Genomic DNA, 68,425 nt, shown 5'->3' on the forward strand with positions numbered 1-68,425 from the left:
TCCTGATCACAGGCTCTCTGAAGTACAAAGGGATGCAGATTAACATGGTGAGACGAGACTAAACGATTAATCATGATTAATCAATTATTGACATCATCGTCATCTAAATTAGTTATCAAATAATTATTAACTTCAGAATAAGAAAAAATCTGCAGAATGTCTATTTCTTCCAATTAATTAATTATTCACTAGAATAATCAATTACTAAAATAATTGTTAGTTGCAGCTTTACATGGTTTTATTTCTCTAACACATGTAATCATAATAATAAATCTTGTGAATCATTCTGTGTGAAATGAAAGTCCTGACTGAGTTCTCATGTTGTGAAGGTGTCGGGTCAGGAAATGAGTCCCAGAGGTCACCGTTTCCTCACCCCTCCCATCTGGTCCCCCGGACTGGGAATCAACCAGTGCTGCCAGTATGAGAGCAAACCAACAGAGGAGCCGCGTCCCAGCAGCCCTGCAGGTGAAACCCGATTCCTCTCCATTCAGACTGGACCAGCTCACTCAGTCTGAACCTGGACCGGTTTCAGCTCATTTAATGTGAACTTGAACCGGTTTCAGCTCATTTAATGTGAACCTGGACCGGTTTCAGCTCATTTAATGTGAACTTGAACCGGTTTCAGCTCATTTAATGTGAACCTGAACCGGTTTCAGCTCATTTAATGTGAACCTGAACCGGTTTCAGCTCATTTAATGTGAACCTGAACCGGTTTCAGCTCATTTAATGTGAACCTGAACCGGTTTCAGCTCAGCTCTGCTTTCTGCCTCAGCTGTGGAAGGAGGAATCTCTAACCTGACGGTTGAAGATCCGGCCCCTGGAGTCTCAGCTGATGTTACCAGGTAACCAGATGATCAGGCTTTAAGCCAATCAGAGCAGTGTGAGGCCAGGTGTGTGTCCTGAACGATTCTGACCTCTGACCTCTGATCATAGGTCAGAGCCGAACTGCTCCAGATACAGGATCAAACATGACCTGAAGCTGCAGTCGTCTTACGGGCACCGCCTGCTGCCGGACGGCCGCCCTGAGGTCACCACCAGCCATTCACGCACATCCCTGACCGTGGACTACATCCTGTACAGCTCAGGTACACACACACCCACACACCCACACACACACTTACACTTCTTGTCCTGTCATTATTAGTAACAGTTTCCTGTTCTCTCTCGGCTCTCCTTTATTAGATATAAATGCAACGCCTTTACTTCCTGGTGGGCGGGGCCTCCAGCTGCTGAGCAGGCTGTCATTGGTTGGCCAATCAGAGCTGGAGGAAATCCACAGACTTCCCAACTGGCACCACTCATCGGACCATCTTCCTCTCCTGGCCAGCTTCCGCCTTGGTCCAGACAGTTTCACATGAAGGAAAAACTGGATTCAATCCAACCTTTAGAAAAAAAATCTGTTTAATTTGTTTCAGAAAACTGAAACAAATAACATCTTGTATGGTTTTAAATAGAGAAGAATTTTTATTGCTGCCGCTCGTACGTTTCCATACGGAGTTCAGAATTTGCACAAAGACTTTATAATTTCATGTCTCCATGGTGATGCATTTACAAAATAAGTTTAGAAAATATATTTGCAGACATGCTGACCCCGAACATTTAAAAAAAAAAACCCAAGATGCTAAGTTCAATATGCAGAAATGAACCAACATGTTTGACTTAGACAACAAATTTCATCATAAATATGATGAAATTTGTTTGTTTATTATCTAGTTGGATTTTTGTTTATTATAGATTGATGGCAGCTGATGAAAATTCAGATTCATCATCTTCTTTGCTCCACTGATAACATTTAATACTCACATCAGTCAGAATATTTTTCATTTCCCTTTGGGATCAATAATGCATTTTTGAATTGAATTTGACTGAATGGAGATGGTTTGTTTTTTTGTTTGTTTGTTTTTTTTTCTAACTTTAAAAATTTGAGGTTAAATGTATTTGTAAAATGATACGTTTAACACATTAGCTGCTGGTCTAACACCAGGAATTATGCAGTTAAGTGTGTTTTATTTTATTTTACTGTCATGTTTTATAAGTTAATGTGCCAAAACTAAGAACATTGCTATAAGATCATCTGTTTATTATTTTATGAGTTTTAATTCTTTTTATTACCAGTAAGAGAATGATCCATGCATCTCATCATCGTATTTGGAAAACGTTCTGTTAGCTGAATGAGTTCCAGTTCATCTGAAGCTGTTATCATTTTTAATGCATCACTTTATCCTGGTTTGCAACGAGACGATGGTTTGGACTCTGTGTATTTTTCTACTGTTTTGTTTGCCAGTTTGGGGAAGTTTACAGTTTGTAAATAATAAATTAGTATTTTTACACCCAGCTGCAGTTTGCTTATTGATGCAAGTATTTTCTGCTTTAGACTGCAGGATGTTGTCGCTGTCAGACTGTGGTCAAACCAAGGGTAAATGTTTCACACAGATTTTCACCTGGAGGAAAGTCTGGTTTCATTCTGTTAGAATTAAGTCGGGGTTAAGGGCTAGAGTTATGAAACAACCCAATCAGAGAGAATTTGGACAAACGTTTTGATTTTCCTCAGCTCCCCTCAGAAATGCTGCATCGCTGGATCTGCTACCTGCCATACTTACAAACGCTCTACACAGGAACAGAAATGAGCTTCCAACTGTTAGTTACTGAAGACATTTAACCAGTCCTTCAGCTGTGGTGCTGAACAGCACATGTATGATAGAAAGAAGCTTGAAAGGTCAATAAGACTTTGAATGTTTATTGTGTTGCCACTAGATGGCAGCAGACAACCTAATTCACTTGAAATGGTGCCAAGGAAACGATGAGACTGTCATCTATCCAAAGAAATAAACACTGTGGAGCATAACGTTTACAGAACATAACTGATCTGCTTTCATTTACAATTCAAACAAAATATTGCATGTTGAAAATATTGACTACCATTCTGATAAAGGTTTTTTTATGGGTATGAGCCAAGTCCTTATTTTTGCTGAGCAGATGTTCTTCAATCTTTGAGGTTGGAAGGTCTCTCTGCCATCACCCTAATCCTTCATTTCCTCCACAGGTTCACTGGAAGATTCAAGGCTTTTACACAGATGCTAGAAGTTTGTAATATATTTTAAAATCATTGCAGTATGAAGTTTTTTTTTCTTTCATGTAGTACACAAAGTGTTACGTATTCATAGTGTGACTATGAATACGTATATATGAATATGTATAGGATGATGTAATATACACACATACTATAGAATGTTTTTTTACACATGTAGCTGGTCTATAGTGTGATTCATTTGTGTATCTTTCTGTTCAGTAATACGTGGATTCTCAGATATTTGTATAAAGGTAAAGAAAATCTGCTGTGAAAAAATTTTAAACTGATTAAAACTTCAGACTTTAATTGTGTCGCCTTCACTCTGGAGGAAGAGATGCAACTTCAGTCACCGGTCTAAATGTCTGAAGTTTGTAGTTTTGAACGGATTTTACTAAAATATAGGATTAATAAACTATATTCATTCATTCATTGGTCTGAGGGACTTGTCATCTTTACATAAGAGCCCCCCTCCCTCCCAGCATCAAACATCACGTTCAGGCTGCTGACACACAGCAAGGTAAACCTTCCTGCCTCTAAATCCTTAAAATGGAGCAGAGATGAGAATTGAGGGATTATTTCTATAAGTCTGCGGCCTCCATGAGCCTCGCTGGAACACGCTCACATCTGCAGTTTGACATAAGCTGATTATTTTATCAGAAGCCAGGACACGGTGCAGCACAGTGTTGGCGTTTCCTGACTGGCTTTCTCTCCTGTTAATTTTGACAAACTTTCCTGCTTGGTTCATTTTTTTAACAGTCAATTTATGGTTGAGTTTCCTCATCACAAGACAAACATTTAACTCAGATGTAGCCCTTTTCTTCATAGACTCATCAATAGTAACTACATTCACTAAAATAACTAGAGTTGGTAGAAAGGATCTGTTATAGTGTTGGAAGGGTTAGATTTAGGAACCTTCAGTGTTGCTGAGCCAGTGGATTTTTTCTAAAGACTGAGCATAATGTGAGTGAAAACTTGAAGAGGGATTTCATGAAATCTGTAAAAGATACAAAGAAGCTGAAATAAACAGAAGTAGAGGAACATGTTCCGAAACCTTCTACATAGAAATGAAGAACTCCTGCTGAAAAACATAGATTTATTTTTTATTAAAACAACACATGCTGCTACATTTGGAGATAAAAACAGTGGATGTAACAGTAGGAGAGGAACAATGATAAATTACCAGGTTTCACATTTTTGCTTATTTATCTCCAGAGTACAAAACGACACAGGAAACTCGGTAAAAACCGACAAAACTCGTTTTCAAAGCTGTTCAGTCCGTCAGACTTTATGGGTGTTTGATTATATTTAGAAGCGGTGGAGGGTTTGAGTTGTACACACACATGCAGATGTCTGCTTCGTCACGTCGAACTGGAGCGTTATTAAAGGCCGACTCCAGAGTCAGGCATGAAGAAACTACTTCAGTCCAAAACAAAGCTAAAGTTCAAACATCAAGAGAATATTTAAAGTAAAAAATTTTTTGCACCCATAATGAAAAACATAACAAAACAAAGAAAATCAGATTTAAATTTGATTTGTTAACACACTGCTGAGGCACTGGTAATGCTGGATATGATTTCTAAGTTTGATTTCTCCAAGAGATAGTTTGAAATCTTTTTTCATGAAGTTGTGCATCTTTGTTTGGTCAACCAGTCTCATGTTTTAGTTAATAGAAGTTAGAGCTGTTGATCTGGTTTAAAGCTGGAACAAGCTGTCCTCCTCCAGCATGTAGCTGGTTGTTGTTATGCTGGCATCAGTTCCTGACGAAACGTTGGTATCAGCACTTAAACAACTGAAAGGCTTCAGATGAAACACTCGCTACAACCACAAAGTGTTTCCTTTTGTAACAAAAGCGTTTCATTCAAAATCAGAGTACAATCAAAGCAAATATCCTAAACAGACTTGAGTCAAACAAAAGAAAACATTCAGATTCTTTTGAAGCTGCTTCACGCAGGAAAGTAAAAGATGCGAAACTTTTCAAAATGTAACATTTCTGTGTACTTCTTTACGCTAACAAAGTCCCAGATCGACACCAGAAACGTCTGAGTTTGTTCACAGCACCGACATAAAAGCTCAGAATGAATCAGAATGTTTGTTCAAACAGGAAACAGTCACTGAGGAAGACTTGGTTTTTGTTTCGTCTCTGCTAACAGCTGCTGCATAGCTTTTAGCTTTAAATGTTTCTTTTGGCAACTAAATGCACTGGTTCTGATGGAAAAACATGATGTGAAACATTCAAAGAAAAGTCATACATTAATCAATTTATGTAACCAAGACACAAAGTATGTACTGTATGTATATGTATATAAATGTTTTATGAATATTTTCATGTTTAATTCTTAAAACATCTTGAAAGATGAGGGTTTTTTCAAATTGAAATATAATCTAGTTTGTTGAGCTAATAAAGTCAAGGGAAAAAGACGATTATAATCAATTTTAATCAACAGTTCAGTCATGAGAAAAACTAAGTACACCCTTCCATGTGACTTATATGTTCTGGAGTTTAACCCATTTGATCAGAACCGGGTCATCAGCAGGACAACGACCCAAACACAGCAACACATCCATCAACAGAATGGACGAAAAGAAATAAAGAAGCGGCCTAGTCAAAGTCTAGATATCAAGTTCCTTACGTAGAACTGATCAGTTCATTAGGACTGATCTGGGGTCAGACTCTGAGGTCAACAGGTCAACTCCGCTTCATTAGTTTATTAAGGTAAGACTTGAATCTGTTGGCGAAGGAAGTGACTTCCTGATGTGAGCTCAATGAACTTTAACATCTGGGTCTGATATGTAAGTAATGTTAGCACGTTAGCATGCTAACGTGTTAACATGCTAACGTGTTAACATGAATCAAAACGTTTTGATGAAATAAAACTGATTTTCAAGCTTCTGTGCTGTGATTGGTGGAAGGCATCGACAGGAGAACCCAAACATCCGGCCAGACTTGACCTGACTGGACCGTTCAGACCCTCCTACACACACACACACACACACACACCCACACCCCCACATAGGTGTGTGAATCAGTGCAAACAGTACTGAGTTTCTCTGGGATCAACTCTCTCTCCTCTGTTACAGAGATCTACCTTTAAATGAAACTTTATGGATTCATAAACATCTTCAAACGGCGCTGACCGCATCACTTCCTGTTTGGTTCCTCTGAACCTCAATCTGTTCACTTTCCAGCCGTTGGTGGAAGGTTTGAAAATAAACTTTGACCTTTTCACCATCAGGATGATGAAGCTCCTTCCCATGCAGAACCTTTAGAGGGAAAAATATTCGGCTCTGAACATAAAAAGCTAATTTCTTCTTAACTTGGCAGAAAGTGAAGCTTAAATCATTTAAAGGTCAAATCTTCTGATTCGTGTCAGCAGACGGACGCTGCTGCGCTCTGATAATAAATCTCTTTCTATCTCTCCAGCTTCATCTTCCTCCTCTTTCTGTTCTGACTCTTTAGTTCTTTTTGCATAATTGATCCAACATGCTCTCCTAATCTAACCTGCCTACAGTGATTAATGCATATCAAAGTGTGTTTAGCCAGATTATTTGGACTCCTGTTCGTTTTGAATTCCATTATATTCAGAGTTTTACTTGTTTAGTATAATTTTTGGTCCAACTCCTGGAGAGACGTTTTAAATCCGATAACCGTTCTGAGAATCTTTCATGATGAAAAACTCTAAAATCCAGCCATGATTTTTCTTTAAACCCCGCCCCTTTAAGAAAGGACCGCCCCCAACCAGACGGTTCAGCTGTCACTGCTGCCTCAGAGGCAGGCATTCAGCTACATGACAGGAAGTGACCTAGACGAGCTTCCTGTCAGGAATGAAGAATGGCTACCAGATTCAGTCCAAAACTACTTTACTTCTGATTTGAGCCGGACGCAGTTGCAGTGACCTGGTCCATGGCAGCGATGACAGCAGGTAGACCCCAGGCTGAGAGGGGGCGGGTCAGGGCGGGGCGGGGTCAGAGGGCAGGGGGGTTCGTCAGATACGGATCTGGTAACCGTCACTAAGGGTGCTGAGCTCCAGAGGTTTCCTCTCCACTGGGGCCGGCCTAAAAGAGAGAAGAAGAAGAAGAAGCTGAACTCCAGCTGACCGCTAGCAGAGATGCTAATTGCTAACAAGCTAACGGGCATTAGCAATTTAACACCCTGACACTTTGTAATGCCGTACAGCAGAAAAGTCTGTTTCCAAACTGCAGACTAAACAGAAACTTTAAAAATGCTAGTGATGTTGTTTTAGAGCCATTTTTTCATCATGAATTTGAAAACTGTTTCTTTTTTCATTTTCCATAAATTTCCACATCCCACAGAAGAAAGAAATGGCCATAAAAGGGAAGAACAGAGAAAATACCATTTAAACATCTGTTGACATGTCCCTAATATTTAATGATTCTTACTAAACTCAAAATGAAGTATTAAAGAACGGACTGATTATGATGTATTGATGATTGATATACAGCTACAGTAAAACGCTACAGTAAACAGCGTGCTGTCAGGACGCCATGCCTCATGGTAACAGCAGCTCAGTGACTAATTCTGGTGCCGCTGGGCTGCAGCTGTCGACCCGGTCAGATTCTGTTACATCCCGACTCACAAACAGGCTCAGCATCTCCCTCTGAGGGACTAACACGCTCCAGTCAACCGGTTCTTAACAGTAACCCAGTAGTAACAGATTTTCAGCACTCATTCTCTTCCTTCTACAGAGAAACCTTTCCGCTCAAACTGGCCATAAAGTCTTCATCTTAGACCAGAAAGTTGTTATTTTGTGGCCGAGTGTTTCTGGATTTGTCTCCATAGCGACGATGCTGAGCTGTGTGTCCATGTCTCCTAATTTGAGATGATCTCTCCTGAGTGCTGGAGCTGCTCCAGCTGCCAAACACAGAAACTAGAAAGACGTCTGATCTCTAAGGGTCCTAACAGACAGTATGGGCTGACCCCTGGCTGACCTCAGCCTGACCCCTGGCTGACCTCAGCAGACAGTAGTGTTTCAGTTTACCTGCTCAGGTTGAGTCACTTCAGAGTCGAAGCTGCTTCAGCTTCAGTAAATCTGAACCACACACTCTGTCTGCTTCAGGAACAATGACTTACGATTTGTCTCTGCGGTGTGCGGTCCGTCGCTGAGGGCTGGTCGGCCGTCGCCGTGGCGATAAGGACTTTCCTCGGCTGCGCTCCTTGATTGGTGACTGAGCGATGGAGGATTTCAGGATCTAGAAAAGTTTGTTTTATAATAATTATTTGTAAAACAAAACGTTTCCGCCTTGTTGACAGACACACCCAGAGTTCACAGGGAGACATTTTCAGTACCAGTTAAAATATTCAAATAAATTCAGAGGAAGTGCAGAGCTACTTATTCTGCTACAGAGGAACAGAGTGAGAACGTTCTCCGTTTGTCCTTCTGAGGTCAACCTTATGGAACATGATGGATGTAGAAATGCCAGCTTGGTAAACAGTAATAGAAATGTTAACCATGCTAATCATTAATATAAGATAGTAAAGATTCTGAATGATGTTGACTTTGTTTTAAAGTTAAAAATGTTTATTGTTCATAATAAAAAAAGTTTTTCTGTAGCTAAAATAAACAGACTAAAGATTTAACAACACAATCAGAACTTTAATCGGTTTTATAAAAGTGATGCACTAGACGTGTTCTTAACTAATTTTATTTTTATAAATTTCCAGTGATTCAGAGAGAAAAGGTTTTATATTAGAATTTCCATTTCATTCATGATTTCATCCATTGGTTGAATGTGACTGTAGTGTAAGGAGCCTTGAGTTGTCAAAAATGATTGGAAAAACACTTTAAGTTCAGTTCATTGATTTACATTCAGAATGTAGAAATATTTCTCTGTTGTTGTTGTTGTTTGGTCTTAAAGAGAAATCAGATGTGGCTAGGCTAGGGTCAAAAGGTCAAAGTTTTATAAAGCTTGGAGAATGTCGTTAGAGAAATGAATGAATGAATGAATAAAACAGCAGCTGATTGGTTGGAGCTCTGAGCTGACCTCCTGGCATTTTAAAGAAAGGAAACTATGATCAACAGCTGCTGCTGCTGCTGCTGCTGCTGCTGCTGCTGCTGCTGCTGCTGCTGCTGCTGCTGCTGCAGCAGAGCCACAGGCAGAGAAAATGAGCAAAGGGAACAACAGGAAACTCACTGAACACGACGGAGACAACATGAAGTTTATGTTGTTTTCTAACCAATGAACCTGCTGTTTGTTCAAACTGATGACAGACTGAACCATTTTTAATGAGCTGATATCAACTCTATAACCACCAAACATGTGTCTATATTAATACTTTTCCGTCTCCTTTAAGGTTCAAGTAAAAACTGGAAGTAAAATCTATAGAATCTCTGAACTCCATGAACTGATTATAATCAGATTATAATCCTGACATTTAACTCCAGTAAAAATCAGCCTCAGTTCTCAGTTCTGTCTGCTGATTGGTCTCTCTCACACACACACACCCTCAGCCTGTCTTTAATAAGTTCATACAGTCTGCAGCACAGCTGACTCAGGTGTGTGTTTGTGTGTTAACGTGTGACACCATTAGTGTGTGTGTGTGTGTGTGTGTGTGTGACAGCTGCAAGTCTCTGACCTACATATCATCTAACTGGACACCAGCAGCCTCTGTCAGACTCCCGTTCTTCTTCATGGGATTTAAACGTTAAACAGAAACATCTAAAATCACAACTGGGCTCATGAATCATTTATCATCACACGGCCTGGTTGTCGGCTCCTTCCTTCCTCATCACGACCTAAATAATCCCTGACTGGTCATATCCCACGTTCAGAAGCAACATTCATCCATGATCTCAAGAAACATTTCCTTTTCCATCTGAAAGGAGCTAAATAATAATAAAGGTTGAATTTAATTACAAATGTTCATTTTCAGTATGGAGATTAGAACCAGATGAAGTCAGTGAACAAACAGAAACATGTTCCTACAAGCAGGTAATTCTAAAGCTTGTTTCCAAAGAAAAACAGAAAAGGTCGTGGCTGTCATATGATTAGATCCCAACAGACACAACGTCTTCCTGCCGTGTGGCCCCGGGCCCCTGTGTCACATAGTCCTGTTTACTTTGTGTGGACCATCCAAACAGATTTATTCTGGGCTCTGTCTGGTTTAGTTTCTGAACAAACTTGTTTATTTTGAACATTTTAATTTAGAATAAATTTTTATTTATTCTGAACAATAATACTGACTGAATATCTAAATGTTTTTTTTAAAATGTTTTGTCAGGTTTCAAATAAAAATCTGGAAAGTGTGGCATGCAGATCTATTCAGCCCCCAGCTGATCTGGTGTCATATAACCTCAGTATAAATGCAGATGTTCTGTTTCTGGCCTTCATTACAAGAAGTGAGAACTGTGAATCATTTTCCATCTGCTCCCCTTTAGGTGCTGCTTGGAGTTAATCTGACTGATGAAATCCCAATAAAACACAACAATGTTCTTTATTTTAATGCAATAAAATGTGAAAACCTTTGCAGAAGGAATTAAAATTCATCTGTCTGTGTGCTGATGAGACAAACCTTCATCCTCATGTCCCGGCCATGTTTCTCCAGGTCCTTCCTCATCTCCTGAGTTCCGAGTCGGGTCGTGTTCAGCACCAAATACTTCCACTCGATTGGCTGAAAGACATGGGGGTCGTGAGGCACGTACAAGCCAATCTTCACCTGGGAGAGACGGACAGAAGCGGTTAGAAGCTGACCCCTGGCTGCGCTGGCTCTGCTCAGCTCCACGGTTTCCTCCTCTACCTTCTTCAGAGTGTGCTGGTATCTCTTGTAGGAGCTTTCGAACTCGGCCACCAGCTCGCCCAGCGTCCGGTGGCTCAGCGGTTTGTCCATCAGGTCCGGGCGCCGGCTCATGCCCAGCGATCCGTAGCGACCGTTGCAGTAGACGCCCAGAACCACGTGGTGGAAGCAGTGACCTAAAAACTGGGTCTTGAAGCTGATGGGGAAGCGCTCCAGAGACGCGAGGCCATTGGTCAGGTAGCTGAGCAGCAGCGGCGGCTAAGAAAACGTTTGACTGCAGGAATCATCCACACACACTGACAGAAACCTGGAAGTGAACGTGTTTGTTTGGAACCAAAGCAGCTTCCTCCGTGGTTAATTCCTTTCATTCTGATGGGATAAAGAGCCTCTGTGTAAACAGTGAAGGTCAGAGAGCCAGAGCTGCTCAGCCAGCTCCACCTCTCGTGTTTTATTCTGTTTAAACACGTAACCTGCAACCTACACACTCATGGACCACCTGACACATGATTTGATTACACATGTCTCATGATCTTCACTTCCTTCTTTTTCTCTGTCAGCCTTCATACATTTTCCATCTTCTCCTTTTCTGCACCTAAAACTAGAAACTTGACTTCCAGCCGTTCCTAAATGAGAAACATTAAGGTTTTAGTGACGGTGAGTTCTGTTTGTTCTCAGAAGTAGGAATTTCTGATTTCCCAATCAAACAGAGTGCCTTAAGGTTAAGTAGTGTGTTCAGGTTGGGAAAGTAGGAAAAAGCAGAGATTTAACTTCTGTGCTCCTGGATGTTGTTGCTGTATGAACAGATAATGATGAGTTTCATCATATTTAATTGTTCTCAACTAAAGGAACAAGTTCTGAAATACAATCATGCTCAGTCATATTCAGTAAATATGACTGAATATATTAGTAAATATATATTCAGTATATTCAGAAGAGGGTCGTTGTCAGATTAAAAACAACTCTTAGAAAATAACAACCTACAAGCAAGTTTAAACATACTTCTGATTAAGTTCACATTTCTGTTTTAAAAATGCTTGTGAATTTCCAACATCTGAGCACAAATAAAGTCCATCATTCTGAAAATAATAATTTAATGATGAAGAGAAATAGATACAGCAATAAGACAAACAGCAGCTCAGCTCTAACCGTACCAACAGACTCAAAGGAATCTGGACCAACTGGTAGCCAATCAACTGCTTGGTTTAGACCAGGAAGGCTTATGATTGGTCAAAGCTTTCATCAGTTAGGGTGCTTCAATATTTATAAGACCTTCTAGAAAACTGGACCAACCTCACATCTGTGTCCTTGTCCTCGTTACTGTAAGCAATACACACACACACACACAGACAGAGTCATGGAGCTAAATTTAAAAAAAAACAACTCAACCTAAAAGTTTTAAAACTGTGACCCCACAAATTCCAACCCCTCCATCATGATCAGAGCAAACCTTTACTTGTTTCTGCATCTTGAGTGTAGAAGATGTTGAATGTTTTCTGTATTCTGCATGATACACAGGATGTAATGAAGCTTTAAAGCTCTCCAGACAGACACAGAGCAGAGCAGAACTAAAGAAAGCTTCCTGATCTCAGTTAGAGCACAAGCAGAGACCTGATAACAGGAAAACCTCAGAGTCTGAGCCCAGATCAGTTCTATTTAATGGCTGAGTTCAGGTCACATCCTCAGACACTTTGGTTTATGTTCCACGTCTCGTTCAGACTCTGGTTTCTCTCTAAGAAAAGGTTGAAATAAAAAGGATGAAACAGCAGGAGAGGCCGTCTCCTCCAGTCTTTTAGTCAAAGAATCCAGTATTTCCAAACAAACCTGAGGCTGAATAGCAGCTCAGGGAACGGCTGACGGTAAACGGGGAGCTTTGTGTCTGCAGATGACAAAGAGTCTTTCATTATTTATAACTCAATACAAATACAAACTAAACAGCCTCCATGTTGTGATTCCTCACCTCCAACCACAATAAATACTGAGATTCAAGCTGAGCTGCACCGCTGCTATGGCCTGCATGTCTTATCTGTGACAGCTAACGCAACAAGACATATGAACCTGAACCAGACACACACACACACACACACACAGAGCCGCTGCGGCCCAGAATGAACCCTGTGGATCCTGGAGGAACCTCGGATCGCTGTCAACACGAATGCAGCCGAACTGACAGGACCAAATGCCACAAGCTACAACAGATGTTCTTCTTCCTACAACTCGCTGCAGGAGCTGATTTTATCATCATGCAAGTTATTTATTTCAAATAAAAGCTATAGAAACTCTGTTATTTGAATGTTTAGAGACATAACCTGTAAATAAAGCTATGTAGATCCAGTTTAATAATAGCGTACTCAGCGTTCTTGTACCGAATTTGTGCTGATGAGCTGAGGAATCCAGGTGAGGGAGGAGCCGACTGGTTGGCCTGGTGTGTTGCCGTGACGCTGAGGCAGGGTGTGTCGCCATGGCACTGAGTGAGGGTGTGTCACCATTCCAAGGTTGTCATTGAAATGTCCTCTGATCGACCTGCGCTCTCAGGTGAGGCCCTATAGCTCAGTGGTTAGAGCACTGGTCTTGTAAACCAGGGGTCGCGAGTTCAAATCTCGCTGGGGCCTGAACTTCCTTTTCCCTCAACAGTAAAACTTTGTTCTTTTTAGATGATGTATGTTAAACTATGAACTGCCGACCTCTTTCCCAGTCATGCCCTCTGAATATTTGCCGTTTTGCTCGTCCTTCCAGCTTCATCACCTGCTGCTTGCAGACCAAAGCCATCCTTCATTATAGTCACTGTCAGCTGCCAGCGTGACAGAGTCGCCATGACAGCCTGCAGGATCAACACTGGAAGCATTTATCCTGAGAGACGTTTGTCCTCCTGATAGACCAACGTCACCTCAAATTTCACCAAACCTTTACAGGTTTCATTAAAACATGTTCAGGGGAATTCAGGCCGACACCGATGGTGACCTTGAACGCATCCCACCATTTGCCAAAATCCTCACACACCATCTGTTTGGATGCAGCAAGCAGAGCCAATGAGCCAGCATACCAGAGACAATCACTGAGGACTGTGTCCTACTGGCAGTATGTGTGGATTTAAAGAAGAGACTGAGCACTGGGGCTGCCAATAACAAAGGTTTTAGTAATTACTGATTCTGATCGATCAGATAAATAACATTTAGCACATCCTGCAGATTTTCCATTAATCCATTTAAGCCTTTATATACAATATTAGAAACGCATTAAAAGATGCAAATAGCTACATTTCTCTTTAATAAAGAAAATAAATTTGCAATAGCATAAAATGCAACAGCAGCATTCTTTTAGTGAATGCTTGATCATTTGTAGGAAAAGCTGCATCTGCAGCTAAAAATACACATTAACATGCGAAAAGCTCAGTTTTTTCTGCTCAACTGAACATCAATACTGTGTCAGGCTGATCTGTTGACCAGGAGCAGAAAACTGTGTCATAAACTGTAAAGTACGGTAACAGCAAAAGGTGCTAAAACTGAGATTTTTTTACAGAATCAGAACCAAGTAAAGTGAAAATTATTCCAGTTTGCAAAAATACATTTACAAACAAAGCTTTTTTTTTATCTTAACAGCAAAATGTAAAAATGTTTTGGACAGTTTTGATTTAGTTATTGCTCTATGGTGTTCTTCCAGCAAACACCCTTTTTTGAGCACTAAAGATTGATCAATTACTAAATTAGTTGACAATTATTTCAATAATTGATTCGTCACAATTAATTAAATTGGTTGTTCAGTCCTACTGAGCACAACAGATGTTCCATCCACACATTTAGCATTAAAAAGTAACATTGAAGTAATCTGTGATTAAAATAGCTTTAAGCTGTTATGAAGCAGCAGAGACTTTAAAAATCTTTGTGTGTAAATTATTTAAGATTTCCAACGGTAAATAATTGAATCATTGATTCTATTACAAATCAAATAAGATTCGTCTAGAAACAGGTAGAAATCCAAACAGGGCAGAAAATTACCCTATTTTTCATAATTACCAACCAAATAAAGAATTAAAGAAGGTCTTCTGCTGACATGTAAGTGCAGACTGGTTGGAGACCAGAAAGGTTCAGGATCAAATCCAGGCAATACAGAACCTGAATCCATGTTCTACTGAGACTGATTCAGACAATAATTTCAACATCTAAAAGTAAAACCAGTCAGATAAGAACAGTTGGGGGAAACATGGACGCCACATTAGAAGCCAAAGCTCCTGAAAATGACACAGCTGACCTCGAACTGGAGCTCTCAGGATGATGCTAAGCTGTGAGAGCGAGCCAAGGGGGAAGAAACTTTGAAGTGTTCCTGTTGCCAGGCAACACCACAGAGCGAGAGAGGGGGTTGATGTTTTGGGGCATTAGTACTTTAGAGGTGAAAGTTTGATTGATTTATTTTTTTACTCAGACACAGCAGAGCAACAGTGTAGAGCTTATAGGATACACTCCCAGGATGACGGCTTCCAGGCATTTGATTGGTAGAGACTCCCTGATCATCTCCCTCGCTGTTTCCATCAACCTGCAGAGGAGGGAGGGGCGGAGACGCATGAACAGCGAGAAGAAAAACACATGAAGAGCAAACAGGAGGAGAGGCTCCAGGGCTTTATGGGGAACTCATGATGCCGAATTACGTTCATCTATAAACATTTAAAGGTATTTTTACAACATCCACTCACCCACACAGCGGGCGGCTCTTCTTGATCTCAAAAAACTGGGTTCCAGTGTGGTTGTACCTAACACAAACGTTAAGGGCAACAGGGCTTTTAAACACTTTCACAATGTGCTTTTGTCTGCAGTACCACTTTTGTCAGCAACATTAGTATCTGACTAATCCATTTAGTTTAGAAACTTAACCTGAAATGCGGGGCTCTGTTTATAACATCTGCTGTTTAGGATAATTAAATGTGTTTAAGGATACTGCAGAGCCTTCATGTAGTTCTGGACGGCCACCAGCCAATCAGGGGCTGACATGGATGGCTTGAAGGTTGGAATGGAGGGAACAGCATTCTGGGGAGAAAAAAAACAACAAAAAAACAAACATCGTTAAATGCTTACAGTAGATTAAGATCTGGAAACTTTCAGAGCCTCAAAACGATGTTTTAGTCCTTCAGTCCATCAGAAAACAATCTGCCTGCGTCATCAGAACCAGTCAGATCATACAACTCTAACCAGGACTCTTCTTTAATTTGTCAAACACGTTTATGTCATTGACAGTTTCTTATAAATCACAGAAAATTGCACTAATTGGACGTCAGTGCTGAACAAAAATCTGAAAAAGAAAAACATAAAAACAATACAAAGAGAGAAGAGATTAGATGCAAATTAAATGGTTTATATCAGTGGTCCCCAACCACCGGGCCGCGGACCAATTGGTACCGGGCCGCGCAAGAAATAATGAACTACTTCCGGATCTTTTATTTTGAAAATCCTAAACCGGATTTTACCGGTTACGTCTTGCGCGTCAAAATTGAGCCAACTTGCAGCAGAATGAGTAACAAAACAACATCGGAGTACTACAGAATAAGGTTACCTCAGAATGTCAAAGCACCACAAGAACTGAAAAGAAAAGAGCAAAGTTGGGTTTTAGGAGGTTTATAAAGCTGTCTAATGTGTGAGTGTTCTTCATTAGCAACAGTAAACCGCTCCAGTCCTGCTTTTCAGTTTGGCTTGATGGATTTCCATCTGGTCATTAGACCTGAGTGCTGCTGATGAAGAACGGTGGGATTCATTCAGATAACCAGGGCCCATGCAGAGTTTCAGAAACAACCGATGAAATCTTACGATGGGGAACCAAACAGAGCAAAGCTAAAAATGCTCTAAGATGGTCAAACTTTTGCATCCAAGTTGTGGTTTTTAGCAGAACCAGCAAGCAGAGAAGAGAACCCACATTCAAGCTACGTACTTTAAATTCCTTTCACATCATCTCAGCACTTAAGGACTGTGTTTGGTAATAACTGACCCTAAATGGGACATATACAACAACAACAGAACAGGGCCCAGGATGGACCCTTGAGGGACTCCATGGGGAAGTGGAGCTGAAGCTGCACACTGTAGTCTAGTAAAACCAAAGTCTGGAAGCATAAGAATAACGGCACCCGGACTCAACAGTAAGGAACAGGTTGTTAAAAACTTTTCACTAGTTTATGTGAGTTCTTTGGTATAAATTCACATCACAGTTGTTCTTTCCACAGCCGAGTAAAAAGGAGAAGTCTGGGTGTTTTGTGGCCGATCCGACTCCAACAGGAAATCCACACTGCTTTGAAGCAACATGTTCCAGAGATAAAGATCACTGCTGATTCTGCAGCTGGTTCACCTCAACAGGAACCTCTTCTCAGCGGTCACACATGTTTAGAGGTCACAGATATTTTAGCAGAGTGACTCAGGCTGAAACACAGACCGACGTTTCCTGTGAGTCTCAAACTCAGTAAAAGCTGGGCTTCTGCGTGCAAAACGGAAGAGTGAACCATGAGCACCAGAACTATCACTTCCTGTTTCTTTCTGCTTTCTATTTCAGGCAGGAACAGAGAATGGAAGGGAGAGATAGTGGAACTACACCACAATGACTGCATCCTTACTGGGTAAAACACTTTTGTACGATAACAGCTCCCTGAATCATGCACAGCAGTTATTTAGCCACTTAACTGCTAATTTACTACAGGCAAGTAGACGATTAGCCTGAAAACAGACAGACTAATCAGGCAATCCGTCAGTCAGCAGCTCAGAGGAAGACGATCTGCCAACTGGCCATTCATCTCGTCTGCCGGCCAGCAGCAGCATATCGTGCTTTTTAACAGCCACATAATCTGGAAGTGAAATCCCCTCAGCAGTCAAACCTCCTCACTGGCTGGGCAGGCTGACACGCTGAGGCTCAGAGGGTTCAACAACAGAGCTGTTCTTTATCCTCACTTACAGTAACGACAGCCATCTTTCTCATGTTAAAAGCGTTCATTATTTTTTTTTATCTCTTGTTGTTCATTACATTATATTCAGAGGAGTGAGAAGTCGTAACGTGAGAGCAGAATGAGCATCAATTCACAGCCAGTTTATCCTGGTAATTAATCTGTCTGCTCAGCCCATCTGGAACCTCCTCCTCTGGTTTCTTGTCCACCCTTCATCTGACTTCTCTGTTATTACCTCAAACCTTCTCTACTGATTTCCTTCTCTGTTTTGGCCTCCATCTCCTCCCCCACATGTCCACCCTCTGCTGTGACATCCTGTCTCCTGTTCCTCCCTCTCTCCAGCTCTACACGGGCTGAGCAGACATCTGGGAACTGTAAATAAAACTTTTCATGCTAGCTGTATCTACAAACTCAATGTGACTTAACGTCAACGTTATTTTTGTAGAAGACAACCTGGAACAGGTCTGAATAGCACCTACACTCCATCATACTCCAAGCAGATCGTTTCTGAAGTGGAGGTGCATTATGGCAATGTAGGAAAACAAATGAGCCAACTGTGCTTAAAAAGTTGTCTAGATAAACTAGAATAAAAACTTTTTTTTTAAAACATAGACATAAATGTGCTGAATTACAAGTTTATTTAATAACTCTGCACCAATACAGCACACTTAAATACACTAACGTCTTCACAAGTTTGATCAAACATGTAAAAACAACAGAACTTTAATTTGTTCAGTCAGTGCAATTAGAACCATAACAGACAATGTAAAATAAATAATAAAGAAACTAAAAGTGACAAAAATATGTTGGCTAACTTGGTTAAGCACGTAAAAATAAACTGAAACATTTGAACCCTTAAAATGGTTCAGAAACTGCAATGAGGAATTTTAAATATAATGCAAAATAAATAATAAAGCATGACATAGCTCCGGGCACAAAGCGTAGAATTAGACTGAATAGATCTGCCCTTATGAATCAGGCACATTGCCACTCATATCCGACCTAGAATTTTTTTCAATATCGGACCGATACAGATATTAATATTTGATTGATGCATCTCAGATGTAGGATCCTTTCTAAGATAAGGATCCTGTGACAGTAAACAGAAAACAGTAAACAGAAAACTGCAAAAACATTCAGGGCAGATAATAAAGTTTTTCATGCAGTTATTTGTAACAAGATTCAGCAGAAAATAATCTGAATTTTGACAAAGGAACTGCGAGTCCCTAACGTTGGTAGAACAGCAAAGCTGAAGATGATCCTCTTCAGTTAGAGAACATCCACATTTCCTACCAGACAAAACTGGATGATAAAAGACAAAGTCTCCTCAGCTCAGCTAACCTCAAATCAGCTTCATCATCCTCTCACCTTGAAAAGAACAGACAGTTTCTAACAGTAAAAAAATCCCTCTAAAGCAAAAATGCTGAGGTATAAAACAGAAAGTAGTTTTACTTTATTATAGAAAAATAATAAAGTCAGAACAAGTGAGCTCAGTTTAAACATCTAACAACATGAACACATGAAAAACAAAGCAGAAAGAAAAACACCTTGCACCAAAACTAGCAGCACTGAGTGAAGACATGACAAAAGAAAATGAAGGGAAATCTAGAATGTCTCAGATCTGATGAACATCTACCACCAAACAAGAGAAAGAAAAGTAAAAAAAATACCTTCCTGCTTTTAGAGTTCATCACCAGCAGAAATTAAATAATCAAAAATAAATTAAATCATTTAATGAAAGAAGATCAACACTTCTGATGAGAAGAATAAATGAATCTGAATGAAACCAGACGGTTGTGCTGTTCCTGAGGTCGTGTAGAAAGCAGGAAAACTACATCTTCTAGTTTGAGCACAGTTCATTTTCTCTGGTATCTTTAGAAATGCATTATAAAAAAACCCCAACAAAAAACACTTCCATTAGCTGTAAATAACAGTGTGGACAGCTGACACTCACTGCCATCTAAAACACATTTGCTGTGTGAGCATTAAAGATTCAAGACAACTAAAGGAGGGAGAGACATGGACAGGTCAGGTTTCCTGCTGCCAAGATGTCTTCAGGGTGGGATTTCCCCAGGAACGCCGGGTGTGTGTGTGTGCGCGTGTGTGTGTAAGACATATTCATCAGACTGCTGAAGTCGTTTAAGTACAGTTAAAAGTTATTGAAAGTTGCATCGTCTCATTCAACAACGCACCAGAGAACTGGAAGAATCTGCTTTAACATGTAAAACCAGGCCAACATGGCTGGAGGTTAAACATGGGCCAAAGGAGAATTTTCTGGACCGGATGATTGTAATTAAATATTTATAACCTGAAATATGAAGCAACGCAGGTTTCATTTCTGAATATCCAACAGTATTCCTATTTTGGGGCATCCAACCACTGCTTCAACCTTTCCCCCCCTTTTTATGATTTTGCTGAATTTCTTTAAAATAAGGTTAAGTTTCCATGAACCTAAATGTTATTAACATTTACTGTGCATTAAACTTTTCTGCAAAAAAAACCAACAACAAAACAATAAGAATGCAGCAGTTGTTTTTAGTACTTTGTCTATAAAATGTTTTGAACATATTTAGGTGAAAAGATAAAGTGTTTCATGAAATAGTTTAGGTTTTTAGAATAAATCCCATATATTTTAAAGATGTAAGCTCCAGCTCTTTACTTAAAGGTTTATGTTTTGGTACTACATAAACCTTACTGCACTAAATACTGCAGTAATACTAAACAGATCCAGTGAAATTAGTTTCCCTTCATGCAGTCCAGTTGGTATCCAGAGATTATCCACTACCCAGATCGTATTTGAGGGATTACTCAGCTGCTGTGCCAAGACTGCAAACTGGTCCTGCAGGGACGGAGAGAGGCGGCGGGTCGGCGACCAAAACACAGGAAAATCAGGAAAACCCTTCCTACTGGAGGCCATTTTAACAGTCGACCAGTGGGAACAGTTTTACCAACTTTCTTTTTGCTTAAATTTTTAACTGACAAGCCTGAAAGAAATCTAATGCAGCTTCTTTTAAAAACATTTTCTTCAGTACATGTCATTGTCCTAAAAGGAGAGTCATCCCTTTATTCTCCCTTTTTCCTCTTTGCCTGAAGGTGAAAATCAGCCCATCTGCTTTTTACACTTCACACACACAAATCGACACCAACAGCAGAGTGGAGTCAAGCTGCACATTAACAAACCAACTGACACCTCCATTGTTCACCGTACAGCCAGACGCTGTACAGCTGTTTCCCACCTCCAACACTAAATGCTCTCACTGCCAGAAACAGAGTGACGGTCAGGCCCAATTTACAGAGATAATGGTAGGAAATCTCTGATGTACTGAACGTTTCAAATAAAAATCTTCTATAGAATAAACATTTGTGTCTTTGTAAAAAATAACATTGTTACTGTCTGATGAATTAAATAAAAAGTGCAACGGGAACCATTTGTTAAACTTTGTCCACATTCCTCCTGCAGCTTATCACACAGTCTGGGAGTTTGGTACCGCCAGTCAACCGGGTCACTAATGACCACATGGGTAATTAGTGGAGTGAAACAACAACAACCAGATTCCCTCCTCTCTCAGGAAAACAACACGCATTCAGGATAATTACTGATGGGAAACTATGAAGAAACCTGGGCTGTTTTGGTACATGAGGGGTAGACAGACATAATACGAATATCATGAAGGCAGAGTTTTGGTTTTCTCCATTCAGAAGATTTGCAGTTTAAATCCACAGTAGACAAACAGCAATAAGAAGAAAACTAAACTTTGTTTAAAAATATGAGAATGTATAATAAAGACAAAAGAAATATTTGAAATAATTATAGTGGACTAATTATAGTGGTATGAAGTTAACATAAATTCATGTTCATGAATGAATTCATGAATTCAGAATTAATTCAAGAAGTAATGTAACTAGTAATGACCAGAGGTGGCACACTTACTCTTTGCTCATTTCTAGCTTAGAGCTTTTGCTAACTTTGAAAACATTTATTCTGTACCCAGAATGCATCACTGTAAAATGACAGCCTGTAAACAGATTAAAATCTACTGATGTCCAATGATTTCCGTCATGAAGCTCTAGGTCATGTCCCTTAACTGCTCTAGGTCAGTTAAGGGAAATGAGCAGCAGAGTTAGCAAAACTCAACACCTAGAAAACTGAGACTATGAGAGAAAGATCTATCAAGGTGTGTAATGACACATTCCAGCCAGCTGAGGGCAGTAAATCATGTTGTAGGTTGTTATCAAGAGGGTTGAATCTAGAATGTTAGCATTAGCGTTCCCTACGTACCTTGTTGATATAGCACTTTAGCATTTGTGGAACTAATAAGCGTAACTAACTTTTTATCAGCAGTTCTTACCACTGGTAATGACAATAAAAAAAGTAGAGTGTACATTTTATTTTCATAAATTTGCAAACTGATCCCTAACAGTTAGATATGTAAAGGATATTCAACTTATTTAATTTTGAATAATTAATTTTCCAAGTCAACAGAAACTTGTATAAATAAACTTTAACTGGACTGATGTAATATTTCAGCAGTAGAATGACGAATGTGTGCAGCCTTCTCAATCCTGCTGCCATGCTACAGTAAGTCTGCATGTGTGACACAGAATCACACTGAGACAACAACTAATGCCACCTGACAGGCATGGTGCTCCAGTTTAGCACGCTTGTTGTCATGGTAATATGAGGAATAACTGTGCGAGTACTCCTCAGACCATGCAGTAGTGAAACTGTGTGTCAGACCGGGTCGTCGTTATCATTAAAAGCACCCAGCTGTGAACACAAGCACAACCATCTCCAGCAGCATCAGAAACCCTGACTCACAAAGCCAAAAGAAATTCCTCACAAGTCGCTGAGAATTCACAGCAGGAGGAGAGAAGAAACACGGTGGAGCGGCAGGAGAGGTCATGTGATGCAGACCTGCATCTTATATGCTAACTGAAACCAAATCCTATGATTCAGACAGATCTGAATGAGAGACGCACTGAGAAACCTGCTGTTGACCAAACTCATAAATCCTGCCTTTTTATGATTAGTGAATATAACTAAGTGCAACCAGGTCACAGTTATAACTTTGTGGAAGCTGTTACTGAGGCAGGAAAACCTCACATATTGAAGTGTCGGAGGAAGCAAACAAAGCTGAACTATTTTCTGTTAAATGTCTGTGGTTGGTTCAGGCTGTGAGAACAGGACAAAGCAAGTATTTCAGCAAAGCAGCTCTGTTTGATCCTTTTAAGCCTTCAACCTTGGTCTGTTATGGAACACGGTGGATCGGGAAATGAAAAGTGCCAGAAAACCTTCTGATTTCCTCATAGAACAGTCACAACATCCCCAGGGTGCTGCATGGAGAACATCTTCATAAAGAGCTTTTTACTAAAGAAGGCAGTTCAGTAAATGCTGAACATCTCAGTGCTGTCATGTGACACAGGCTCATCCAGAATAGATGCTTTGATAATGACAACAAATGTGCCTTAAAAGAAAAAAAATTGAAGGTCATCCTATTCATTTTTTATATAACAACTAAAAACTGGGGTTATGTTTTGCAGTAAAAAAAAAAAAACAGTAGCAAATTTAGAAGAAGCAGAACTCCAAATCATGAGGTTTCTGATTAGCAGTGTTTTTCCTCAGGGGAATAAATCATGAACAGAACGCAGATGGCTTACTTTTGGCAGGTTTGCAGCGTTCCGTATCCGGTCCACCATCTCCTGGCCCTCGGGGTGGACGGCGGCCACATGGCCCCACATCCTCTCCCAGGTGACGCCGTCGATGGGGAAACCGTTCCGATTAACGTAGAAGAGAGCCCCTCCTTCCTTCTTCTCTTCCTCCTCGGGGGAGTTACTGGGGGGGCAGGCAGCGGTCTCCTCCCCGGCGCCGTAGTGGAGCAGGCAGTGTGCACTGGTGCTCTTGGAGCGGCCGCGCCTGCTGAACTTGGCCGATGAGGTGCCGGTCCGGCTCGGGGAGTTGGGTCCCGTCATCGGTCCCAGTAGCCGATTCTCAGCCAGCTACAGCCGCTTTTTGCTGCCGTTCAGACAGTCCATACTGGCATAGTGAAGGCAGACCTGATGAGAGAGCAAAAGCATAAGAGATTAGGGGAACATATCTGGAATATAATCTACATATATCTTGGTGAAGTTTATGAAACCCAAAGTAAGAATAAGACCCATGCTGATCCATCATAATGGGCAATATCCACCATATCCCCTACTCCAACATCTCTCTGCCCAGCTTTCTAACCATACTGCCAGTAAAAGTAAAGTAGATGGATTTGCCTCCTTGGTCGTAACATAACATTACTAAATAAAATTAAAAAATTACATTTCATTGGGTTTTATAATATCATAATGTTCTGAAAAACCTAATTATGTGCTTTCAATGCTGAAGTAAATGCTTAAAATGTTTCACACTGTATGTAATACCTTTACTTTTTAAAGTGGATTTGAAATGTTTTCTGGCCAGTCATCTAAAAAGATTCAGTTGAGTTTCTGAGGGATTTTGCTGGTATTTTCAATTCAGTCTGAAGCTCAAAGACCTGGGCTATGTGGAGTTATTTAGAAGAAACACAGCATTACCGCTCATAAAACAAAAAAAACTTATTAAATACATTTAGAAGGCAAAATTATTTGTGACAGCAACAACTGACCAATACACGATAGTCTAGTTAATATTTAATGATAACTGTTATTAAAAACAATTTTGGTGACAAAATAACATTCTAAAAGCCATAAACTGAATTATATTAAAACCAACGTTTTAAGAGGAGTTTTCTCTATATAAATACGACCAAATATGCATGTATATATTATTTCAGTAACAGAAACTGCAACTAAATTGACTTAACGACAGAAAATGCATACATTGCTAAGATGTACGATAACAAAAAATACAGAAAAGTTAATTTCTGCATCAGTTTTTCCTTCTTACTTGAACCGTATCCGCGGAAATATTCCAACCGTTATTAATCCAAGCCTACCGTTCTTTCGAAAAGGGCTCCGACTTCACACCGTCGACGGCCTCCAAGCTCTAAAATACATTTTTACTAAAATAAACCCTCTTTAAGAGGAGGTGGGTTCCATTCATAAAAAAGGCGACCGTGTCCACTCCAGGCTGGAAAGTCTTGTTTTGGACCTAGGCTTTGTAACTTCAACCTTTTTTGAAGTTGTCAAGCTTCCAAGCAGTAACGGTCTTTTAAATGGAATTCCGGCAAGTTTACTTTCAAAATAAAATCTCGGAGGGATTTATTTTCTTGTCATGGCGTAAAATTGTTTAAAGCTCGCTCGCAAATAAGTTGTATGACACATCACATGAGGTTATAAATAAACATCTAAATTGTTATCCACAATGCGTAAGGTTAAGCAATGTACCCCTTTTATTCTGAAATTCTCATCCAGAAGTTCAGTTGGTTCCGCTCCTTACTTGACGGCGCTCTTCTATCTTTGGTCTCAGTACACTGCAGGGGCCGCTGCCTTCCACCAGCCCAGTCCTGGGTAACCTCCTCCTCTGTGCATTGCCTTCCGTTAGCAGGCTTTAAATCGCCTCGGTATCCGCTGTCTATTCGGAAAATTTGATTTCATCATGATAAAAGTCTTAATAAGCCCGTCACATGATTAAATCACTGGAGATAACGCAGCTCCTCTGGCGGATACCTGGCGATCTCTTCTGCTCCTCGAATACCCAGCAGTTACCAAAGCTAGGCGGGTTCTAATTGGTTGAGCTAACAAAGAGGGGCGGGACTTACATGGTCGTTTACCAAATTTGGAACTGATGCGATACTCTGATTGGTTGATTTTGTCAACAAGTGATAAATCTGCAACAAATGTAATTTTTTTTTTACTCCTGGATTGTAACTGTTGATTTTGCATTAGGAGGTTATTGTCTTTCTGTTCGTATAAATTAACCTGATTATTATGAAAATAAAAAAAAAACACTGCACCGTCCACACACACAAACACACGCACGCACACGCACACACACGCACAGAGAGAGAGAGAGAGAGACAGAGAGAGATACATATTTGAAGGCTGGGTCAAGACAAAAGGAAAAAGATATGCACAGACAAAATCTTACAGAGTCCTTATTCTTTTTTTCTATTTTCAAGTATTTCATGACAAAAACATGCAGGTTTGATTTATCATTTTATATTGATTACTTTAGCAATAACTGCAAATAGTGGGGAACTATTTTGACAGTCATAACCTGACCCGCATCTCCCCTGGTGGACAAAAAAGTCCTGTGCAGTCACACAAGACGAGATGGATTGTTAATTTGTTTGATAAGCATTTTTTATTGTGTGTTTTAAGACAACATTTTTAATATAGTTTTACATTTTAAATTGAAATAGTTCATGTGTGAAACTGTCTTCAAAGTCTATACCCTAAAAATAAAGTTAATGTATTGTGTTTAAGTTGCTTTAAAAATCTTATTCCACTTTTTTCCTATTAAACTAACCAAAATACCAGTTTGGTTATTTAACAGAAGCAAAACTTGGATCAAGGTGGCTTGGATCAGGTGATTCTCCTATTCTAACGGCGCTGTAAGTCACTGCTGCATCACTTCCCCAAACCTGTGATGAACACAGTGCAGCAAATAAATGATGGCATATGAACACAATTCCCCACAAATGAGAGATTTATATGAATATTCTGTGCAGCATCTTAAAATATAATTTTATATTCAGATACCTGATTGTTGTTCTTTGGGAGGTTAATTGAAGCATAAGAGATGGTTGCATCAGGTTCATCCTACACAAAGACAAGAACCTTAAATATCTGCTCGATATTATAGTCATATATTAGGTGATTTCCAACATTTAGACATTTTCATTTCCATTTATTTAGACCAGTTCTTTTTAAAGTCTCTTCATGGGTGTTTTTGAACATGTAATTTATTCCTAAAAGCTTGATAAAATTGAGAGACATTGTCCTCATGAAGCTGACATTTTGGGTAGTTAATGGAAAATAGTTTTGCTGTGGAAACTTACTGGATCCTGGTTCACTTCTGTAGCAGACTGAGGGGCTGCAGGGGGTGAGTTCACTCGTGTTTTATTTCCTTCAAAAAGCAAATGCAAAGACATCTTTTAGTATTTATAGTAAACCTATTAATATTTTCAGTCGGATCTCCCCACCTTTATTTTTCTTCCTTTTCATGAAAAACCCAACAGCTAACAGCAAAGCTGCCAAAACGACAACTATGACGATGTACAACCACCACATACCTAAAAATAGGAATAAACATTTGAACTTCATGCAGTTTTATAAATATGTGGTAAAAATAATACATGTATTATTCATGCATTTATCATATAATCTTTAAAGACAAAATGCTTAATTCAAAAGTCAAGACAAAGAGAAAATGATGTGAAGAAAAATAGATTCGTGACTCACCAGATGGTGGTTCTGCCTCATTGTCTTCAGGTCTTTTATTTTTCTTCTCTATTTTCAGGAATTTCATGACATTAAAACATGAAGGCCAAATTTATCAGCTCAACTGATCAAACTAAATTGACAAATTGAGATTTTCATATTGCATTAGTTTTCTCACCTGGAGTTTCAGCTCTGAAGGGAAACCGCTGCTGCTTTCTTCCTCCAGACTCTTCTACGGCACATTGCAGTGAATTATAACGGCCCGGCTCATAAACATAATGTAAACTCTTAAAGGTGACTTCAGCAGCACAAAGAGAGTATTTTGTCTCTAGATTTGTATTATGTTTATCAATATTTTGACCTTGATAAAGCCACTTCACATTGTGTTTGCATGGATCATTTGGTATAACAGAACAATTTAGCGTCACCTCTTCATCATCTTTCTGTTCAGTAACTGTTGGAGGAAAACAAAGACCTGAGGTTAGCTGGTGACTGTGCTAAATACTTGGTTAGTATTTGGTAAAGGTTGAGAATATGTGCTCACTGTTAACCAGAGACAAAGCGACGGTGTGTATGAGCTCCATCTGCTCTTGAACTTGTTGGCAGTAATATGTCCCAACGTCGGCAGCGCTGACCTTCTGAATTATCAGAGAGCAGTTTGATGAAACTCTCAGTCTGTCTGCTTTTTCTCTGGCAGCCTGAGTTTGATTAGGGTGACCAAACTTAACCAGAGTTAGTGCTGTTCCTTGTGATAATTTACTGAAGAGCCAGTGGATCCGTAAGCACTTAATCGGACCCATCATGTTTTCACAGGCCAACACAACTTCATCCCCTCCTCTCACAATGACAGAAGAAGAACTTTGCTTTGTTACTGCAGAGAAAAGCAACAGAAGAAAAACAGCTAAAGTAGAAAACATGTCGACACAACAGGAAATGTAACAAGCTCACACAAATAACAAGAAAACTCACTTCATTTAGATAAAATACAAAAACATAAAGCAGTAGCAATAATCCTCACCTGTAAACTTTAGTGCCAGAATCAGACATAAAGACAGCTGAACTGATCTGAATTCAGTCATTCTGTTTCTCGAACAGTTTGTCTTCTCTCTGCCTGAAGTGTCAGCAGATCTTTTGACAACTGCAGGCCAGTCGGCACTTCCTGAATTTAACGTTGTTCCTCCTTCGAACACTTATCTCTTCTTAAGATGCTTTTGTTTTTTCTCACCCTGTTATAAATTTAACTCTGATCTGAGGGGAGGTGACAAACATCTGAACAACACAAATTTAGATTTGTGTAAAGAAGGGAATGTCTGTCTTTTGCAACCTGTCTCTCTTCTTATATTCTTTATAGATTTAGTTTTTTTTTTTTTTTTACAAATTCACAACTAGCACAGTTATATCACTCGGTCGATTAATATCAGTCCAGAATGCAGCAGATTGTCTTTTAAAAGGAAAAAAAAAGTCAACGTCTGATGAACTCTGATGTTATTATAGCTGTTTACAATGGTACAGAGGCGTCGACCTTTAACACACCAGCAGGGGGCGAACTTTGAGACGTCCAGGGATCAAAATTAAAATAATAAAAAAACTTCTTAGAGTAACTAACTACCCAAAAGTTATAAACTGTTTTACCTCCTATGTGCAATAAAAGCTCTAAAACATTTAAACATCTGGTGAATGCTCAACTGTTTTAGTTTGGATTTAAATGCAGTATTAGATTTTAGTAGAATGTTTGAAAGTTTCTGTCTATTAAATTATGCTTTTGTTCTTATTTATTGTTATTTCTGTTTGATTTGGTTACTTTAGTTTGTATTGTTGTTCACAAGACTTTCAATCTCTTTGGGTAATCTTAGAAAATATGAAAATAGATGCATGTATGGTTGTGACATTAAAAACAACTTCAGCAGAATTAAACAACAAACATGAACAACCAGGTAATTAAACTAATAATATACATTTTTTATACAGAAAGTGGTTTGATAAAATGTTTAAACTATGCAGGAAAAAAAACACAATAGCAAAAAAAAAAGTCAAAACAACAAATATTTGTGGTTAAATGATAACTTTATTGCTTGAATCCAAACACAGTTAGAGTACTTTATAGGACAGCAAAATTCAACAGCAAAAGCTGATTATATTTTTGCAAGTATTAGCACATGAAATATGGATGCTACTTTAAGCTGACAACTCCTCATTCTGGACAAAAACAAACAAACTTCAGATTGATTAATTGTTTATTGATTCATTAAAAAAATCTATTTTCACTTTGAGAACGTCAGGATCTCGTTTTTTGGTTCTGTTGGGTTCTTCAGGTTATGACCTCTACAGTCACATAGACGAGCTTCCATCAGAGTCCGGCTAGATTTAGCCTTAAAGGAGATGTAGTTTACAAAATTCACATCCTGCACATTTTTATACTTCCATTTGGGTTTCTACTGCTTCTAAAAACAAACCACTTTTTTAAAGTGGTTTAAAAAACACCCCGTTAGTTTTTGGCAATAGGTTTATGTTTTTTGGTGTCTGGAAATGATCCATTTCAAAAACCTCTGGAATGTAACTTCACAAATCAGCAAGCACTGCTCGTTACCTAGCAACCCCACCTAGCAACCCAATATAAGTTCCAGCATGTTTGGTCAGCTGATTTTACCTCGGTATTTGCTGTACAATGACTGCTGGAAAAGTTGTGCAGGAGGCTCCACTTCTGCTTTTCAAAGGCTTACTGTTGTATAATTGCGCATTTGTTTGCAGCCATTTTCACGTTGAGTGTGAACATTGAGCTACTAGGTGTGGGCATTATAAATCCTGGGAGCTCGTTGGGATGCCCCTGAAAACGACGGTGGATGTCTCTGGTGAGAGAGCGATCTGGGGTTCCTCACTGGTCCTGTTGCCACTGCGGCCCGATCTCAGATTACCAGTAGACATTGGCTGGATGGATGGGTTGTTGGTTTTGGCAAAGAAAACCAACAACCTAGTGCCGCATCCACTGGGGGGATGCTCATGCTGCCCCCCAGTGGAGAAGATTACAACACTGACCTCAGGATCATCCTAAAAAAAGAGAGAAAAACTTCAGGACTTTCTATTCCCTTTTATATTCTTTTCAAAATTTGATTTCACTACATCAACTCTCCAGGTCTGTGAGTCCATTGAGTTTTCATTTTGTAGGTTTGTAGACATCAACCAATTAGCTCCAAGCTTTGGTTCAACACCTGTGTCCAAAATCTTGGATATACAAGTTGCATTTTGAGAAATTTGCTTTAATCCACGAATAATTAATAAATAAAAGATGTTGCTGCGGGGGATGAAGTGGGAAGGGGATGCTCATGCCGCCCCCCACAAGATGCCGCCCATATCAGAAACCGCCACTGAGAGGTTTTCTTCTTAAACACTCTTTTCTGCTGTTTTATTTTACTATTTTGCAAGATATCAGCCAATCCTGCCCCCTTGTGGAGAGTCAAGAGCATAAAACTGTCTCACAGGCCTCTTGTAATCAGGAAGTTAAGCACAAGACATGCAGGTTATTTTGTGTTTATTCTTAGTTATATATAGCCATATAGCTATATATTTATATATAGCTAAAATCCACAAACAGGTAAACTTGTGAATACTGGAATGCAAATATGCAGGGCTCTACTGTACATTGCGCTATAAACAGTTACACTCACCAGGTTTTCATCCACTGGTGTATTATTTCCTTCAAAGAGAAAAGGGAAAGCAGTACTTTAGTGTTCACAGTAAAAATACAAATGAATCTGGTTTCAGCTGAATCTTCATACCTTTGTTTTTCTTTGTCTTTATGGGAAGACTGACAGACAACAGGAAAGCTGCTAAAGCAGCTTCAATGACGTACAACCACCACATACCTAAAAATAGGAATAAACATTAGCTTTATGTTTACTGTCTGGTGACTAAAAATAAGGCACATACAACAATCTAATATCCAGTGATACAAATAACACATTTAGTATTCATGCATCCATCATAAAAGATTTGAAGCCAAAATTCTGAAAAGTATTTCCTGACTCACCAGATGGTTGTTCTGCCTCAATGTTTTCATCTCCTCCTCTCATAATGACAGAAGAAGAACTTTGCTTTGTTACTGCAGAGAAAAGCAACAGCAGAAAAACAGCTAAAGTAGAAAACATGTCGACACAACAGGAAATGTAACCAGCTCACACATATAACAAGAAAACTCACTTCATTTAGATAAAATACAAAGACATAAAGCAGTAACAATAATCCTCACCTGTAAACTTTAGTGCCAGAATCAGACATAAAGACAGTTGAACTGATCTGAATTCAGTCATTCTGTTTCTCGAACAGTTTGTCTTCTCTCTGCCTGAAGTGTCAGGTCATTTCCGCTGAACTGCAGCCCTCTTAGCATTTCCTGAGTCTATAGATAATTTCCTTTTCAGTAAAGTTGTTCCTCTCCAGTAATTCACACATCACAACCGTCTGTGTGTCATTTCTTTCTCACCCTGGTGTAAATTTAACTCAGATCACAGACAGGTTGACCTGTTGCAGAAAATCCAGCCTCACATCCTTCATTTTCCCCTCATCCCTAACTGGGGTTCAGATTTTATAGACAGTTTTAAATTAAAACCTGTTATTCAATTACTCTTTTTTTACATTTTACCAGATGCCAACCTATATCGCCCCCTTGTGGACAGAGAAAATTTTAACAGCTTCCCAAGTCTCGTGTTTGGTAAATTATATTAAAGTTATGAAAGCTAAACACAAACTTCACCAAACCAGTTTAATTTGTGTTCATGCTATAGTTAGAAATCTGTCTGCCACACTAAAGGCTGATGTGGGCTGGTACTGGTTTACATTCTGTCTGCTTTCTGTCGATATTTTGTAGAAATCATTACATCTTGACCAGATCTGCAGCAAACTCACATGTATGAAAGGAAAACATGTTAAATTTACAAGGAGATTTTATCAGATTAAAAGGCTGCATTTGAAAATGTTGCAGCTCACCTCCACCTTAAATAATAGAACCAAAAGTATGTATTAAAACGTCATCAGGCTGATATAGGTTTTAAAAATAAAAAGACAATTTTATCACTTTTAAAAAAGGAATGATTTAATTAAACAATAATAAATAAATAAATAAAAATACAAGGTCATGCTGACTCATGGAAGGCTTTCTTAAAACCAGAGTTACAAATAGATTCTTTTAAAAGGAACAGTAAGAGAAGCAAACACAGCACAGGCTTTGCTTTAAATATGAAATATTACAAAAGATAACATACGCATTACAAATGAAATCTCTGCAGAAACATGTAAACTGCTGGGTTTTACAGTCATGCAAACTTAGGTAAAGGCCAATATAATTATAAACTAAGTTGTGCTGTTGATGTCTTATTTCCTGTCCTGATGGTTTGCATTGAGTTTTGGTAAAATACTAGATCAATAGTATTTTACTACTGAGCTATGTCAAATCTATAAAACAAAATTATTTATCAAGAAATTATTTACAGAAGCAGCTATGCATAAACCCCCCCAAAAAACTATTGCAAAAGGAGAAGGAAAATCTTGAATACATTAGAAAACATAAATAATGGAATGTTTTTATCAACTTTTCTCAGACTTGATGTTCATGTTGAACACTGAAGTTGGCAGAGGAAGCAGGACTTTTGAAGTTCATATAATCTGGACAATCGTCCTCATTATGACTCGTCTGTGGAAACACATTAAAGTGTGAATTTATATTTATCATAATCACAAAACTCAAGTATTAATAACACCTAACACAGGGCACATCCTGAAGGAAAATAATAATTCCAACCTTTTGTGCATTTTATTTAAATCTATCAAATTATTGTTTTGGCCCTTGAGGGCTCCTATAGAACTTATTTTGAGTTAATTGACTTAAATGTTCCTATAGATGCAGGATATTCCAGAAAAGATGTTACCATATCCAACAGATTGATTGTTTTCTTTCACATCCTGCTGTCAGTCTGCAAGATCATATAATTTTTTTATTCATTCATTTAAATTTCTTCGTCTGTTGTGTCTTGTTTATGTAATTTATATTTTCATTCCCATATCTTATGGCACATTCCATCCATAATCCTGCATTTGAAAAAGTAAATGAAAAGAAAACTGAGGAGAATGATAAATAACGATAAGATAAACCGATTCAACATCTGAGTGGTTTACTGTTTGTCTTGATTCTGAGTTTAAAACCTGCACAAGAAGAAGAAAAAGTGTAAATTGCATGAAAAGCCATGAAAACAAAATTTGGCAGTTTTCCTAATGAAACTCATAGATTTGTCAGTCACTTTGTTTTTTTCCTATGAAACATAACACAAATGCATATTCAATAATTACATTCAGTTTGTTTACATTTTTAAAGTTGTTTTTACTTTTGTTACCTTGAGACCTGAAGAAAAGAAATGCAATGAACGTAACCAGAATTAGTTCAGCCAGATGCAAAAGATGTAAAAGAAAGACGATGTAATCCAGAGCGGAGCACCGACACGGCAGAGAAAGGTTTTAATAACAGCAACATTTCTGGCCAAAAATGACACTTAAAGAAAAATACCTAGAAAGTACCACATTAAAATTTAGCATTACATATAAACAAAGAAGCAATAAAACGGTTGGTTAAATCAAATAAAAAAGCTAAAAATCTAGAAAATAAAGCAATGAAATGAAAAAAGGAGAATTATTTTAATAAGCTAATGAATCTGTGGGTTTGCTTATTTTTCACTTCCTCTCATCACCACTAGATGTCCTCGTCCTTTCAGCACCAGTTACTCATTAGTTTAAACATTCAGTTTTCAGTTACTAGAAGAAAAATTATTTAGTAATCAAGTGAATTTCGTTGCCAGAGTCCCAGACAACTGAAGTTTGTGGAAGCCATATTAGGTAATTCTGTTATTTATCTTTTTTAGTGACTTATTTACTCGTTATTTAAAGTTTCTGCATTTTCTTTGTCATGAGGTTTGATATTTTTGTGTTTGGAGTTTTGTGTCCACCATATTGGTGATTTATTTGAACACTTCTGGCACATTGGATTTATATAACTTCCATATACAGCACAATGTTCCTACTTGTATAATTTGTATTACTTTACATACTTAATAAGTTAATAAATAAACCGTCAGACTTAAGCACTAAATCAGATCAATACAGAAAACACATCATGTTGCTGAATTATTTGTTTTTCTGAATTAATAACCTGGACATCATAATCAAGATACATGTGATTATGATATGAAGCCTGACTTTCACACCAACTACTCAACTGAAATAAATCACACCAGCATCCAGTTAATATCTTAATAACAGTTTAACTTCATGATAAATAAGGTTTTGTTTTCAGAAGCAAAATATTTCATTTCTTGTTCATGTGATTTGCTGATGGTTTGCGTTGAGGCTGTCAGGATCACAGGAACCTGCAGGAGAATCGACCTTCACACAGCTGTAGGTCACAGAGTCGCCTGGCTTCTCATCATCCTTAACGAGAGCACAGAGCAGAAATTAAATCTGATTTTATCAATGTGTCAATGTGAGCCTAAAAATAAAGACAAGGAAAAAAGAAAAGGACAAAAATAACTCATCCCTGAAGAATTACTTTATTGTGGGTTTTTGTGAAAAAACCTGAAATTTCAAAATGTTCTAACATCACGCAGGAAAGTGAGTAACAGCCTTCTTCATATTTACTGAACATGAAGCAAGACATCAAATTCACAAAAGTTCAGGCCAGCAGCAGTTCTGCTTTTCAGCTCCTGATTTCATCATAGAGCTTAACAGAAGGAAACTTACCCAAGTTTTACTTTTTGCCTTTTCTGTGTGGCAAATGGTGGCGTAGAGAACTTCATCTTCAGGGTCAGCCTACACAAAAAGAAAAACTTTTACTAACTGACACAAAGATTCACAAGACAACAAAAACGACCCGGAGATTTCCTTTTAGTTGACTAAAGTGTTTAGTTTCTGCAGGTCACAGAGTGCAGGATATATCCATATTCTAACAGATCCAGAAAAAAATTACGAACAACTTACAGATATTATCCTCCTGCAGAGGTGACTAATCTTGTGTAAATAAAATTCCTGCAAAACCAAAAATCCATCAGTCTAAATAAAACAGAAACAACTCTGATGGATTTGAAACTGTGACACTTTCTTCACTTCTGTTTATTCTCCTTTCTTCCTTGGGTCACAAAGAAAGTCTTAAAATGTGTTTAGTTGATTAAGAAAATGAATAAAGTACATTATATTGTAAAATGTAATGCCAACATTTTTCTGAAACAAACTCTCACAGTTTGGTGAAACCACAAAGCTCAATTTGTGGTTTCAAAACTCTCAAAATCTTCCGTTATACATTTGTGAAGTTCTTTTAAAGAGATGCTACAGAAACTTTTAGAGTGACCTCAGTGCCCTGAAGTTAGTTCCTCCTCCCCCACCTGTTGCTACATTCTGCTGGTGTGTCACCTTTTCCTTTATTACAGAAACAGAAATATTTCTGTTTGGAACCTATTCTAGCTGTGAAAAACAAAAAACAAAGCGAGTTCTGGTGTGGAAAGCAGAGGAACATCATCTTTCAGCCTTAATAAAGTAACAATGTTTTCAAAATGTAACTGGGAAGCTGCAAGCAGCATGTCTGCTAATATGATTCCCTTCCATTTTAAATGTGAATTTTCACATATTTCCAGTTTCAAACTTTAGATTTTTCTTCAAAAACACTCATGTAAAACTTATGACAGAAAAGTTAGATAAAGTTATTATGTAATCTTCAATATGCCATATAATCTTCAGCATAATTCCTAAAGCAACACTTTAGTTTGAAAACATACAGGATTGAACCATTTCAGTCCTGCTGATATTGAATGTGTTTGCAGGTTTGGTTGTGCACAGCAATGCTGAGGCGAACAGAAGAGACACTACGGTGGCCAAATGTGGCCAAAAACCTTTAGATCACTGCTGTAATAAGCCGTTTGTGTAAGAATGACGGATTTACTGCAGTGAAATTCCCACCAGTGGGCTGAGAAAGGGAGGCTGGAGCTCAGGGAAACATGCTCACCATGTTTGGACCGTTTCCAGGACTAGACAGAACCACAGCAGAGTTCAGGCTTTGCTCCTGTCAAAGTGCAAAGAAAAGGCAGCTTAAATCTCCACACAATGAACAATGTGAACTGGGCAGAAAAATTCAAAATGAAATGAATAAACTCACCACATCCTGAAGAATTATCAATCTTTCCTCTAAAAATGCATAAAGGTTTTCATTTTAGCTCCAACAAACAACTTTCTGAGAACAATTCAGTTCATTTAAAGCCAAAGTTTTTTCTCACCTTCCCTTCGTTTCCACAGAGTGATCACTAGAACAGTTACTATCAATGCTACTGAACCAAGAGACACGACAACGTATAACCACAAATCTGCAAACAAACGAAAACAATAATCTTAAAAGCACAACTTAAACATGCAATCATGTTTTTTACTCATGCATTTGATCAGGAACAGAAAAGCATTTGCAGCATAAAGTGTAACATAACAGAGATGCGTTACTTAATGGGGTTGTTGAAGCGTTTTTCAATGCAGGCTCTGTTTCATTAGCTTTTCTTCCTTCTGCACTTGTCATGTTTACATCATTTCCTGTTAAATTTAAACGTGTTATTGTTGTTTGCTATATTTATGTGCATTTTCTCATCTCCTCACAGCTCCCTGTAACTCACCGGCTGTCTGAGGGCTGAGGGGAAACAGCTGGTCTCTTTCTGTGGAATCAGCCTTCACTTTGCAGGAAATCATCTCTCGATATTTCGGTTTGTTCTTGAGGAAACTTTCAGGAATAACCGCAGTAACTGAACATCCGGATGTCTTCATGATCATGGTATCGTTCACAGCTCCCCCCTCATACATCCACTCCACCGTGTGTTTGCACGTTTCCTTTGCTGCGACGAAGCAGGAAAACGTCACCTGGTCGCCCTCTTTCTTCTCCGTCACTGGTGAATATAACGAATGATTTTTACATTAATTCCCGAGGTTTAAATGTTAAAATGATAAAATACTTTAAAAAACTTACTTGTTAAAAGAAACAGATGAGCATGAGCATCTTGATTATGATTGATATGTGAAGTTCTGCAGGTGTAGAAACCAACATCCTCATGTGAGACATTCTTTATGACCAGAGAGCAATCAGCCGCCACCTCCAATCTTTCCGTTTTTCCAGACACTTGTCTGTCTGTAGAGACGGTAACTGATGCATCTGGTGAATTACTGAACAGCCAGTTAGTTTTTTCACATGTATCCTGTTCATCTCTCATGTTATCACAAGGCAGAGTGACATCATCTCCATCTCGGACAACAAATCTGGGTGAAAACGTTCCTCTGATTTCTGTTGAAAAGAAAAAAATTATAAATTCTAATTAGAATTAATTAATAGAGAATTTCTTGTTTTCTTACCTGTAAGCTGCAGAACCAGAACCAGAACCAGAATTACAAACATTTTAATCCACTCAGGTTCACGCTGTCTGAGACCAGTAGTTACTTCTTCTATCATCTACGTCTTTGTACTTGGAGATCCTGACCTCACTTCCTGTGACTTGCAACACGTAGTTTCCTCAAACCAACTTAGTTTTGTACATTGCCAAACTTATGTAGGTGGAGCTCATCATTTTTTCAGGTTAAAATCTTAAAAGATTAAAAATAATAAGTTATGCTAACAGTGAATCTGAAAAGTTCACATTAGTCCAGTTAAGACGTATAACAGCAGGTTTTAGAGCAACATGTTGCTCAGATGTTGGACCACGATGAGAAATAAGGCGTGACACAGAAAACTGTGAGGAAGAACAACATGACCCTCTGATGAATCTTTACCTGACATGAAGAAACTATTTACAGAACCAACACTTCCAGTCATACAACTCATTCTGTTCACAGCATAAAGTTTATTAAAACAGGAATGTCTAAATTAGTTGAAATGGATGTAATGATTCATGTAAGTCTTGTTTATTTAAAACATGTCTGGATCAGTGAATATCTAACTTGCTTATCTTCAGGTCACAGATTGAGTCTCTTTGTTAAAATTAACTGTAAAACTGGTGAGCAACTCCTGCAGCAGGATGTTGTCTGTCGGATATTCAGGCTTCCAGACCCTTTCAGTCACATCAGTGGATGGTTTGAAAAAAAGAAGATTTTTTTTAACCCCTCCAGGGGGTCTTTTGTGGGCTCTAGTGTCCCTTATATGACAATGGGCTGACAGGAAATGGGGAAGGAGAGGGGGGAAGACATGCGGCAAATATCGTCGGGTCCGGGAGTCGAACCCGCGACGAGGACTGAAGGCCTCCAAATATGGGTCACGCTAACCGCTATGCCACCACGGCACGCCCAAAATAAAAAAGAAGATTTTCAAGTAAAGTTAGTAGCATGATTTGTTTTAACTATAATTCTGCATTGAAAATGCAAAATTGCCATTCTAATGAACTGTTTAGCAGTGCAGCAGGTCTGCTGCTGGTTCATGCAGGCTGTAAAATCAGGACTCAACTTTGACATAGATCAAAGTGATGTTAAAGAATCATTAACTATCTGCATTGTGTGAACATCCCCTCCTTCTGTCCAGCCAAACTAACCCCATTCTCTGTTAGCTGCTTTCCTTTCCAGCGCTCACTCTGACTGCCAGAACCTGATCTGGAGCGATGGACGTTTTCAGAGTCATGGGGGTTTTAGATGTTTTCCTCTGGTCCTCCTTGACCTCATGGTTGGTAGCTCTGGCTGTCCTGCTGCTGGTCTATTTCATCGCCTCCAGCTTTAGTTCTGGAAAACATGGGAAGGAGCCGCCGGGCCCGAGACCACTTCCTCTGATTGGAAACCTTCTGCAGATTGACCTGAGCAGACCGTACCACACATTCCAGGAGGTAAACAGGTCAATAACTTCATGCAAATTCAATTAATCCTGCTTATGTGATGAACTGAAGCTTGATGAAGTCATGAGAAGCTGCAAAATCCTAAACATTTACAGCTAAAACAAGTGGAAGTTTTATTGTTGTTGGAACATAAAGTCTGTGCAGACACACTAAAGCATTACTCGGTATGTTTAGGGTTGTTAGTGACATCTAGCACTGATTTAATGCTTTAGCTGATTATTTACTGGGAAAAACTTTGTGCTCAATACATATTTTCCTTACCATCTTCTGATCAAAGTCCAGGTGGCACTTATTGGTTTTGGTTATTATTTTTAGCTTAGTTATCTAAAATAAACTTTTATGAATAAACTTGATTCGAAGTTTTTGTGTCTTAAAAAATGACATGAAAAATAACAATTAAGAACAAAACAAACAACTCAGTTTGGAGAAAAAAGCGATTATTCCTGGACGCAGGAGTTTGGAGTTTAATTCCCAACATCTTTGCTTAATGTCTTCTGCTCTTCTTTTTCTGCAAATTTCCTTTGCAATTAGGATCAAAAATTCTTGGTGAGAACAACAATATGGCCGGTCCAGATGACTTCCTGTGTCACTGACAAGGAGATCTTCTTAAAGATGAACTGAACTTCCCATTTGTCACAGAAACTTGATCAGTTTCTTTCTGTTTTCAGTTTTCTAAGAAGTATGGATCAGTCTTCACTGTGTATCTTGGGCCCCAAAAAGTGGTGGTTCTGACCGGATACCAGACGGTGAGGGAGGCTCTGGTTCAGCACGACGAGGAGTTTGGAGACCGGGACTCATTTCAGATTTTACGTGACTTCAACAAAGGGCATGGTGAGGAGAGAAAGCCTTTAGTGATACGTACTTACATCTGTCTAAATCAAAATCTACAACTGAATTTATTTTAGGGGTTTTGTGGTCGAACGGTGACTCTTGGAGAGAAATGCGACGCTTTGCTTTGACAAACCTCAGGGACTTTGGGATGGGCAAGAAGGCGTGTGAAGACAAAATCATCGAGGAGTGTCAGCATCTCATTGAGGTTTTTAAGAATTTCAAAGGTAAAATTAATCATTTTTACAAGACAATTCAGTCCAGTCTCATGAAAAACATTAGAAATAGTTCCTTTCAGATTAATATTGTCATAAAGTTGCAAAGACGAACCCATCTCTGCGTGTCTAGTGATTGCTCAATCAGCTCTACCATGTCCTGCATATATGAATTTTTTAAAAATTGTGACATCTGATCCGTATTGTTCTGTTTTCAAGTTTCACCTATGATGAAAAAACTACTGTTGGCTGAAAGTCCAGTGATCTATTCTGTCTCATCACAACTTCAGCACAACCTGTGCAATATTAAAATACTTTAGTCTCCTTGGAGGCTCAACAAACCGCCTTTAACTGTACCATCAAACCCCAGAGCAGTGGAGTAATTAACTATTGATGCTGCATATGGACCAAATCCTTGTTTCTTACAAAACTTTTCAGGAAAATAAAGAAAAGTCATCATTTAAAATGTGAAGTCATGAAGTCAGTAAATCTTTTTGGTTCTTTTTACTGGATATTTAATGGAACCACAGAGAGATGTAGGATGTAGAGATGTAAAAACCAGCTTATTGTTCTGTGCTTGGCTTCGTACTGAGGGTCTGGGCCCTTGACTATTGAGAAATGATTCCTTTCTGACAAAATGTTTTTGATGTTCTGAAATATTTAAGTGTAACAAAACAGCAAAAACAGAATAAACCTGTTTTTTACGCGGCTGTAAGCTTCAATTATTTCCACTTTCTCACAGGAAAACCTTTTGACACAATGCAGCCGACTAACTACGCCGTCTCCAACATCATCTGCTCCATGGTGTACGGCAGCAGATTTGAATACAGTGACCCAGAGTTCACATCAATGGTGGATCGAACCAACAGGAACATTCTGCTCAGCGGTTCTCTTTCCCTTCAGGTATTTAATGCAAAGACAGCAACATGCTGTAGGGTGGAGAAATCATTAACTTATATGAGAACTTCTTCTTTGAAAGCTTTACAACATGTTTCCACGCATCTTTAAATGGGTCGCAAGGAGGAAGGAGTTCATAGAAATGGCTGTAGCCAATCAGAAGCAGAACTTCGCCCTCTTCAGGCGGTTAAAGGAGACGCTGAACCCGGAGATGTGCAGAGGCTTTGTGGACGCCTTTCTGGTTCGCAAGCAGAACCTGGAGGTTTGCTCTTTCAGCTGAAATTATTTCAGAGTTCATCAGTTCAATCTGCTCACTCTGCCCTCACATGACAGTTTATTGTGACTGTTATTGATATTCCTGTATTTCAGTGTTAAGTCATGAATATGTTGCTATATAACTTTCTAATACAACACAAACCATGCATAAAGGAGTTCTATAGTTCAGCAGTGACCCAATATGATTTCATTTATAAGGAGACCTTATAAATAGGAACATTTGGTGATGTAATACACAAAGAAACTAAATCTACAGCTGTTTAATTTCCCTGTTGTGGAAATATTTTTCACTTTCAGCACAGAACATGAGAGACGCATTTCTTTTTCCAACATTCAAAATGCAAAAAAGCTAAATTCCAGTGGGAACTCCAAACAAAATACATGTATGCTGTTTTATATTCTATCTTCTATGCCTGGTTTTATTGTAAAGCTTTTTTTATTATTATTTTCGCCTGTGGCTGTTAAAGCTGATGACAGGAATGTGCAGAATCATAATTATTTGTTCATCTGCAGGCATCTGGTAATAAAAACAGCCACTTCCACAATGAGAACCTGCTAATGACGGTCACAAACTTATTCAGCGCCGGGACTGAAACAACATCCACCACTCTGAGATGGGGGCTTCTCCTCATGGCCAAATATCCAAAGATACAAGGTAAAAACTTTACCACCATCACAAGAACAAGAAGAAAATGTTTTAACAAAAGTTTATACTGAAATAGCGATGCTGCTGTGAAGAAGTGGTCATTATCTGGATGTTTTCCGTCTACCAGACCGGGTCCAGGAGGAGCTGAGGAGGGTGATAGGAGATCGGCAGGTTCAGGTTTCAGACAGGAAGAGTCTGCAGTTCACCGACGCCGTGATTCACGAGACACAAAGACTGGCCAGCATCGTTCCCACCGCGCTGCCTCACAGAACCAGCAGAGACATCACCTTCCAGGGTTCCTTTATCAAGAAGGTCTGGCTGGAAAAAAATTATCTGAATTTATATCAAACCAGGAAAAGCAAGTATACTAACATAATGTCACATTATACAGTAATTCTGCAGTCAAATTACAGTACAGACCAAAAGTTTGGACACACCTTTTCATTCAATGAGTTTCCTTTATTTTCATGACTATTGACATTGTAGATTCACTCTGAAGGCATCAAAACTATGAATAACACATGTGGAAATATGCACTAAACAAAAAAGTGTAAAACAATTGAAAATACCCCTTATATTCTAGTTTCTTCAAAGTAGCAACCTTTTGCTGTGATTACTGCTTTGCACACACTCTGCATTTTCTCGATGAGCTTCAAGAGGTCGTCACCTGAAATGGTTTTCACTTCATAGGTGAGCCTTGTCAGGTTAATAAGTGGGATTTCTTGCCTTATAAATAGTCATGAAAATAAAGAAAACCCATTGAATTAGAAGGTGTGTCCAAATGTTTGGTCTGTACTGTATGTGGTTTTACAGACGTTTTTACAGCTCAAAGAAAAGAAGACATTTTTGGTGTGTTGGAGAAATGATTGATCTAAAATGTTCAGGATTGTAACTCCAGAGGATCAGACAGGATGTTGCTGTGTGAAAACCTGCAGAGTGCAGTTTGAGTGCTGGTCTATTTCAGGGAAGATGATTTGGAAACGGAGTTGGTGCTACTGGTGGGACTGAGGACCTCTGGTGGAAAAAAAGAGGAATGCACAGAAATCAGCGTCTGAACATTTTGGGAGTGATTATGTCTGTTTTCTCTGTACATGCCTGGATAATTTTGATTAAATATTTTGTCTCAACCTTCAGCAACATTTCCTCTGTCAGTTATGGATTCAAGAGCCTGGAATTAGCTTGAACTATTTTCAAAAGACTGGATTATTTGACTGAGATGCAGTAATGCAGTTTGTTACTCTTAACAGATAAAATATCTGCTGTTTCCATATTTTGTCTGCTGCAGGGAACCACAGTCTATCCCCTCCTGACTTCCGTCCTGCATGACCCCAGTGAGTGGGAGAAACCCCACAGCTTTCATCCTGCTCACTTTCTGGACAAAGATGGCAAATTTGTAAAGCGTGACGCCTTCCTGCCGTTTTCTGCCGGTGTGTGTTGGTTCAGGAATCTGTCTGCTTTTAGACAGGAAGCCTCTTACGTTTTTGTCTTCAACTCTCCTTCAGGTCGCAGGATCTGCCTCGGAGAGAGTTTAGCCAGGATGGAGCTGTTCATCTTCTTCACCACCCTGCTGCAGCACTTCCGCTTCACTCCGGCACCAGGAGTTAGAGAAGACGACCTGGACCTGACGCCACGCGGAGGCATCACTCTCAGCCCGATGCCTCATCTACTGTGTGCTGTTCCTCAGATATGAAGAAGAATCAACAGTTCATGCAAAGCTTTATTTTATGAATCTCTATGTCAGAGTGTGACAGAGAACAATCTCCCAAAACTATATTTGTAAAACAGACACTGTTCGTGCTTATTAATTAATGAATAAAAATCATGCAATAAGTCTAAATAAATCATAAAAAAGAATTTTAGTTAAATGTTTCGTGACATGTGGCTAAGCTAAGCTTATCCCAGAATAAGATTAAAATTACAAAAAAGAATCAAAATGATGGCTGGGTTTTTATTTTTTATTTTAACAAATAAAAATTTGTAAAGTGTGGCAGGCATTTATGTTCTGAGTTAATATGTTGCAGAAGCAACTTTAGCTGCAACTGGAGCTGCAAGTCTTACATGGAAAGTTTTGATTTGGATATTTGGGAGGAAACATCAGAAGGCTTCATGTTCTGGTATGAAACCTAAATCAACTGTAATCACTGACTAAATGACCTCTGAAGGGAATTTCAATAAAGAGTATCTGACAAAAAGAAGCTGAATACAAATGTACGTCATGCTATGTATTACTTTATTTTAATTTTTCCCTTCATAATTGTGCTCAACCTTATGTTTGCCAATCACATAAAATCCCAATAACATACAATATTCTTACATATTACTTTATTACGTCTTAAATGGTGCTATCTAGATAAAGTTTGACTTACATATTTGCTAGAGAGTAATTAAGTTAAACCTGTTGAGGAAAACAAATTACAAGAGAATACATTTATTCCTGACCATAAAGTAATTATGTTGTCTACCAGAAGCAATAAAATGATGATTAAGTCAACTGATCAACTCTCTCCTTACCTTTCTCCTAAATACCTTTGTCCCACTGCTGATTATCTCAAAGCATGTATAATAATCTACAGGCACACACTCTTTTTTATTTCTTGGAAAGCTGACTGGCAACAACAATGACTTTCACAATTTGAACTGTCTGATCCCTTGATGCATGCAATCAACCCAGAAATGAAGGGAATATTTAAAGTTCATCTTTGTCATGTTTGGGTCGATCTGGACCAATTAGACCCATTTACTTAGGAAGACCCTTTACCAAACTCAAACAGAAAATATGACAAAACATATGCTTTTAGGAGTAAATGTCTTCAAACCCAGGAAGTCTCAGAGAAGGAGGAAGCATAATGCTCTTGTCTCTGTCATTGACGGTTTTACTGGTGTTTTGCACAAACTGGAATATTAATGATGAAATATCCAACTTCCAAGAATAAATCAGGAAGATGAACCGACGGGTGAGGCGCTCAGTGAATGTCTCAGGTAGTAACAACGTTGCACATTTTGAAGTATCACAATAGAAAAGATTGATGGTATTGGCAAAATATAAAATAACGTTTTAAGCTTCACAAAAAAATGTTTTCATGCTCGTTTGAGGCTTTTGGTTTTTCCTTAAGAGTTAAAGCACTTAAGGGGAAATGGACACACAGTTATCAAAAAAGTTCAGATGTCTAGAATGATCCCATCCTCTGGGGGTCTGTGCCACGCCAGAGGCACGAAATTCAAAAAATGTCAAGGATTATCTCCATTTTTCTAAGATCTCTTTCTAGGTTGCAGCTTCTACTTCCTGTTTATCACAGTCCTGCGTAACATCAACATCTGACGAAATTACGCTTTGTGTAGCCTGGCTAATGAAGGATCTTTAACATTATTAATGATCCTGCAAAATTCAGATGAGCTGATGATTAACTCCTACCAGTAGCAAGAAAGGGCCAAACTAAAGGAAGGCACCAAAGCCGTGATCATGGAGGAAGCCTGGAGAAACCCAGATCTACCAGAGATCCCAGGTTCAGACAGCACAAAGACGCTGCAGGTACAAACCAGCACAATCTCACAATACTAGGAGGAAAGGAATACATGAAACGCAATAACTAATTGGCTGTGGGACTTCCTGTTACAAACAAACAAAATGCACAACCAACCATACATTGTGATCACTGACAAGCAGCAGAAGACAGTGATTGTGACTGAGGAGCTATAGAAGACAATAGAAACATTAAAAAGAGAGAGACTTTATCATGTGTGTAGGTGGTGTCACAGACTAAAGTCCTGATTGTTTATGAGTGTTACGTAAGACTTGTGTCGTTATAAAACTGCTCTCTGACTCAGTTCAACACAACAGCGTTGCTCTCTTTAGTGAAAGCAGTTTGATCCTGTGTACGGTTTGCTTTAGTATCATGGGAATGTTGGATATTTTGCTCCAGGACTCCATTTCTTTCTCTCTGTTTGTGGGTCTTGTAGTTCTTCTGATTTATTTCACTGCCTCATCAATATTCAGATCCCAATGGCAGAAAAACGAGCCACCAGGACCCACACCGCTTCCCTTCCTTGGGAATATGCTGCAGATTGACTTGAAGAAACCCTACAAAACATTAATGGAGGTGAGACAGATACTTTTGTCCACTAAATTCTTTTTCCTTAAACCAATTTTATTTTCTTCTACTAGTTCTACAGGAAATATGGGCCAGTTTTCACTATTTATCTGGGTCCTAAAAAAGTGGTGGTCCTGGCAGGATACAAGGCAGTGAAGGAGGCGCTGGTCACCCACGACGATGTGTTTGGGGACAGAGATCCACTGCTGATTTTTCAGGAACTCAGTAAAGGACACGGTAATGACAGAAATGAGTAGGTTTTTAATCCTCAGCACCTTTTTTCAGTCCATTAATAATCTTGTTCTTTGCATAAGGCGTAATCTGGAACAATGGAGATGCTTGGAAAGAAATGCGCCGCTTCTCTTTGACCAACCTACGAGACTTTGGGATGGGGAAGAAGGTCTGTGAGGATAAAATCATTGAAGAATCTCAACACCTCATTGAAGTGTTTAAAAAACATAAAGGTAAAAAAAAATCTCACTAATGATATCTAGAGATGATGCAGCAAAATATATTCTGATTTCTTCCCCTGGACTCCAGGAAAGGCTTTTGATACATCCCAGTCCTTAGGCTACGCTGTCTCTAACATCATCTGCTCCATGGTTTATGGCAGCAGATTTGAATATGATGATCCAGAGTTTACATCTATGGTAAACAGAACAACTAAAGGTGCAATCATGTTTGGCTCTCCCTCAATACAAGTAAGTTTGCACTTTTATATTTTAAACCAGTTTAATTCTGCAGAATATTTATCTATTAATTAGAAAAACATTCTTCTCTATATCACAGGCCTACAATACCTTCCCCACACTTTTCAAAAGGAGTGCCAACAGAAGGATCCTTCTGGAGATGAATGCTGCCAGTCAAAAACAAAACCTTGCCCTCTTCAGTAATTTGAAAGAAACCCTCAACCCACAGATGTGCAGAGGATTAGCGGACGCCTTTCTGGTTCAGAAGCAGAAACTGGAGGTTAGGAGATGGAGAAACTTAGGAAATTGTTTAAAGTGTATGAAAAATATACCAACATTAACTTTGGTTCATCATTTCTAGTCATGTAATATTTGTTATGCATGTGACAGTGAGGCAGTAATAGACTGTCAGGTTTAACTGAAGCAGTTAACCAATGTCAGAAGGCTGGTTGTTTTTCTACAGTGTTGGAAAAAAATATAATAGATCGATCATATTGGTAAACGGGGCGCCGTTATGAAGAAACAAATCCAGCTAAAGTTATTTTCTAAGTATTAATTTAAGATACATTTGTTTAGACTGCATGAAGCTGCATCACATCCAGCTGCTGTTCTGTGTTTGTGTGCAGGAAGCTGGAGTTGTTAACAGTCAGTTCCATGATGACAACCTTTACACAACCGTCTTAAACCTGTTTGCTGCTGGTACTGAGACCACCTCCACTACACTCAGGTGGTGTCTCCTGTTCATGGCCAAGTTCCCACAAATACAGGGTAAAGATCTCTGCTCTCCACACAAACACACAAACAAGCTGCTTCAACAGCAAATTACCACTGGAACCAAACTGGGATTTCCTGAGAATGTAATCAGTTGATCTGTTTTCTTTCTCAACAAGACAAAGTTCAGGAAGAGCTGAGGCAAGTCATAGGAGACCGTCAGGTTCAGGTGGCAGACAGGAAAAACCTTCCTTACACTGACGCCGTTCTCCACGAAACCCAGAGGATGGCAAGCATCATTCCAATGTCACTTCCACACAAAACCACTCGGGACATCACATTCCAGGGTCATTTCATCAAGAAGGTAGGACTGGGTGAAATACGTTTTATAAAACAGCAAAGATCTCCTGTCTGAGTCCTTTCAGTTGGTCAGTTACTGCTTTCAAACTCAACCCAAAGCAGCTATTAAGCAACATAATTTATTTTGTGGAGCCATTTCACTGCTGTTGGTTGTGTATGTAATAATGACAGAGGAAGACTCCCTCATCAGTTTAATCTTCACATCAAATTAAAGATGAAGATGGAGAGAAACTCTTTACCGTCAGAAATAACACGAGGCTTTCAGCTTTGAAAGCTGCTGAGCTATTAGCTGCTAGTAGCAATTTTTGTTGCCGGCTTTCTTTACTAGCAGTAAAAGTGCAATGTGCAATGCAAAGATGGATGTTGGGTTGAAAAGTGACTGCAAATTGTTCAACTTTAATTCAAATTATTTGGGAGAGAGTTGAAACTCAGGAGTGTTGCTGAACATGAATCCACAGACAGACAGAAAAGGTCAAACATTAGGAATGACGTCCCAAGGCCCCGACCTCAATATTTGTGGATCATGTTCAAAAACTAGATCTGGGTCAATAAACCAATCAGTTTATTGGAAATTCTGCAATTCTCCTAAGGTTTGTCTAACATCCCCTCAGTACTATGTATGGTTACATAGTTTTACAAAAAATTGGGAAGATGATATTATTCATAAATGTTACAATGATGACATCAGGTGTGACATATCTCCTATCTCCCTGTCATTTGTGTTTAGTGTGAGCATTAACTGCTCTAAAAATGGCTAAAGATTACATTAGCATAATAAGTACATGTTAATACCACTTTGAAAATGTTAGCCAGCAAGATTTACACTCTAAACAGTCCTTCACAGTAAATACAGTCCTAGCAGCAGCGTTTGTTTCAGCCGGTAATCTGGTGTGATTTCTGCAGGGAACTACAGTTTATCCTCTACTGATGTCTGTCCTCTGTGATGAGACTGAGTGGGAAAAACCTCACACCTTTAACCCTCCACACTTTCTGGACAAGGATGGAAAGTTCAGGAAGCGAGATGCCTTCATCCCATTTTCTGCAGGTTTGTAGGTTGATTAAAGCCTGTTCAGATTAAATATGTTGATAAAATGTCGTACTAATATTATATTTGTCCCTCTCAGGTCGCAGGATTTGTCTCGGAGAGAGTCTGGCCAGGATGGAGCTCTTCATTTTCTTCTCCACCCTCCTGCAGCACTTCCATTTCTCTCCTCCACCTGGAGTTTCAGAGGATGAACTAGAGCTGACGCCGCACACGGGCATCACGCTCACACCGTTACCTCATAAGCTCTGTGCTGCTTCCCGCATGTGACGAAAATAAACATGTTTCTATGTGTGGAGGCTGTGAGGCAAAGATTATCAACAAACAACATGAAATAAACATTTTATTTCTATGTGTAATCATCAGACTGTGATAAAAGTGTATTAAACACCAACATCCAAAAATCATATTTTTGGTGATAGATATGAATTCAAACAAATATTTTTGGAATTGCTTCCTTTTTTTTTTTTAAATGACTTTATATGTCACAGCAGACAAATGGTTCAACAGACACACTCACTGATTTATTATGGACAGTTTATCTATAGAGATTTGAACAAAGAGAAAATATGTTACTTGTTTAAAAAGAGCATCAGAATGTGGAAGAGAAATTATTAATATGACTTTTAATGTCTCAACACACACACACACCAAAACACATGACTGGTCATGTCACCATATGAACAAACCAATCATTGTGATTTTGTTGACATGTCATTGTTTCAGACAGAATATGATCTCACTGTGAAATAATAATGATTTCCCTGCTGAACTGGACCAGACCTCAGAGCCTGAATAAAACTGGCAACAGAGTGTTAGCATCCAGCATCAGGAGCTAAAGTTAGCTCTATTTATCTTTTATGGACTGAAATAATCCATCTTTATACATGAAAATAAAAAAACAAACTAAAAGATTACAAACTTAAAGATAAGTATCTGAACTAAATCTATTTGCAAAACCTCACTTTTTTCTAAGTGTTTCAACTACATACTGTTAACAACAATATGAGGAAATGCTGCATCTGTCCACTAGGTGGCAGCTGAGCAAAATAAAAACACCTCAGATCATAAATGATCTAAGAAAATACAAATAAATGTTTGTAAAATATGACAATAACAAAACATGTCCTTCTATCGCTCTAAGTATTTACATGCTACAGTCTACACCAGGAAATGAGCAAAAAAAACAAAGGAAAAAATGACCTGAGCATCAAGAACTAACATAAAGTTTCCTCTGATTTTCTACCTGAACTGTATTGATTTTTCATCAGTAACGTTCCTCTGGTTTAAAAGCTTGCACCCTATCGGTATCCCTGTGATATTTTACAAATCAACAAATTCTGTCTCAAGTTAAAAATATCAAGTGTAAAATGTAACATTTTAGCTCTGGTGTGACCTAAAAGATCAGGATTCAGCTTCCAAGGGATGGAAAAACAGTCTGCGCTAAATAAACATTCATGTTGTGCAACAAGAATATCAAAGTTTACTGTGAATCTTTTACCTTGGTAATCTATTATACTTTGAACTAAATAAATGATTGTCAGACGGTTCAGAACAGCTCAAACATGTTTGCATATAATGCAGCACAACATCCTCAGCCTGGATAGTTTCTTGTTTTTATTTTTTATTTTATTTTTATTTTTTGCAATAAAGTGCAAGTTTTAATATCTGTCGCCTTAAGATTATTTAATCTTAAGGTGACAGAATAAAACAATATTAAAACTTGAACTTTAGGGCCAAATATTGGAGATATATGATTATGCAGTTTAGAAGAAGTGCAAAATAAGATTAAACTGCTCACTTTGAAGTCAAAAACTGTAAAATGTTGCAACTTCAGGGATCATAAAATGTCTTAGGAAACAGACTAATTTTAAAAAATGTTTTTGTTAGTTTGGGTATGACTCTGTAGAAATGAGATTTTTTCTTATGAAGGTGTAGAAACCTGATGCCGTCTAAGATCATATTGAAACAGGACAAAACAGAGGGCAAAACACCTAAACTGTCTGGTTTCAATGCAGTGGAGCAAACGATCTACATGCAGTTATAAACTTAACAAATCCTAATATAAATGTATATTTATACATACATATAGGTTCTGGTGGTCTATAGCCACCACAACCTTTAGGGTCTGAAAACATTTTCTGTGGAAAGAGTCAAAATCACATGTGAGCATTTCATGTGTGTTCTCCATGCAGGAGACATTTTAATGTTGTGTTTACCCAGAAAGACTGAACTGAAGGGCTTGGTGTATCTGAAAAAAACCGCAGGCATCCGATCAAAGATGTGGCGTCCTTTTATTATCATTCAACTTACAATTCTTGATGCAGCAAAACAAACCAGTAAACAGAAAATATCAAACTTAGAACTCCTTTCTGATAATACAGTTGCTACAACTACTGAACTACTGCAAAAACTATATGAAAAACATGTTCTGCCCCCTTCTAGAACATTCCCACCCATTAAGGCTCTGATAGGTTGTTGTCGACCATGATTGACAGGCAGACCAGCCAATCACGGTTCAGACAAGCCTACAAGGCGAAGTCCAGCGAAGCTGTGGTATTTTCCACAAAGACGTTTCCATGAAGTAATCAGAAAAGATATGTGCATGTGTGTTTTTGAAGAGTGTTAAACTTCAAAAAATTTTCTTTTGGCTCATTTTGTTTCTTAATATGCACAACTTACTTGGGTTGTTTCTGACATCTGATATAAAATACTGCATATACATTTTTTTGGAAAAAAAAAATCTGAACTGCCTGCTGCAAACCACATGCTCCACCTCCACCTGTACCTTGGACTTTGCTTCAAATCAAATATATGTCCTAAAGTAAAGCTGGTGCACAGCAGCAGGTATTAAACGTGTTGCAGTGATGGGAGCGATGGAGGTTTTTCTCCAGTCATTCAGCCCAGTTTCAGTTTTAGGTTCTGTGGTTTTAATAATCATTGGGTTTCACTTTTTCCTCTCCAAGTCCAGGCCTCAGGGCCACAGACAGGGACCACCAGGACCAAAACCCCTTCCCATCATTGGCAACCTGCTGCAGCTCGATGTTAAGAGACTTGACCAAGCATTCCTGAAGGTGAGACACAACTGATCTCAACATTCCTCTCTACTATATTTCATGTATTTTTGCAATTTACTTTCTTTTAAACTATTATATATCTTGTTTTTTTATCCATCCTTGCCCAGAACAAAAAATGGGCCCCTGTTGCACTAAAACCTGATTATGTTAAAGGACTTATATGCTGTGTAACTAATAGTATTCTAGTATTATGAAGGAAATCCAGTCATCACAAGGGCATATTCTAGGTCAGGTGATCTGACTTATCAAACATTGCAGTTTATTTTATTATTCAAAGTTTTCTATCTAAGGAAACCGAGCAGATTGAATCAAGACATTAACTTTGCAGCAACCCATCATACTGAGCATGCATGCAGTGACAGAGAAGATCAAAACTCCCCTTAAACAGAACCTGGTTCTGCCAGGTTCAGCAGAACCAGAACCTGGCTCAGACAGGCTGGCTGGGCAGCTTGACAGACTCTGTGGTTTCCTGCTCCATTCTTCACTGTGTTAGGGGGGGATGTCAGTCCTGCTGCAGCACCAGCAGGACTGACATTATAGTAATTATAGTAACAATTATAGTAACAAAAACACACTATTTCATTATAAAGTTGTGATTTTTTTTACGATAATATATATTTGATGTATGTAGATATCATTTTTTATATGGGAATAAAAAAGAAAAAAGAAATTGCTCTTGGGGGCCCCCTGGTGGCCGCGGTATGTCACGCTTGATCCAGACCTCCAAAGGTCTGGTAGAAGATAAGTTAGTTAAACAACGTTGCAAAAAAGGACTTACCCTTCAGGAAGAGAGAAAAGAAAGATGAAAATAGAAAAAGAGCCCAGCATCAGGTTTCAGTCAAACCTCTCACTGTAGAGCAGAAGAGGACAGAGGCTGATTTTTAAACCTTTGCTGAGGAAGATAAGATCAGGGGATAAGATCAATCTGTATGGAAGTATCGGCCAATCATGGTACTATGAATGTATCTGTATGTTATACTGTACATGCATATAGGCTATAATGTAAACATCTCTATCAGAGATGCAATAAGTTCATAATAAGTGTGTAAATGATCTAATCATCTGATTGTTGATTGCAGCAATCCAGATTATTAGCAGAAATAGAGGGCCCCAAAAGCAAGATTTGCTTAAGGCCCTATGGAAGCTTGGGCCGGCCCTGGTGGGAATACATGTCTGGGTTTGTGGGAATGGGGGAGACATCAGAGATCCTTGGGGGGCTGGGACTGTTTTGTCTCAACTGTACCATCTGGACTTTTTCTGGGCCTGTCTCTGGATTGGGTCAGGGACTGGACACCAGGTGTGGGGGTTTTCCACAACCCCAATGTCTCCTTGCTATCATGGTCGAGGCTGTGGATAGACTTGGGGCCTTGTGAGCCATTTGGGGTTGGGGCTGGCATTCTCTAAGGGTCATTTGATTTTTGGATTACTGCTTATAGTGGCTGGCCCTTATAATTTGCATTTTCTTTATCTCTTTCATCATAGCTTTCTAAGACGTATGGATCTGTGTTCACTGTCCACATGGGACCAAAGAAGACAGTGGTCCTCACAGGGTATAAGACGGTGAAAGAAGCATTTGTCAGTTATGCTGAGGAGTTTGGAGAACGGGTAGCATCCACCGTGACTAAAGAAGCAAACCTGCATCACGGTACAGGTTTACAATTTCAGACAAGTAATGCTTCACATGTAGAGAAGTTAGTTTGCTGATTTATCTTATTAAACTGTTTTAAACAGGTATTGTATGGACCAATGGAGACTCCTGGAAGGAAATGCGCCGCTTTGCTTTGACCAACCTGAAGGACTTTGGGATGGGAAAGAGAGTATGTGAGGAGAAAATCATTGAGGAATGTCACATCCTCATCCAGAAGTTAAAGGAGTTTAAAGGTAACAGCAGAAAGAAATAAGATATTTATTGAAGAAGAGCACATGTATTTAAGTTTTCAATAAAATGATTGAGTTTTGTGGCTCATTGTGAGACGTTTTGTGCAATCTGTGTCCTACGTATCATGGAAAAAGGCCAGAGATTTTTCAATTTGTGGAATCAGTGCAAAAGTTTCATGGAGGAGTCAAGATTACTGGACATTTATAGTCAAACTTTTCCCTAATTCTGTCAACAAATATAAAAACATACTTGGTATTGTACAGGAGAACTAAGGCCCAAAAAATCTTGAATATATTTTTTGTACTGTAGTTGCTTAAGTAGTTTTTATTTTTACTTTTTTAAATGCTAATCTAGAATGACTAATTGTTGGCAGATTTCCCCATGAAAAGTTTTTCTTCATCTTGAGGCATTATAGTTAACTGCTGCTCAGAGTTACTCTTTGCAGTCCAACGTCAAAGTAAAACAATTCTCTGAATAGAGTTAATAAAGTGTTGAATAATGATTTTCTGGTTCCTTTGCTGCAGGTGAAGCTTTTGATTTGTCCCAACATATGAACAATGCAGTTTGTAATGTAATCTGCTCCATGGTTTATGGCAAAAGATTTGAATATGATGATCTAGAGTTCACTAATGTTGTAAATCGAACAACCCAAGGCCTTCAACTGTTGGGCTCGCCAGCAATAAAGGTGTGACTGGACTGTTTTAAAGCATAAAATCTGCTAACATTGGACTGAACAGAGAAGTCACTGTTTATATTGTGTTCATCATCAGCTGTACAACATGTTCCCAAAGATTGGCAAGCTGGTGTTTTCAGCCAGAAAGAAAATGAGCGATATATTTGCTGCCAATAAACAGCATCATCTGATGCTGCTGAACCGTTTGAAAGAGACTCTCAGTCCACAGATGTGCAGAGGAGTTGCAGACGCTTTCCTCATCCGTCAACAGCAACTCAAGGTCAGAATGACTGTAAATCCCACAATGCACTGCATTAATCTACTTTCAGCTTCAATAGGAAGAGGTGTTTCAGGAAGGAAACTCTGACCATGGGCAGGTTAAAACCTAGGACTAAGACAACACTCATTCTGTTTGCAGCATTGCTGCATCAGTAGTGGATCTCTGCTTGCACTTGTCATTCATTAGGACAACATGGAGGACAAAGTGTGTTAGTCTCTCACCCCTTTCCTCTGCTGGCAGAGAGAGAGAGTCACTAATTGTTCAGGAGCTTTGGAAGAAATATAAAGTTTACGGTTTTGTTCATCCAGTATCTATAATCCTGGCCTAAGGAATAAACCCGATTCCTGGTTTTATTTAGAATTCTGCAGAAGGAACATTGGAATTACAGGTTCCCCAAGAATGCTGATTACTGGCTGCCAGTTCAGCGAAGGGAGAAAAGCAGCTTTTTCAGCTCTGAGAAGCACATGAATACTGGCCACTGACCAGCCAAATGCCACTGATCTGAGCTAAGAGGACATCCCAACCGTCCATGATGACCTGTGCTACCCACACATAGCTACCTGAACTGAAAAGCAGATTCTGGTTGCAGCTGTTTTAGCCTCCAGCCTCTAATAGGAAACAAACATCTGGTCAAGCACTGTAGCCCATTTGAAAACAGAGCTGATGTGCTTCAAAGCTAATGTGTGCTAGTTGACAACACACTGCAACTGTTGGCCAAGCTTCTGGATTTACAGTTTCTTATTCCTCATCTGGTTTGTGAATTAGAACTTTCTCTATAATTAATGAAGCATATGAACATTAATGCAGATTAAGGAACAGAACTTTCATCTTTTGTGCTGTTTATAATTGCTTTGTGCTTGTTTTATAACTTCGTTGACATAATCATATTTTGAGCACAAACTGTTAATACGCTCTCAATGAGTTTTTGGATGATGTTCTGAAAACCAGCTGATCTTCTGCAGGAATCTGGGATCACCGACAGTCACTACCACAACGACAACCTGCTGGTGACTATTATGAACCTGTTTAGTGCCGGAACTGAAACAACATCAAGTACACTGAGATGGGCATTCCTGTTTATGGCCAAATATCCAAAAATACAAGGTGAGGAGTAATATCTACTTCTGGATTTTCTTTAAATATTACAATAAGCAGAAGTCCTTTGGTTTCTGCAGAGAGTAATTATTGTGCCATTGTCATTTACTGACTTTGCTGTTTCAGACCAGGTCCGGCAGGAGCTGAGGAATGTGATCGGAAGTCGGCAGGTTCAGGTTGAGGACAGACAGAACCTGCCTTTTACAGACGCCGTCATCCACGAGATACAGAGAATGGCCAACATCCTTCCTCTGGCTATTTCTCACAGAACTAGCCAAGACATCACGTTTCATGGTTATTTTATTGAGAAGGTAGGAATGTATACTTGAGGATACATTACCATGAACCTCATTTTTAAGCTCATTGTTGGAGGTCTCTGCCAGCTTGACTGGTCAGATCAAGTTTACATGTAAGGCACATTTCAGCAACAAGGCAATTCAAAGTGCTTTACATGATTAGAAGGGAAATAAAACAAGTAAGACAAAAATTTGACGTTGTGATGAACTGGAAAATGACGGGTTGGAAAAGACTGATCTGTCTTCCTGCATATACGCTCTTTAGTTCCCTGTTACTTTGTTGGATTCTCCCACATGTTCCCTTGAGTTCTGTGTCACTGTTGATCTGCTCCACATGGACTGACCTTATCCATTAGTTCCTATATTGATCTTCATTAAATTGCACCATGAGACTACTGCTGTCCTCTCTGGATTTTGGTCCATGACACCTTCAACCTGCTTTTGGCACCGGATGCTTTTTTTATTCTCAGAGCAGAAAAAGTTTGATATAAATAATTTTCCTCCAGATTTTTCAATACAGGATCTATTGGGTTTGAAGAGATGATTACACAGTCAGAACATTCTGTGAAAGTTCACTGAGCTGGGATGCAGCGGTGCTGTTGCATCATTGGACTTGTCTGGTTCTGCATCCATCAAGTGGGATGATCTTTGACTCAGATTTGGAAATTAATAAAAAGGTCAATGCAGTATTCCAGTCTAGCTTTTATCATCCGAGGCTAATTAGCAGAATCAAGGATTGTTTTACCCATTAAGAAAGTTTTCCATGCTTCTATGCTGGGCTACTGCAATTCCCTCTCCACTGGGATATTGATCAGTCTTTTCTTCACCCTCTTCAGATAATTAAAAATCCAGCTGGGTCACTTCAGGAGGAAGTTGATTAGGTCTTGCAGATTACTGTTGGATATGGAAGTGAAGCAAACAGGTTTGGGGGAGGAATTGTCTTTGTTACCAGGTAACTTTATGTCAGTCAATTTTGAATCAGTGGTAAGGTGGTCTCATTTCTATGTGTTCAAAAATCCATTAAATTGAAAATGTGTCATGTAAATGATGACTGATTTGTGGTTTTTAGGGAACTCCAGTAATTGCTGTTTTAACGTCCGTCCTGCAAGATGAGAACGAATGGGAGAAACCGAACGTCTTTTATCCAGGCAACTTCCTCAGCAAAGATGGGAAGTTCCTCAAGCGAGACGCCTTCCTGCCTTTTTCAGCAGGTCAGACTGATTATTGTCTTATATAGATCCTTACTCTACAGGCATTGGCTGAGGATGTGTTTCTAATAGGTCGCAGGGTTTGCCTTGGAGAGAGTCTGGCCAGAATGGAGCTTTTCATCTTCTTCGCCACTCTCCTGCAGCACTTCCGATTTTCTCCTCCACCTGGAGTTACAGAGGAAGAACTCGATCTAACTCCACGAGTTGGTGCTACTCTGAGCCCTCAACCTCACACGCTCTGTGTTATCCCTTTAAATTAAGGAGGAACCTACAGTATATGTGAAAAAAATGGTACTTTATACCTAAAAGAAATCAAAGTAAATGTCCTAAAATAGAGAAAATTTGTTTTTAATGTGAAATCTTTACTCCACAAATATCCACCATCAATCACCATCACCATGTATTCAGATGTTTTGTATCTTCATCAAGTCAAAGTTATTATTTTTGGACAAGCTAAGCTAACTTTCAATGACATTTTGTGCTGTGAAATGAATGATGGTTATGCTGGACCTCCAGCCTTGTACGAGTCAAACTGCAGGAGTTTAGTGTATAACTGCTGAATCAACAATCCACTGCATTTAAAACAATTTGATTCCATCAGAAGGAAGAGGAGGAGTTTCAGGAAAGAAAGTCTGTGATGGAAAACTTAAAACTCTGGAGCCAAGACAAACACACCCTCGTTGCAGCATCGCTGCATCAGGACAGGATCTGTCTTTCACTCGTCGTTCGTTTGGGCGACATCAGCAAAACCTGAAACCTAAAAATCGATTCTACAAAAGGTAATGGATATCCAATTCAGTCAAACTATAGACCATTGCTTCATCAAAATAAAGTTGTGTCTTTGCACTGTGAAATAATACCTGGAATGCATACAAAGTGTCAATTAGTGTAAATTAATCTTCATTCATTTAGAGCTTAGTACAATCCCTGGTCTTTACATATTCATACAAATTACTATAGATCTTTCTATGGGTTATTTCATCTTTTATTGCTTAAATCTGTGTTAGGTAAAACTAATTAACACTCTCCAAATGTATTTGTCTGAACAGACGGTTACTTGATTTTGTGTGTTTATAGTAAAATTCAAAACAAAAAGGTTAATAGAAATGTTTTATGTTCTACAAAGTAAATTGAAGAATGTCTGTTAATGTAGTTAAAATCTTTACATTTCAGAGAAGAGGACATCTTTCCCAATCTGTTTTTCAGTCAGTCCTGCCAAGAATGACTTACTTCTCCTCCTATATTTAACCTAGGCAAAATTGTTCTTTCAGGTCCAGTAGCTCAAACATTAGTGAGAGAATCTGTTCGCATAAGAGCTTTACTAAGAAATGATGAAATGCCTAAGATGTACATACCTATTAAAATTTAACATTGAGTAATATTTGTCTGTTTTTATTACATATTAAGCCTTTCGTTCACATGAACTCAATCTAATACAAAGTGATCTGTGACTAATAGCAGCAGATCTGAGGTTATTCAGAGACTTTAAAGGACTGTCATTGTTTCATTGTTGCATGGTTTCTCATAATATTGCATGACATATTTTAATAAATTAATTCATCATTTCAAAAGTTTCCTGCTTATAAGGAAGAAATATGTTTGGATTTAATGGATCAATTAAATTATCTTGTAACCAGGTTGCTATGTATTGCAAATTTTTTGCTCAGGTCCCTCTTGAAAATGAGATCTAGATCTCAGCGGGGTTTACCTGATTAAATAAAGGAATATATATATATATATATATAGAAATATATATAGGAATATTTATAAATCCATGAAATTGATCCATTAATTCAATGTAATCAATTTCCATTGAATTAATAAAAATTAATTCAATGGAAATTTATTTATTTCCAGTAATCGATTACTTTTTTAATCGATTATCAGCGATTAAGAAAGTAAATATTACTCTTCAAACTACACCACTTACTCCATTTGACCACAAAGTGGCAGCAAAGATTATCTACTTCCAAACTGCAGGTCTTTGTGTTGATCTGTTTCTGTTTCATCTCTATGCTGCTGATTCCAACAAAAATATTAGAAAATGCAGCTTCTGTCCACTAGGTGGCAGCTGAGCAAAGTAAAAACAACTCGGATCATAAAATGTCTAAAGAAAATACCATTGTTGTTTGCAGACTATCTGCACACAGTAAAACTTCTTGTTAATACTGTAAGCAGTTACAAGCTGTAATCTACATCAGTGAGATGAATCCAGGAAACCAGCAAAAAATGGAGGCTTAGGAAAAAATGAACTGAACGTTGAAAACTACTAATAATATAAAGTTACCTGTAGTTTAAAAACTTGTATTCCTTCTGAATTCTATCTATGGGATAAAATGACACATAACTTATCAAGAAAAACAACAGAATGTTTTTTTTTTTTTAATGTTTTCAGGAAAAACTGAGAAACATTTATACTCTTCTAATTACTGAAGGTGATAAGAGAGCCAGAAATCAGCTTGATCCAAAAAACACATCAACTGTGCAAAGACTGGAGCAGAGTGACCTCGGCGCTGACATCAGCGCTGACATCACTGAGTCCTGCAAACACGAGACTAATGATCTTTTTATTACTCAGGCATCTGGGTAATAAAAAGATTAAACACACAGCTATGTAAGTAAAATGAAGATACCTGAGAGAATTCAACTTACAAGAGATGGAAAAATAATCTGGGCAAAATAAACATTCATGTTGAGCAACAAGAATATCAACGTTTACTGTAAATCTTTAACTTTGCAGCTCTATTAAACTTTGAACTAAATAAATTATTGTCAGCTGTTTCATAACAATCTAAACATGTTAGCCTGGATAGATTTTTCCCCTGAAGAATGAAAAATATAAATTGTCACAGTAGAATAACACAATATTAAAACTTGCAAAATATCAGAGAGATAAAATTATGCAATTTTAAAGAACTGCAAAATAAGATTAAGTTGTTAACTTTGACGTTAAAAACTGTAAAATGTTGGGCTGGCTGTAATAACCCATACATGGAGGACTTAGCCGTCGACACGGCCGTCACAGATTCGAGTCTCGGCCTGATGACCTTTGCCTCATATCTTCTCCCTCCCTCATTACACACATTCCAGTTTTGTCTCTCAAATGAAGGCCACACAGAGTCAATAAAACCTTTTAAAAAGCTGTAAAATGTGCCTTCAAACTGTCTGGAGAAAAATTTCCTCTTTAGGTTTATGGTGTTTTTAAAACTATTAAAGATCAGAAATGTTTACAACTGAAGTTTGATTTTTTTAAAACATAAAATGCTTTGCAAAGAAAATGTCACTAACTCTTAAAAGGGAACAATAAAAGCAATTTTTTCAGTCTGGGTCTGGTGGGACTCTTTAGTGCTTTTATTTTGAAGGTTTAGAATCCTGGTGCTGTCTAAGATCACGTCTCCAAGAAAACAAAACATCTTCTGTCTGGTTTCAATGCAGTGGAGCACAAGATCTACTCAACCAGTCACACTATATGCGGTGATCCACCTGGCAAAAGTTAATATAAACCTTTAAGGACCACCAGAACCTTCAAGGCTCATTTTGTTTTAGTTTTTTAATATGCACAGCTAACTTGGGTTGTTTCTGACATCTGATATGAAATACTGCAAATACATTGTAATGTTCCAAACTGCCTGTTGTAAACCACATGCTCCACCTCCACCTGTACCTTGGACTTTGCTTCAAATCAAATACATGTCCTACAGTAAAGCTGGTGCACAGCAGCAGGTATTAAACGTGTTGCAGTGATGGGAGCGATGGAGGTTTTTCTCCAGTCATTCAGCCCAGTTTCAGTTTTAGGTTCTGTGGTTTTAATCCTCATTGGGTTTCACTTTTTCCTCTCCAAGTCCAGACCTCAGGGCCACAGACAGGGACCACCAGGACCAAAACCCCTTCCCATCATTGGCAACCTGCTGCAGCTGGATGTTAAGAGACTTGACCAAGCATTCCTGAAGGTGAGACACTACTGATCTCAACATTCCTCTCTACTATATTTCATGTATTTTTGCAATTTACTTTCTTTTAAACTATTATACATCTTGTTTTTTTTATCCATGCTTGCCCAGAACAAAAAATGGGTCCCTGTTGCACTAAAATCTGATTATGTTAAACCGATCAAGTGGGGCTTTGAGAAGACAGAGCATACACATAAACAAATACTGAAGTAAAACGTTAGTCGCTCAGGTTTCCCTCCAGAAAACCTGCTAAGTCTGATGGTAGAGCAGTGGGACAGTCAACCAGCAGCCCGCTGTGATTTTATATTAATGAATTTTGAAAATACAATAAACTTCAGCGGTCATTGTAATTTGGAAATAATAGCGTATGAGGCTGATGGGCAGGTACAGAAGTGGTGCAACAGGTGAGCACTCCTTCACGCCCAGTTCAATGTGTCATCGATAAACCCAGTGTAATCTGCCATTACTGTCCCCGTTTATGGTGTATAAAAAAATCTTGCAATGCTTAGCCTGGTGACCCGCGAGGCTTATGACACACTGGGGATAAAACCATGATGGCAGTAGTAGCTCCTTTAGTGGCCTTATCTAGGAACAAAACACAGCTAAGCAGATCTGAGCCAGTATTCAAATCTATAAGGTGAAAGAGAGCACAATGTTCAGCACAATATAAAGCAAATACAAGATATTTACTGACATATGAGGCCCACGTTTCTGAGAAATGAATTAATTTGCATATTCTTTTTTTTCATTATGCACACCTGGCTTCATCATAGCTTTCTAAGACGTATGGATCTGTGTTCACTGTCCACATGGGACCAAAGAAGATGGTGGTCCTGACAGGGTATAAGACGGTGAAAGAAGCATTTGTCAGTTATGCTGAGGAGTTTGGAGAACGGGAAGCACCCATCGTGGCTAAAGAAGCAAACCTGCATCACGGTACAGAATCTTTACAAATTCACATGTAGAGAAGTTAGTTATAGTTAGACATAGTTAGACTTATCTTATTAAACTGTTTTAAACAGGTATTGCGTGGACCAATGGAGACTCCTGGAAGGAAATGCGCCGCTTTGCTTTGACCAACCTGAAGGACTTTGGGATGGGAAAGAAAGTATGTGAGGAGAAAATCATTGAGGAATGTCACGTCCTCATCCAGAAATTAAAGGAGTTTAAAGGTAACAGCAGAGAGGAAGACAATATTATTGATATTGTTGCAAGATTTCACCATGAGAACTTTGTTCTTTAACCTGAAGGATTATAGTTTAGTTAACTGCTGCTCAGAGTTACTCTTTGCAGTCCAACGTCAAAGTAAAACAATTTTCTGAATAGAGTTAATAAAGTGTTGAATAATGATTTTCTGGTTCCTTTGTTGCAGGTGAAGCTTTTGATTCATCCCAACATATAAACTATGCAGTTTGTAATGTAATCTGCTCCATGGTTTATGGCAAAAGATTTGAATATGATGATCTAGAGTTCACTACCGTTGTAAATCGAACAAACCAAGTCATTCAACTGTTGGGCTCGCCATCAATACAGGTGTGACTGGACTGTTTTTAAAGCATAAAATCTGTTAACGTTGGACTGAACAGAGAAGTCACTGTTTATGTTGTGTTCATCATCAGCTGTACAACATGTTCCCAAAGATTGGCAAGCTGGTGTTTTCAGCCAGAAAGAAAATGAGCGATATATTTGCTGCCAATAAACAGCATCATCTGATGCTGCTGAACCGTTTGAAAGAGACTCTCAGTCCACAGATGTGCAGAGGAGTTGCAGACGCTTTCCTCATCCGTCAACAGCAACTCAAGGTCAGAACCTATGTTACATAATTTACTGTTTATTCTCTCAGGACGCTGACAAGCTAATCAACCACTGCTGGAGTTCAGGCCACCGGTTATGAATAATCACAAAATAAACATCCATAAAACCATAAAACCATAAAGAAATGGTTTGTGGTTTGTAGGAAACACACAAATGTCTGTTTACCACAAACAGGGAAATGTCTGAGTATTGATGTTCCTGATATTAGTGGAGCTGTTGACAGCTGGTTGCCATGGCAACGGGGGTGTCTGTGGGATAAGAGTGAAGCTGAGTGGTTGAAAGTTGTTCTTCACTTGTTCTACTGTTATTTGCTTTTTGTTGTGAAACACTGAAGCCCGACTAATTCCTAAAAGTTCAATGAACAATGAAAACTGGACTAATAGGGCGTCCCGTGGTGGCGTAGTGGTTAGCGTGACCCGTATTTGGAGGCCTTGAGTCCTCGTCACGGGTTCGACTCCCGGACCCGACGACATTTGCCGCATGTCTTCCCCTCTTTTCTTCCCCGTTTCCTGTCATCATATAAGGGACACTAGAGCCCACAAAAGACCCCCTGGAGGGTAAAAAAACCCAAAACAAACTGGACTAATTGCCTTGTATTCATAAGTCATCAAGTAAGAAAAAAATACTTCAAAAAGTATTTATTGGAATGTCCCTTTCAGTGGCAATTATGTCAATTTTCATGAATTGTCCAGTATAAAAAAATAAATTGGTTTAGCTTTCTTTTGCAGCTTGAAAGAACAGACAGAAACCAAACTATGTGTAGATTCATTTCTAGAAAGAAAACAAGTTTACATATCAAAACTTCGGCAGATTTAATCTAAGCCACATTTTAGAGATAAAAAATGAGGCCTGTTAGCCTTTGCTCAGCCAAACATTTTTGTGACAAATTCCAGCACAAAAACATTTTTCAATACTGAACCATCGGACCAGTCTGCTTGTGGACTCAGTCGGTAGTAATGGTGCCAGTGACACTAGCTATAGCTGCTAATAGTCACTGTCTTATCCAGTAATGTATATCAATGGTGCTCACCCTGGATGCATGACTGGCACACGTGGTGCTCCAACCCCGAAGCTCCAACAGAATCGGCGCCTATGATTTCTCCATAATATACTGTATATCTACTGTATATCCGTCTTTTTCACACCACTAATAAAAATCATTCTTAATACACTACTAAGAAAGCTATTTTACTACAATATTTTATATACCTTCTACTTGAGCTAAGCAAATGGGAAAGTACTTTAGCATGACATGCGTTAGCCTTTGACTACACATCGAACCGTTTTGGTTTTTAAAATCTCAGCTGATCTTCTGCAGGAATCTGGGATCACCGACAGTCTCTATCACAACGACAACCTGCTGGTGACAGTCATGAACCTGTTCGCTGCTGGAACTGAAACTACATCAACTACCCTGAGATGGGCATTCCTGTATATGGCCAAATATCCAAAAATACAAGGTCAGGAACATCTAGTTCTAGATTATGTAAAAATAGAACAATGTGCTACAGAACTTATGGTTTCTGCAGATTATTTAAAGAGCTGTTGTATCCTTGTCATTTATTGACTTTGATCTTTCAGACCAGGTCCAGCAGGAGCTGAGGAATGTGATTGGAAGTCGGCAGGTTCAGGTTGAAGACAGACAGAACCTGCCTTTTACAGACGCCGTCATCCACGAGATACAGAGAATTGCCAACATTGCTCCTTTGGCAATTCCTCACAGGACTAGCCAAGACGTCACGTTCCAAGGTCATTTTATTGAGAAGGTGAGAAATTAGGCTTGATGGTGCACTATCAACAGCTGTTCCCTATATTTCAACATACAGCATATAAATGATGACTGATTTGTGTTTTTTAGGGAACTCCAGTAATTGCTGTTTTAACGTCCGTCCTGCAAGATGAGAGCGAATGGGAGAAACCGAACGTCTTTTATCCAGGCAACTTCCTCAGCAAAGATGGGAAGTTCCTCAAGCGAGACGCCTTCCTGCCTTTTTCAGCAGGTTGGACTGATTATTGTCTTATATAGATCCTTACTCTACAGGCATTGGCTGAGGATGTGTTTCTAATAGGTCGCAGGGTTTGCCTTGGAGAGAGTCTGGCCAGAATGGAGCTTTTCATCTTCTTCGCCACGCTCCTGCAGCACTTCCGATTTTCTCCTCCACCTGGAGTTACAGAGGAAGAACTCGATCTAACTCCACGAGTTGGTGCTACTCTGAGCCCTCAACCTCACACGCTCTGTGTTATCCCTTTAAATTAAGGAGGAACCTACAGTATATGTGAAAAAAATGGTACTTTATACCTAAAAGAAATCAAAGTAAATGTCCTAAAATAGAGAAAATTTGTTTTTAATGTGAAATCTTTACTCCACAAATATCCACCATCAATCACCATCACCATGTATTCAGATGTTTTGTATCTTCATCAAGTCAAAGTTATTATTTTTGGACAAGCTAAGCTAACTTTCAATGACATTTTGTGCTGTGAAATGAATGATGGTTATGCTGGACCTCCAGCCTTGTACGAGTCAAACTGCAGGAGTTTAGTGTATAACTGCTGAATCAACAATCCACTGCATTTAAAACAATTTGATTCCATCAGAAGGAAGAGGAGGAGTTTCAGGAAAGAAAGTCTGTGATGGAAAACTTAAAACTCTGGAGCCAAGACAAACACACCCTCGTTGCAGCATCGCTGCATCAGGACAGGATCTGTCTTTCACTCGTCGTTCGTTTGGGCGACATCAGCAAAACCTGAAACCTAAAAATCGATTCTACAAAAGGTAATGGATATCCAATTCAGTCAAACTATAGACCATTGCTTCATCAAAATAAAGTTGTGTCTTTGCACTGTGAAATAATACCTGGAATGCATACAAAGTGTCAATTAGTGTAAATTAATCTTCATTCATTTAGAGCTTAGTACAATCCCTGGTCTTTACATATTCATACAAATTACTATAGATCTTTCTATGGGTTATTTCATCTTTTATTGCTTAAATCTGTGTTAGGTAAAACTAATTAACACTCTCCAAATGTATTTGTCTGAACAGACGGTTACTTGATTTTGTGTGTTTATAGTAAAATTCAAAACAAAAAGGTTAATAGAAATGTTTTATGTTCTACAAAGTAAATTGAAGAATGTCTGTTAATGTAGTTAAAATCTTTACATTTCAGAGAAGAGGACGTCTTTCCCAATCTGTTTTTCAGTCAGTCCTGCCAAGAATGACTTACTTCTCCTCCTATATTTAACCTAGGCAAAATTGTTCTTTCAGGTCCAGTAGCTCAAACATTAGTGAGAGAATCTGTTCGCATAAGAGCTTTACTAAGAAATGATGAAATGCCTAAGATGTACATACCTATTAAAATTTAACATTGAGTAATATTTGTCTGTTTTTATTACATATTAAGCCTTTCGTTCACATGAACTCAATCTAATACAAAGTGATCTGTGACTAATAGCAGCAGATCTGAGGTTATTCAGAGACTTTAAAGGACTGTCATTGTTTCATTGTTGCATGGTTTCTCATAATATTGCATGACATATTTTAATAAATTAATTCATCATTTCAAAAGTTTCCTGCTTATAAGGAAGAAATATGTTTGGATTTAATGGATCAATTAAATTATCTTGTAACCAGGTTGCTATGTATTGCAAATTTTTTGCTCAGGTCCCTCTTGAAAATGAGATCTAGATCTCAGCGGGGTTTACCTGATTAAATAAAGGAATATATATATATATATATATATATAGAAATATATATAGGAATATTTATAAATCCATGAAATTGATCCATTAATTCAATGTAATCAATTTCCATTGAATTAATAAAAATTAATTCAATGGAAATTTATTTATTTCCAGTAATCGATTACTTTTTTAATCGATTATCAGCGATTAAGAAAGTAAATATTACTCTTCAAACTACACCACTTACTCCATTTGACCACAAAGTGGCAGCAAAGATTATCTACTTCCAAACTGCAGGTCTTTGTGTTGATCTGTTTCTGTTTCATCTCTATGCTGCTGATTCCAACAAAAATATTAGAAAATGCAGCTTCTGTCCACTAGGTGGCAGCTGAGCAAAGTAAAAACAACTCGGATCATAAAATGTCTAAAGAAAATACCATTGTTGTTTGCAGACTATCTGCACACAGTAAAACTTCTTGTTAATACTGTAAGCAGTTACAAGCTGTAATCTACATCAGTGAGATGAATCCAGGAAACCAGCAAAAAATGGAGGCTTAGGAAAAAATGAACTGAACGTTGAAAACTACTAATAATATAAAGTTACCTGTAGTTTAAAAACTTGTATTCCTTCTGAATTCTATCTATGGGATAAAATGACACATAACTTATCAAGAAAAACAACAGAATGTTTTTTTTTTTTTTAATGTTTTCAGGAAAAACTGAGAAACATTTATACTCTTCTAATTACTGAAGGTGATAAGAGAGCCAGAAATCAGCTTGATCCAAAAAACACATCAACTGTGCAAAGACTGGAGCAGAGTGACCTCGGCGCTGACATCAGCGCTGACATCACTGAGTCCTGCAAACACGAGACTAATGATCTTTTTATTACTCAGGCATCTGGGTAATAAAAAGATTAAACACACAGCTATGTAAGTAAAATGAAGATACCTGAGAGAATTCAACTTACAAGAGATGGAAAAATAATCTGGGCAAAATAAACATTCATGTTGAGCAACAAGAATATCAACGTTTACTGTAAATCTTTAACTTTGCAGCTCTATTAAACTTTGAACTAAATAAATTATTGTCAGCTGTTTCATAACAATCTAAACATGTTAGCCTGGATAGATTTTTCCCCTGAAGAATGAAAAATATAAATTGTCACAGTAGAATAACACAATATTAAAACTTGCAAAATATCAGAGAGATAAAATTATGCAATTTTAAAGAACTGCAAAATAAGATTAAGTTGTTAACTTTGACGTTAAAAACTGTAAAATGTTGGGCTGGCTGTAATAACCCATACATGGAGGACTTAGCCGTCGACACGGCCGTCACAGATTCGAGTCTCGGCCTGATGACCTTTGCCTCATATCTTCTCCCTCCCTCATTACACACATTCCAGTTTTGTCTCTCAAATGAAGGCCACAGAGAGTCAATAAAACCTTTTAAAAAGCTGTAAAATGTGCCTTCAAACTGTCTGGAGAAAAATTTCCTCTTTAGGTTTATGGTGTTTTTAAAACTATTAAAGATCAGAAATGTTTACAACTGAAGTTTGATTTTTTTAAAACATAAAATGCTTTGCAAAGAAAATGTCACTAACTCTTAAAAGGGAACAATAAAAGCAATTTTTTCAGTCTGGGTCTGGTGGGACTCTTTAGTGCTTTTATTTTGAAGGTTTAGAATCCTGGTGCTGTCTAAGATCACGTCTCCAAGAAAACAAAACATCTTCTGTCTGGTTTCAATGCAGTGGAGCACAAGATCT

At 38.6% G+C, this 68,425-nt stretch overlaps 8 protein-coding genes and 1 non-coding gene across 17 annotated transcripts in view; 6 read left to right on the top strand and 3 right to left on the bottom strand.

Moving 5' to 3' along the window:
• LOC102221587 (protein angel homolog 2) overlaps positions 1–2,334 on the top strand; it is a 13,674-nt gene extending 11,340 nt beyond the window's left edge. For 3 of the 4 annotated variants that reach the window (XM_014471539.2, XM_023347937.1, XM_023347936.1), the window contains exons 5-9: positions 1–47; positions 330–465; positions 773–842; positions 934–1,085; positions 1,183–2,334. The exon at positions 1–47 is cut by the window's left edge and continues 384 nt beyond it. In XM_014471539.2, coding sequence (XP_014327025.2) covers positions 1–47; positions 330–465; positions 773–842; positions 934–1,085; positions 1,183–1,358 — 581 coding nt within the window. In that variant the 3' untranslated portion in view covers positions 1,359–2,334. Of the gene's footprint in view, positions 48–329; positions 466–749; positions 843–933; positions 1,086–1,182 lie in introns of those variants that run through there. The other variant, XM_023347938.1, reaches the window with a different exon arrangement.
• Positions 2,335–4,156: 1,822 nt separating this feature from the next.
• On the bottom strand, positions 4,157–25,407 carry LOC102217438 (vasohibin-2-like). Of its 3 annotated transcripts, none has more exons than XM_023347983.1 (9): positions 25,136–25,407; positions 23,386–23,781; positions 15,747–15,835; positions 15,505–15,561; positions 15,273–15,347; positions 10,824–11,061; positions 10,599–10,742; positions 8,160–8,278; positions 4,157–7,123 (listed from the first exon to the last, which is right to left on the bottom strand). In XM_023347983.1, the coding sequence occupies exons 2-9, from the start codon at positions 23,695–23,697 to the stop codon at positions 7,054–7,056; spliced, it is 1,104 nt and encodes a 367-aa protein (XP_023203751.1). In that variant the 5' UTR covers positions 23,698–23,781; positions 25,136–25,407; the 3' UTR covers positions 4,157–7,053. The 3 variants fall into 3 exon arrangements, with proteins under 3 accessions (XP_023203751.1, XP_005806490.2, XP_023203752.1); XM_005806433.3 differs by having other exon boundaries at positions 25,084–25,407; XM_023347984.1 differs by lacking the exon at positions 25,136–25,407 and adding an exon at positions 24,693–25,066.
• trnat-ugu lies at positions 13,357–13,429 on the top strand. Its single transcript has one exon. It is a non-coding gene; the product is annotated as a tRNA-Thr (tRNA).
• Positions 25,408–25,995: 588 nt separating the features above from the next.
• LOC111611407 lies at positions 25,996–28,229 on the bottom strand. Of its 2 annotated transcripts, XM_023348084.1 has the most exons (9): positions 28,100–28,229; positions 27,810–27,952; positions 27,626–27,719; positions 27,260–27,535; positions 27,103–27,150; positions 26,844–26,933; positions 26,700–26,767; positions 26,401–26,460; positions 25,996–26,282 (listed from the first exon to the last, which is right to left on the bottom strand). In XM_023348084.1, exons 1-9 carry the CDS (start codon positions 28,158–28,160, stop codon positions 26,184–26,186), a joined length of 939 nt encoding a protein of 312 aa, XP_023203852.1. In that variant the 5' UTR covers positions 28,161–28,229; the 3' UTR covers positions 25,996–26,183. The 2 variants fall into 2 exon arrangements, with proteins under 2 accessions (XP_023203852.1, XP_023203851.1); XM_023348083.1 differs by having other exon boundaries at positions 27,626–27,952.
• A 5,321-nt stretch (positions 28,230–33,550) lies between these two features.
• On the bottom strand, positions 33,551–37,574 carry LOC111611464. The gene is made up of 9 exons (XM_023348327.1): positions 37,489–37,574; positions 37,109–37,420; positions 36,762–37,028; positions 36,595–36,681; positions 36,378–36,464; positions 36,260–36,288; positions 36,110–36,166; positions 34,855–34,923; positions 33,551–34,545 (listed from the first exon to the last, which is right to left on the bottom strand). Exons 1-9 carry the CDS (start codon positions 37,529–37,531, stop codon positions 34,435–34,437), a joined length of 1,062 nt encoding a protein of 353 aa, XP_023204095.1. The 5' UTR covers positions 37,532–37,574; the 3' UTR covers positions 33,551–34,434.
• A 1,092-nt stretch (positions 37,575–38,666) lies between these two features.
• LOC102216722 (cytochrome P450 2K1-like) lies at positions 38,667–44,262 on the top strand. Its single transcript, XM_014475468.2, has 9 exons — positions 38,667–38,939; positions 39,617–39,779; positions 39,854–40,003; positions 40,734–40,894; positions 40,971–41,150; positions 41,678–41,819; positions 41,938–42,122; positions 43,096–43,237; positions 43,313–44,262. Exons 1-9 carry the CDS (start codon positions 38,721–38,723, stop codon positions 43,498–43,500), a joined length of 1,530 nt encoding a protein of 509 aa, XP_014330954.2. The 5' UTR covers positions 38,667–38,720; the 3' UTR covers positions 43,501–44,262.
• Positions 44,263–45,641: 1,379 nt separating this feature from the next.
• LOC102216983 (cytochrome P450 2K1-like) lies at positions 45,642–49,512 on the top strand. Its single transcript, XM_005816417.2, has 9 exons — positions 45,642–45,907; positions 45,973–46,135; positions 46,213–46,362; positions 46,439–46,599; positions 46,688–46,867; positions 47,214–47,355; positions 47,478–47,662; positions 48,562–48,703; positions 48,783–49,512. The coding sequence occupies exons 1-9, from the start codon at positions 45,704–45,706 to the stop codon at positions 48,968–48,970; spliced, it is 1,515 nt and encodes a 504-aa protein (XP_005816474.1). The 5' UTR covers positions 45,642–45,703; the 3' UTR covers positions 48,971–49,512.
• A 1,993-nt stretch (positions 49,513–51,505) lies between these two features.
• Positions 51,506–58,589, top strand: LOC102217229 (cytochrome P450 2K4-like). 3 transcript variants are annotated; one of them, XM_023347666.1, is made up of 10 exons: positions 51,509–51,774; positions 53,260–53,422; positions 53,509–53,658; positions 54,181–54,341; positions 54,427–54,609; positions 55,572–55,713; positions 55,831–56,015; positions 57,070–57,211; positions 57,281–57,499; positions 57,810–58,589. In XM_023347666.1, the coding sequence occupies exons 1-9, from the start codon at positions 51,568–51,570 to the stop codon at positions 57,466–57,468; spliced, it is 1,521 nt and encodes a 506-aa protein (XP_023203434.1). In that variant the 5' UTR covers positions 51,509–51,567; the 3' UTR covers positions 57,469–57,499; positions 57,810–58,589. The 3 variants fall into 3 exon arrangements, with proteins under 3 accessions (XP_023203435.1, XP_023203434.1, XP_023203433.1); XM_023347665.1 differs by having other exon boundaries at positions 57,281–58,589; XM_023347667.1 differs by lacking the exons at positions 57,281–57,499; positions 57,810–58,589 and having other exon boundaries at positions 51,506–51,774; positions 56,837–57,160.
• Positions 58,590–60,893: 2,304 nt separating this feature from the next.
• On the top strand, positions 60,894–66,351 carry LOC111611410 (cytochrome P450 2K4-like). Its single transcript, XM_023348100.1, has 9 exons — positions 60,894–61,158; positions 61,932–62,094; positions 62,181–62,330; positions 62,531–62,691; positions 62,778–62,960; positions 64,292–64,433; positions 64,555–64,739; positions 64,832–64,973; positions 65,043–66,351. Exons 1-9 carry the CDS (start codon positions 60,952–60,954, stop codon positions 65,228–65,230), a joined length of 1,521 nt encoding a protein of 506 aa, XP_023203868.1. The 5' UTR covers positions 60,894–60,951; the 3' UTR covers positions 65,231–66,351.
• The last annotated feature ends 2,074 nt before the right edge of the window (positions 66,352–68,425 follow it).

Source organism: Xiphophorus maculatus, chromosome 15 (assembly GCF_002775205.1).
Source record: "Xiphophorus maculatus strain JP 163 A chromosome 15, X_maculatus-5.0-male, whole genome shotgun sequence".
Classification (NCBI taxonomy): Eukaryota; Metazoa; Chordata; class Actinopteri; order Cyprinodontiformes; family Poeciliidae; genus Xiphophorus; species Xiphophorus maculatus.

Coding starts and splice junctions, on each gene's coding strand:
- LOC102217438 (XM_023347983.1), bottom strand. CDS start 23,697: ATGACGGGACCCAACTCCCCGAGCCGGACCGGCACCTCATCGGCCAAG. Junction 15,836..23,385: donor ACGCTGCAAACCTGCCAAAA/GTAAGCCATCTG, acceptor TTTTCTCCCCAG/AATGCTGTTCCCTCCATTCC. Junction 7,124..8,159: donor GCACACCGCAGAGACAAATC/GTAAGTCATTGT, acceptor TCTCTCTTTTAG/GCCGGCCCCAGTGGAGAGGA.
- LOC111611410 (XM_023348100.1), top strand. CDS start 60,952: ATGGGAGCGATGGAGGTTTTTCTCCAGTCATTCAGCCCAGTTTCAGTT. Junction 62,095..62,180: donor AGAAGCAAACCTGCATCACG/GTACAGAATCTT, acceptor TGTTTTAAACAG/GTATTGCGTGGACCAATGGA. Junction 62,331..62,530: donor GAAATTAAAGGAGTTTAAAG/GTAACAGCAGAG, acceptor CCTTTGTTGCAG/GTGAAGCTTTTGATTCATCC.
- LOC102217229 (XM_023347665.1), top strand. CDS start 51,568: ATGGGAGCGATGGAGGTTTTTCTCCAGTCATTCAGCCCAGTTTCAGTT. Junction 53,659..54,180: donor GAAGTTAAAGGAGTTTAAAG/GTAACAGCAGAA, acceptor CCTTTGCTGCAG/GTGAAGCTTTTGATTTGTCC. Junction 57,212..57,280: donor CTTCCTGCCTTTTTCAGCAG/GTCAGACTGATT, acceptor TGTTTCTAATAG/GTCGCAGGGTTTGCCTTGGA.
- LOC111611464 (XM_023348327.1), bottom strand. CDS start 37,531: ATGTTTGTAATTCTGGTTCTGGTTCTGGTTCTGCAGCTTACAG. Junction 36,465..36,594: donor CGCTTCAACAACCCCATTAA/GTAACGCATCTC, acceptor GTTTGTTTGCAG/ATTTGTGGTTATACGTTGTC. Junction 36,289..36,377: donor TCTGTGGAAACGAAGGGAAG/GTGAGAAAAAAC, acceptor ATGCATTTTTAG/AGGAAAGATTGATAATTCTT.
- LOC102216983 (XM_005816417.2), top strand. CDS start 45,704: ATGGGAATGTTGGATATTTTGCTCCAGGACTCCATTTCTTTCTCTCTG. Junction 45,908..45,972: donor CCTACAAAACATTAATGGAG/GTGAGACAGATA, acceptor TTCTTCTACTAG/TTCTACAGGAAATATGGGCC. Junction 46,136..46,212: donor GGAACTCAGTAAAGGACACG/GTAATGACAGAA, acceptor TCTTTGCATAAG/GCGTAATCTGGAACAATGGA.
- LOC102216722 (XM_014475468.2), top strand. CDS start 38,721: ATGGACGTTTTCAGAGTCATGGGGGTTTTAGATGTTTTCCTCTGGTCC. Junction 40,895..40,970: donor GCGGTTCTCTTTCCCTTCAG/GTATTTAATGCA, acceptor CTTCTTTGAAAG/CTTTACAACATGTTTCCACG. Junction 42,123..43,095: donor AGGGTTCCTTTATCAAGAAG/GTCTGGCTGGAA, acceptor TGTCTGCTGCAG/GGAACCACAGTCTATCCCCT.
- LOC111611407 (XM_023348083.1), bottom strand. CDS start 28,160: ATGACTGAATTCAGATCAGTTCAGCTGTCTTTATGTCTGATTCTGGCA. Junction 26,768..26,843: donor GAAAAGGAAGAAAAATAAAG/GTGGGGAGATCC, acceptor TGCTTTTTGAAG/GAAATAAAACACGAGTGAAC. Junction 26,461..26,699: donor CAGAAGTGAACCAGGATCCA/GTAAGTTTCCAC, acceptor GTCTTTGTGTAG/GATGAACCTGATGCAACCAT.